Here is a 69,215-nt window from a genome sequence, read left to right as displayed (position 1 = left end):
CATTATCACATACGGGCTTGAAGCATATGTTTAACCTTAAAGCTTGCCCAGTGAATCTGCATGAAGTTGCTTGAGTAATGAAAAACCAAGAGGAGTGCGAAGGACTGTGGTCAACAATGAAAAAGGCCAAAATTATATGGGTTTCCTGCCAGTTGTTAAAATTAATATTTCCAGAAAGATGAAAGGTTGCTCTAGCCTTGATCTATATGAAAAATAAGAGTATTACAGAATTATAAGTAGTGTCAAACAAGGCAAGCAGATGACGTGTACCTGCAAGTGCGTATAACATACAGCTGCTTTACAAATGCAACACTGAAGTGTTGAACTTTGCAGTGTGAAGGATGCAGATAGATAGATCGAAACCATCTCACTTGTTATTTAATTTCAACTTCGACTTTCGCAAGGAATTCGAGACGTGGAGCCAAAGAGCTTACCTGATACTTTTTGACATGATTCCTCATCTGCTCTGAAATGGCCTTGAGTTCCTGTCTCGAATCATAGCAACATAGTCTATGAAATCGTGTCTGAATTAAGATATTTGAAAAAATACTCTGGGTAGCTGATAACTTCGTCTTGAAGATAACACAACCGTTCTCTATGACTCTAGATAATGCAATGTCACATGATATGTCCATCGCCGGGCTGGAGATGCGATTAAAAGAGAACGGTGACATGGTCACATGGACATATTAACATTCCGTGTAACAAAAGCTATCCAAATACGAGTCGTCTAAAGAAGTTTTGAATGAATCCTGTCACTTAATAAATAAATCAGAAGAGAGTTCACGGGCATACTTGTGTATTTTGCGTGAGAATCAGTTATAAGATAGTCTATTCACGTCAAGGCAGAAGACGTACAACCGGTTGTTAAAATGAGATAAAAGTTACTGTACATCCTTTTCCCATCACTCATAAATTATCATTTAGAAGATGGAACCTTGAAAAGTTATGTGTACGATTGAACTAAAAAAAAAAAAAAAAGGTTTTAACAGATAGGCCTACAACTCGAAATAATGATCATTACAGTGTGTTAGGATAGAAATTTATATTCATTTGGAGGAAACACACATACACTCAAACACAGTTGTACAGAGAACATGGTTGAGGATTCCTCCTAAAGAAAAGACGAATCCTATTCAAGTCCACTGGATGTAATGTTCACTATATACGCAAAGAATGACCCTCATATCTTGGTCAGCTTTTGATGAAGAAGACGTCCATTAACATGGGAGCTGTGAATCCAAGACAGGAGCATTAGTTATGAAAGTATACCTCCATAGTTTAAAGTATTGCCGCTAGGCCGTCAGGAGAAAGTAATAGCTCTCATCAGTCACCATTCACACGCAAGATAATAGTCTTTGAGATACAATAATATTTCTCTTTCACAAATTTTTGGTAAAGAATGGGATTACTAACAGTTCCAAATTATGAATTTGAAGCTACATCCTGCTTCCTTATTTCCTGAAATGGAGATAGTTTAAAAACGACATTGTATCTATTAATGGAAATCAAAACCAAATAAGTTCATTTTTCGTGTGCGATCATGTCTTACCCTCATCATTCCCATTGTGTGAGGTACTAATTTCATTCATATCTACCCAATCATGCACTCAACTTTATGCTGACAAATATATTATTAATCAAAAACAAAACTATGAAGTCCTTGAAGTAGCGTTTCACTTCCACGATAGTGAACGAACAAATAAACATCTTGAGATGATAATGAAATTTTTTATTGAGAACTTTCCCTTTTGGGGTAACACAGTGCAACCAACCGACATTCCACTTACTAACTATCCAATAAAATATTGTCTTTATTTGATTTCCTATTGTCAGATTTGCTTACATAGCTTACAAATTAGTTGTTATTTTTATATCTGCGGTTCAACAAAATATTTCCTCGATAGATGGAGTTGTTCGCGGACGCCAGATGATGTCACCGTAAGTTTTCATTCTGCATATATTGAATTACTCAGATATGTATGTATTACTTTAGTGATATACTGGAATACCGAAAAATATTCAGTCCTTTTTACTTTGAAGTGATAAGCTCACTATTTCATGGTGACGTGTTTTGTAGCAACAGCAGAGACTAGCAATGCACCGCTTACTGCTATCTCGTTGATTATAAACAAGAAGAGCTGATTAGGGGCTATTAGTTCTTTATACCTAAAATAACCCTAGGATACTATTATCTCTAGCAGAGGTGATGCAGGTATTCGGTTCGTTCGTTTGACCAAAAAGAAAAAATCAAATTTTCCCTCAGAGCAAAAAAGGAAAGCAAATCAGTATGTCTTACTTATGTTACCATACCAGTTAAGTGATGCTGTATTTATCTTAGCGATGTGATAGTAATAATATTAATAATTGATAAAAAAAATAAGTAACGACATTTTTATCTTAGGTTTTGCAATGTTGACAGTGGAGACAATCAAGTTCAACCCCACTCTCCCCTTCTCTGGTCTTCTCTCACCCACCGAATCTTCCCCACCTGATAGAAGTTAAGTATGATACAAATAGTTTCTTCACAGGGCTATATTTTTTCGAGGTGTGGTTTGCTTTCTGGCGTATTCAACTAGTATTCTTTACCTTTACTCTGAAGGATGGTATCAGATGTCCTAGGCTCTCCGGTGGACGTTGTCTGGTTAATAAACCACAAGGCAACCTTACACTCTCCTGTGAATAGGCATAGTTAGACCACAGTTTCCTTGCTGATGTACGCAGAATATGGCTTGCTCTCTGCTACAAGTTTAAGGTAAATTTACACCTACAATAATGAATTTATTTAGATCTACGCTAGGAATTACACAGTGACAGTTATCGAGGTAAATTTCAACGTCTGTCTTCACTTTTCCAAACAAAAAATGGATCATCAAAAGCTACACTAAAACAAACATAAAAACTGGTGCATTTCAATAAATACTGTATGTATTCATCTGCATTGTCACGTCACGGAAAAAGCTTTTTCATCATCAGCTGCTGTTCTGATGAGTCCAGAGGTCCACATCAGGCCTCTTAACCGCCTTTAGGCAAGGGCTCATCTTAGCAAGAGGCCAGCTGAATTTAATAAACCAATTAAAACCATCATCTGGTATGATACGATATTTGCGGTATTATTTTGCAAAGGCCTGACGCTTGCATCAGCCTGTTTAGAGGAACTGCTTGTTTTCTTCATAACGAAAAAGCGTTAGGCTCAGTGAATTAGTCTTTTTGCATTTCCGTCGTAACAGATAAAACTTTGTTATTGTTTTTACAGTTTCATTTCAAATTCTTCTTCTTTAAAAAAAAAAAATCCGCTATTCGCCATTTCGAATAGTTGTTGCTTCGACTGCAATGTGCTTTCGATTAGTAACTTCCCATTCATTACATTTCGGAGAATCGACTCCAGATTTTCCGAAACGTGGCATTTCCAAACAACCTCGCTGTTTATGCATTCAGACTAGTAGTGGCTCTCGAGGCTTATGGTAACCTATCGCTATTTGCACCGAATCCCTTAATGTTTTTATGCTTGTTACCATTGTTCTTTCATATCCTGAACTAGACAGAGCGAAGATTTGTTCATACATTTAATTTCCTTTCGAATGTGTCACTTCTTGCCAGGCCTTAAACCAAATGTTCGTTCCGAGAGAAGAGCGTTAACCCACGCTCAGCCCTGGGCTTCCAACAGACCTACTCGAATTTGCTCTGGTGGCAAGCTTAGAATTCTGTTCATTGACATACAGCATTCCTTGGAAATGTATTAATGCTGCTTCTTAAAAGACAACGAACATTCGCATCGGAAAATTCAGCAGAATAGAATTAAGTTTTATATAAAATAAAAGTATGAAAAGACATGAAACTCGTATGCAGATGATAAAAAACTGCAATCGGTAAACTGCTAGCTGAGAGAGAGAAGAAGAAGAAGAAAATCTACGGAAACGACATTACACCTTTCATCATGTGTTACAGCTATACAAGCAAGCTGATCATTATTATTATTATTATTATTATTATTATTATTATTATTATTATTATTATTTATTATTATTATTATTATTATTATTATTTCAAATGTGCTCATGTTTATTCTGGAAAAGACCAAAGGACCGTTAACTAATAGGCAAGTTTCCACAGGGGAAAATGTCGATATGAAAAATATACAAAAAAACAAGGAGAAAAAATTAGTTAAATACAAATGGAAACAACTAACAGAAATAATCGTATCAGTACAAGGTAGGGGTGAATCAGTTGTTATCGGTATACTACTACTACTATTACTACTACTACCAAAAATAATAATAATGATGATGATGATGATGATGATGATGATGATGTTCACAATGCTCCTCTTTCTCATAGAAGGAGTAGCTATTAAAGGTGTCAACATTCTGGTTCTCACCAAGGCTTCTGGGATGATGTTGCTAGTCCCGCTCACTTCTCCGCCGTAGTTTTGACAGTAGGTTGACCGTAACTTAACTTACTACAAAAGTTCCCAGAGAGACTGGCCATTTTGCTATAACGAGTTATTTAAGAATTTGAATCTGCTCCTTGAAAAAGAATCTGTAGGAAGGTTGTTCAATCTTGCCCTAAAAACTGATAGCTAACATTTCCAAGAATGCCTTTGGCTATTTACTCACCTTTATAGTTCATGCATATTATTATCAACAAGCCAAGCAAATACGAGTATGCAAGTGGTCAAGAATACTGTACTCAGTTGATTAAACTACTCAGCTGCTGGGTAATATGAAAGCACAAAACAAAGACGAGAAAAAAAAACTGATTAACACTTATCTTTAAAAATGTATTTGGGAAAATTTATAGTCATGGTGAGTTGTGATGCATTAACTAATTAAAGAAGGGCGCTGTGAAATTCCAAGAAAAGGATAATGTAAAATAACATATGCATTGATCTCTTGGTACACCAGGCCCTCCCCGCAGTCTATGGGAGTGGTAAGATGGCTGCCATGTTTAAGCGTCATCACCATTTGTTCATATAGAGCTAAATGGCTTGAACTCATTCACATGAGTTCAATGGTATTTCTGCACTGATTTGTCGTCGTCGAACATTTTCTTTTCAGAGAAACAATGCCTCGTTGATCTAAATATACTAATTTAAAAATCGATTTAGCTGTTTTGGAAGTATTATTAGTGATATTAACAACAAAAACTTTCGAACAAACGCGTTTCCCCACTGACTGATGTGGGTCTCCTCAGTTCTGTGGGAACACCTAATGACAACATTCAAACGGTGTTGCCATCATACATCTCCCATGAAATCAGGTTGAATACGCATTGTTCTTCATAACGGAGCAATTTCATGTTTTTCCATCTTTAAGATCCTTCTTATTCTTTGATTCTTGTTTCTGTGTAATCAGTCTAAATAATAATTTACTTTTGTGTGTGTCAAAATTAATGCCCTCATCTTTTTAGCGAAAAGAGTAAATGCCAAACATTGACTGTGCACGTTGTTTTTCAACCACTCGCTTGTTTTCTTCACAAATTGACGAAATAATCACAATTTTTCAGTCACTTTGACACTTGAAGAAACCACCCAAACAGCAAAACACAATTTCACTTTTATTATTATTATTATTATTATTATTATTATTATTATTATTATTATTATTATTATTATTATTATTATCACTCTGAAGATTAACCCTATTCATATGGAACAAGCCCACCATTAGCTTGATATTCAATCTTCCAAAGAACATGGTGTTCATTTTCAAGAAGTAACAGAAGGTGATATGAAATACAGAAAGGAGAGATCAGTTATTGGAAAAGATAAAATAAATTAACAAATGAATAAAGAAAATAGATAAAAATGTAAGTAAACTGTTCAAACACGAGGAGAATTGCTTTAGGATAGCAGTGCATTGCATCCTCACAAGGACCTTAACCTTTTCTTTGGACCTCGCATCGTACCATGTTTTAGTAACTCTTCCGTCAGTCAACAATCCACAGAAACCATAAATAAACAATCGAATTACTGACGGTTCAAGGAGCAAGAGCCCTTGTTGGCACAAGACCAGCCTGATTGATTTGAAGACGTAAAGTATGGATCTTACCTCAGAAATATGTTTAACATCACTTCAGATAAAGAAGATTCACTTATTATCACAACAGCGAATAGGGATCCTATGTGCTATATTAGAAATGAAAAATCGTGGCAGCGGAAAACAGTCGTGTGTGCTACACTATAAATTAAGAGCGAAATGAACACGGAAACAGAATGGAAACAGTATTTGTATAGTTAAGAGAATAATATACAAAATTTCAAGATATTGAGACAGTTTTCAGTTATGAAGACCCTCTGTCTCTCTTTGTATGTGTTGACTATTCGAAGATTCGTTTGCATTATCTTATAAACAGCCAAATAACAAGCAAATAAAATAGGACCTCAAGTCTCTCATGTAACCTATACACTGATCAATTCGTCTGAGAAATTTGAAATCTAACGTTTGTTACATCTCGACCGGTTTGAGAGAGGCAAGATGGCAGACTCCCAGTGCTTTCTACGAAAAATTGAACGTCCTGATTCATCTGGTTTATTTTCTCAGTCATTCGTATCATTTATGCAAATAATGTATCTAGCTAATGAAATGCTCTATCATGGGTGTATATTCAAAACACTCAGCAGTTAAAATGTCTGATTCACGAGAAAGTAACATTAGGCACATGTACAGTAATACATAGCAGATACAGAAAATACTAAGAGTGCAAGATTTTAACGTTTTTGACGAAATTAATGCTGTTATCAAAATTCTGGTCTTCGAAACCTACCATCATCATCGCATTTTTGAGGTTCACTGTTAGGCTTATGAAGGTTCACTGTTAGGCTTATGATATTTTACAAGGAACAGCACCAACAAGGGGTAGGCTATAATGTGTACAGAAACTTAAGACCAACAATAACGTACACATGCAAGTTGTTCTTGTAGCTTTTATTATTGCATATAACCCGATTATATTAAAAATCCACACTGTGCTGCAATTTTAAATAAGATGAAGGAATTAAAATAAAATAATACCTAAGTTATACAGCCCAGGGTTGGTTATTTGATTGTGAATTATCTGGCGTCCCAGTTTGGAAAGAAATATGACAGCTCTCGTGGAATGGAATGCATATTTTGAGGATTTTTTCTGCACAGATGACAGGAGGGACGCAGAGTTGAATGATGTGAGAAGTAATGAGAGAAATATCTTCTGAAACTAGTTGTGGAAGTGACTATTTAAGACCGAAAGGATATGGTAAAGAAGTTAGATAAAAAAGAAAGGCAAGGCATTTTAGGGATAAATTTCTGAAAAAGAATTTCCCATATAATCTGTACAAAACTGTTATGTTGCTGCTTTTTCATTAAGAGACATTATTACATAAGGATTAAATAGTTATTTTCTTGCATAGCTGGACAGAATTTGTAACAAAAGGGATTAATGATTATGTAATAGTCAGTTTGTTGGTTGCTTAGATTCAACCGGTCTTATGACAACATGGGTCCTTGATATCTTTCTCTGTAGGAGGGTAGTGCCTTCAGTGCACCTCACGGGGTGCACTGTAGGCACTACTAAAAGTTCTATGCAGCGTGCCTTTGGCCCCTAGCTGCAACCCCTTCCATTTCTTTTACTGTACCTCCATTCATATCTTTCCTCCATCTTGCTATCCACCCTCTTATAACATTCATTTCGTAGTGCAACTGAGAGGTTTTCCTCCTGTTACACCTTTCAAGACTCTTCTAATCTCAATTTTCCTTTCAGATCTGAATGACTCATAGGTCCCAGTGCTTGGCCTTTGGCCCAAATTTTATATTCCATTCCATTCCACAGTCTGTGAGAGAACAGTTCCCGAGCTGAATTTCACAGTTAAAGGCGGCGAATCAAATTCCAAATATTTCTTTTATATACATTTTTAAACTTTTAGTGATATTTGTTTGGCGTAAATTTGAATGTAGAGAATACGTGCAAAAATAGGACCGTGTGTCTTCAAATACATAGAAATTCGTGAAGTTTTATATTACCAAGTATTAAGACACAAATATCGTGTAATATCGAATTCACTATACCTTGGTCGCATTCACGCCTAAAGGGAATTGTAATTGACAAATGCTTCAAAGTTTTTCGTTGTGTTGTTGTTTTCAAATGAAAGGTTCAGCTTCGAATCCTAGCTGGGGCAGATTGTTAATCGTTGTTTCTAAATAAAGGCCCAGGTTCGAATCCTGGCTTGGTCAGCAGCAATTATCAGCTTTAATTCCTTCATGGTTTAAGTTATTCCCAAGTTATAGCGAATTCGATATGAAACTATATTTGTGACTCTCTCTCTCTCTCTGTATACTGTGTGTGTGTGTGTATATATATATATATATATATATATATATATATATATATATATATATATATATATATATATATATGTGTGTGTGTGTGTGTGTGTGTGTGTGTATAATGCCCCAGTAATGTAAACATAAAAATATCCAGTAAAGCTGACGCACCATCAAAACCGTAGAACGAAACTCACGGGCAGATTTTCTCGGAACCCAAATATTTCTGTGATACTCAAGGTTTTTGAGAGAGAGAGAGAGAGAGAGAGAGAGAGAGAGAGAGAGAGAGAGAGAGAGAGAGAGAGAGAGAGAGATTACCTTTCATCATTAAAACAGCAATGTACATCAACAGACTGGAAGTTGATTCAAAAAAAGATTGTAGCACAAACTATGGGGCAAAATACTTCTAGCATTTTTGCAAATTAAAACGTCACTTATGAAACAACTGTACAATTAGCAATAGGGCAGTTTTATCATTTATTATTTGTCATAGTTGTTTCAAAATTTGGGTACTGCCGTAATTCAGAAGTAAGGGAAGAACCAAGTCAAAATAAAACGCATTGCCACGAGTTGAAAGAGAAGACGCCTTGATTGCTGGGATTCAGGGGTGACTCATTTCTTTATTCAATTCCAAGATAATTATGCACGACTAGCTACATTTTAAAATGTCCATTCATCTCCAGGTATGAACTGTTGCTTTCTGTATTATAACGATCTCCTAACAGCTCCTAACACCCGAAAACGTAAGCCATGAATGATGAATGACTGCAAAATATTGAAACCACTTGTTGCCTGCAGCAGAGAAACAGGCTGACATTTTTTCGGAAAATGTATCGCAATTCTCGTCGTTCAGACACCCTTAAAGGATTAATTACAACTACTGTTTGTATCTTTATATGACCCTTCGCCTCGTTAAGCGAAGTGAGTGTTCAAGACAATAATACGGAATAAGAAAAAAAAAATTGATTTGTAATTTTTAAAAGTCCCGCCCTTACTATTGAAGTTACAACCGACCAATCAGGGCTCGTTTTGTACGCGCCTTGCACAGGCCCCTCGATTAGTAATGGCGGAAAGTGTTGTCAGTGAGATACGGCTAGTGTACATAATACCTTTTTAACGTCCAAACCAAATGCCGGATTTGTGATATTTCTTTACAGGATCGTTTATCAAGGTAAGACGGGAAATATCGGAGGGAAATATTCGCTGTTAGCTTTCTTGAATAGGAGTAAATGTGGGAGGAGCTAGCCTCGTGACGGTGTTTATATCACGACTTCTATCAAAGGCTTGAGTGAGGCTGGCTAGTAAATATGAAGTTGCCAGCTACCATATATATTGTGTAGTATTTTGCCTTTTCCTTGGTATTTAGGCTCGATATTAGGTAGCATATATAATCAGCTGTTTATTTAAGAATTATCTAACCGTATGTGCAAAAGGGCGAACTTACTGAATGAGCGTAGCAATGAAAAGAAAATATAGAACCTGGAACTTTGCAGGCGTCAAAATGGAGGGTGGGCGAGGCTAGTCACTACAACTTTTGCCAGGGATATTCATTCATGGAACGCACGTCCCTATAGATAGACGTTCTTTATTGTTACTGGCCCTTAACTGGCCGTGTTTGCACATAGATATGTGCAATCCTCAGGCTAAGGGATGATTGTTGACCTGCTGCGGGAGATTGGCAGGCTCTTTGTCCTGTCGGTACGAGGAAAAGAAGGTGCAGCCAAAATGAAAATGATTTTCTTACTACGACTTTGGTCGTCACGATGTCTTTTTTCGGTTATCTCAGGTTCATTATTTGTTGCCTCATTTTGTTATTTGTCGCCACAGACAGCTGTAATTATTTTGGAAAATCCGTCTGGAAAAAGTAATAGGTATAGGCTGGCCTACGTTGATTATCATAAAGGACCATGGTTCCGAATATTACCCTGTATTTTGCTTTACTTGTTTCATGTGGATGATTTATTAAGCCAACCCTTAATGATTTGGAGTGACCTCGCATAATTATCGATTTCCTTCCGTCAATGGTCCTTATTTTTGACATTTGTTACTAGGTAGGCTAGCCTACACTCGTCCAGGTCAGGGTGGGAAAACAGGTTGTGTGTAGGCTTAAGAAAACTGGCTGTAGGTTGGTGGGAAAATGGTCTGTATACCTACTACGAAAAATAATTAGAAACAGGTTTCCTTAATAAAAACTAGTAGGTATACCCTGTATAGGTTTTGGGTTTTAGGCATTACATTTATGCGAGGTTTTTATATGATTTTATCGTAAAACGTAGCATGGACAGATATGGGATTTTGCAGAATTTTTGTTTCAGGCATCAACTTTATTTTTCAGTAAGTTAAAAATTGCTGAACTTTTTAGGATAACAATCAGTACATAATGTTAAAGTTTTTCATATTGGCTCAAGTGAATGATCATGTAATGTCTGAATTATTAATCATTGCATGCACACATTATATATATATATATATATATATATATATATATATATATATATATATATATAAAAGCCTTATCTCATGCAGTGGTGAAATTGATGTCCAGGAAATATTTTTCATATTAGGCTATATCTTCAATGACCAGAAAGGACACAAAAATGTTAATAATGCTTCTCCCTTGTCAAATTGGTTTTATGAGCCCTGGAATCATTATATATATATATATATATATATATATATATATATATATATATATATATATATATATATATATATATATATATATCATATATATATATATAGGATGGCTCCAGAGGAAAAAACAGTAGCCATTGTCATATTGATCTTGAGACTGATGAATAAAGGATGAACCCCATAGGAGGGTAGCACCATCATTGCACCTCATATGTGTGCCTTAGGTCCCTAGCTGTAACCCCTTTCGTTCCTTTTAATGTACCTCCTTTCATATTCTCTTTCTTCCATCTTACTTTCTATCCTAGTTCCTCGTTGGACGAGTCGGTAGAGTTCTCGGCTAGCACTCTGCTAGGCCCGAGTTCGAGTCTCCGGCCGGCCAACGAAGAATTAGAGGAATTTATTTCTGGTGATAGAAATTCATTTCTCGGTTTAATGTGGTTCGGATTCCACAATAAGCTGTAGGTCCCGTTGCTAGGTAACCAGTTGGTTCTTAGCCACGTAAAATAAATCTAATCCTTCGTTCCAGCCCTAAGAGAGCTGTTAATCAGCTCAGTGGTCTGGTTAAACTAAGGTATACTTTATTTTTAACTTTCTATCCTCTCCTAACAATTGATTCATAGTGCAACTAGGAGGTTGACCTCATTGGTCCCAGTGCTTGGCCTTTGGTCTAAATTCCATATTCAGTTCAATAAAGGATGGAATTCACATTGTTAGCCTCATCCCATACCATTACAAAAGGATCATCAGTGCTCTATTGACCTCCCTATACATACTGTGTTATTCCTCTATGTCCTGCACCCTGTAGGGGAAATGTGCCATCATTGTACGTACCTCACATGGTGTACTGTAGGCGTTTATAGCATCCCTTCGGCCTCTAGTTGTATCCAATTTTAGCCATTTACTTTACCTCCATTCTTGCTTTCGTACTAAAATCTTGTTGTGCAACCTCTCTAGCTGTAGAGTTTTCTCTCAGTTCTACCTTTAGATCCTTGTACTTCATCTCATTTATATTCTGAATCTCTGTCTTGCTATCCAGCCTCTCCAACTTCCTCTGAATGGCTGAAAGTTCCCCAGTATTCAGCTTGACAGCTCAAGATTTTTGAAAATCAAGTCAACCATATCCTGCATGAACTTGCTTTGTTTATGGTTATTAAGGCCCTTCCATTCCAGTACTTTTTTCACTCCATCTATCTGGAACTTTGTAGTTCTGTCTTCTTCTTCCAAAGACTTAGGAGTTGTATGCTTTTTCATCTGCATTGGCCTTTTTATCACTTTCCCAAGTCTCCATGTTTCTCCTGTGTTCAGACGTCCTCACACCACATACTATGATGTAAATTCTTCTTGGCAACTTTAACCTATTTCCCTTCACCCACAGTCAAAATCCACACACCTCTTCCATAAGGGGGAATTGGCTGAGTAATCCCATTATACAGTATTTTATCACAAACCAAATGTACTGTACCATATTCCCATGTTACTAATTGTTTAAGTAGGAATGATGTGTTAATATTGAAAAGATAAAAGTGTGAGGAATTTTACAAAACCACAGTTAAGAAAGAGCTAATTCATTGTACTTGAATGTTGCACATGTAATCAGTGTTGGAAAAAAAGATACACATGTTATATGTTAAAAAATATCCATTGCATTATAGAGTAATAATAATGTAATGCTATAATGCCAGTGAAATAAAAATGATACAGATTCAAATAAAGAATTGGTTAGAGTTTACATTATTTTTATATAAATCTTCGTACAAAGCATGTACAGTCCTAAATCACACTAGACTTGAATCTGGTGTGATTTAGGCCAGGTCCATTGGAATGTTACACTGATACTCCGTCCCACTTCTATTACTCTCAAAAGTTTTTGTGTGCAAGCTGTGAAAAGATTTTTTAAATTAACAAATTATTATATCCTTGTATTCAATCCTTGCTGATCATAGGATTTCATTTCAGATGAATGATGAAGGCAGGCGTAAGATACAAAAAACACGTGGGAACAGGACAGAAGTATCCCAGCCAGCTACTGTGGCTGTACCTCATGGGACTTCTCTGCCAAGTCTCTTGCGAGTTCCTTCAGTGACAGTCCCCACACAAGATGATGTTGAACTTGTAGATCCTGGGATTGCACAGACTATGTCCCTAGCAAGTACACAAGCACAAACACATTCTCAGACAGTCATACAGACACATACTCCTGCTCAGGCATCTACCCACAGACTCTTGGAATCTCTTGTTCAGACACATATACAGCCTCATGTCCAGACCAACAACGTCCACTCCATGCCACAGATGCAGCCCCAGGATGAAGTTTTGTTGGCCTCCCATCTAGAGGCACCACCAGAAGTGCACTCACAGCAACCAGAGATGCATGCACAGCCTCACATACAAATCGAGTCACAACAAACAGATGCTCAAGTTCACCTTCAAACCCATTTGCCAGGGCCAGCTCAAACTACGATTATGCATAGCCTTGCTGATTTAGTGCAGTCTGAGGTAGGAACCAAAGGAAAATTTGTAAAAGATTGCAAATCATTATTTTACAGTAATTAGTTTCTGTGGCCAAGTTCGTGAATGATAAATTTTATAGTTTGTGTAGCTATAACCAGATGTTTTGGTTTTATCTTATTTCATAGTGAATAGTTTAATGTTTCATTTTCATAAGTTTATTGTGTACAGGCAGTTTTCCAGAGAAATAATATTTTTCTTTTTGTTTTTGTCTTAATAGGGTATTTTTAGAGATCCCTGGTAATCCATTAATGACCAAAAATATTTACTGATATTGCAGCACTAGATACTGATGTAAATAATCAGGTTATCAATTCCAAGATTATCATTAGAATATTATTAGGTAACCAGGATGATACTTCAAACTCATGGTTTGTCTTTCAGATTGATGGTGATTCAGCTCAGCAGACAGCAAAACCTCAAGATGATTTAACTGCATCACGAATACCAGTCACTCGCCAGCAACCCCTTAATAGCTCTGTGAATTTACAAGACTTGCAGTCTGCTGCACTTGATTTAAATGAAATTCACACATCAAATGCTCAAGCTAAACTCTTGAGTGCTATCACCTCTTTTACCGATTCTAATCAAATGAATTCGGGGCAGCTGGAGTACAGCAAGTAGGGAATATATCATTGTTGCAAGCACTATCGCAACAGTTGACCAATGCACAGATCATAGATGCCTTGATAGCAGACAGAGTTTTGATAGCTTCAAAGAATAATCAGGGTCAAACTACAGTCACCCCTGTTTCATCTGTTTGTAGTCCAGGTTTGGATGGCCTACCAGTGATGCGTATACAAGGTAATTACACTGCAACTCGCGCTGAAGATGGCACTACTACTCTTGTCCCTCAGAACAGAATACCAACTGGTCCTAATACTTTTTTGGAAACGCACTTACTAAATCCTCAGCTCAGTGCATCCCAGCTACAGTTAGATGCTTCAAAACTAGATGCCTCTCAGGCTTCGAATATGTCAACACTTATAACCTCAAATAAGATATTGAATCGCCTGTTAGATGCTAGAAAGCAGCACATCCCATCTCATATAGCCAAAGCAGCTGAACTTGCTCACCTTATACCTAACCCGTCTGTTCGAACTGCAAGCACAACACGTTCAGGTGAAATGGAAGATGGTTCCCTGAACATGACCTTTTCCACCTCAAGTCGAGGATCTAGTCCTTTAACAACTTTAACACGGAGTTCTGGTACAAGCATGTGCACAGTTACTGGAGCTCTGCGAAGTTCTAGTGGTTACGGAGATACTTTTAACAAAACTTCACCAACTCTTCAGTTAGAAAATGTTAGTTTACCTTCACATTTTCCACTGAATAATTCACTACTTTTATCAACTTTATCAGGCCAGAATCCACTACCTCAACAGAGACAGTACGATGAATCTGACCATGCACTTTTGGGAAGCCAGAGTGCTGAAAATATTGAAGAAGCACAACTTGATGGCATTAGTCATGAACATATTAGGCTTTTCCAGGCACTGCCAGTTGGTCAGAATCCTTCCATATCAAATTGTGTTGTTTCAGGAGTTAATGTCCTTGCAGTTTCAGCTGTTGAGAAAAATAAGAAGAATTTTGTTCCTACTTCAGTTTCTACTAGTAATTTAAGACCTGTTAGTACTGGTGGATTAGCAGATGTTTTAAGTAAAAATACCAATGTCTTGGAATCTCATCCTCGTTCGCAGATGATTACATGCTCAAAGCAAGGACTTACCACATCCACAGATCCAGTGTTTCACTCAGTTGTTACCTCTGGAGTTGCACCTTCTGCTTTAAATGTGTACGGATCAACAAAATCTGGCATGTTGTCGCAAGATAATTCACTACGGTTGAAAAACCAAGTTACTGACTCAAGAGTTTCGCAGCTTGCATTAGTAGACCTTGCTAGTCGTACCTCTAGTTCTGATATTATGTTGGGTAGTGGAGCAGGAAATTTATTGTTGGGTATGCCAGAAACACGAATGTCTCATACGGGTGATGTCCTCTTGTCAGAACTCCATCGCAGCGATGAAAGTGAATTGAGTTTGAGCTCCTCCTTGACTGGAGCTGGAGATGGCCTTCACAGCAATACAAGTGCATTAGTATCTGAAGGGGCACTTGGAACAGGCATTGTATCAGATACTGGTCCACTTCATGGGTTGCCTTCACCACCACCCCTTCAAAGTTTACCCTCGCCACCTCTTCCAAGTCTTAGCTTGCCTAATATTGCTTCCGACTTTATGGTAGGAGGTATTTCAAGTAGTAAATTGTCTTCTGGTCAGGGGCCTTTTCCAGCATTGCTTACTAATTTAGCGACCACTTCTGAACTTGACCAATTTTTAGAGAACTCCAATATGTGTATAGATATAAATAGCCTATCTGAGTCGGAAGTTTCTCTAAGTACGGCTCCAGGTACTTTTGTATATTCTCCAGAGAAGCCTTTAAACAAAAAATCTTCCAGTCCATCATCTGATCTTACATTTACCAGTGCTCTGAAAGCTGCTACTTCCAAGAGTGATGATGATATAAAATTGCATTGTGATGTAAGTTTATCACCAAAAGTGCTTGAAGAACGCAGTGAAACAAAGTCGTCTCATATGGACATAGATGCAGTTTGCACATCCAGCAGTGAGCAGAGTGCAGCAATAACACCTACACTGAGCCAACCTCCAACGATAAATCATGTGTCATCATCTCGGTCTAAAAAGGCAGATTCTCAGTTGTCAAGTAAACCGTCTTCAGGCAGCAAAGAGAAGAGGAAAGAAATGTTCAAAAAGAATGAATTGCTCGTACAACAGGTTGCCTGTTTTAAGTGTCGTCTGTGTTCATTTCTTAGTCAAGATAAAGGTGAAATGGTGAATCATATGAAGCAGTTACACAGTGAGTATTTATCAGACTCTGATGATTCTGAGACAGAGGAAAACTCTGCCACAAAGAAATTAAAAGTTCATCTTCCCAGGAAGGAGTCTGAGAATACTCCAGAGGAAACTCTGTTGGCTGGCAAAGACAAGTCAAAAAATAGTAAAAAACAAGAAAAGAAAGCAATCAATGTCAGTGATAATAATTCTGAGAATGACAGTTTATTCAGGATGATGATCAAAGAGGAAGTTGATAATGGAAGGTGCCGCATTTTCATCAAGTCAGAGCCTCAGGAATCTACCCCAGAAAAGGTGAAGGAAAAGAGCCAGGACCCACAAAGGCCAGATCCTGAACATGAGAGTGACCAGACTTTTGATGATGATGACACTAATGATAGTAGTGCCACAAGTGATAGCGGTAGTTTAAAATCTAAGAAAAACTCCACCAAATCAGGCCGTCCAGTGTACTCTAAATCAGTTGGCGTTGCCAAGCTGAAAAAGAATAGTCCAAATGCAAAAGGCTCAAAAAAAGTTGTTGGAATTAGATGTGATGTTGACGGTTGTAGTTTAAGGATGAAGAGTGAGAGTAATATAGCTTACCACAGGAAGTGCCATGAGGGAGGGTTTCTTAAGTGCCAAGAGTGCAGTGAGCAGTTTGGCATGTGGCGGAATCTAGCGGTGCATCTTTGGCGTCAACACATGATTGACATGGAACTGCATAAGTGTGACAAATGTAATTACAAGACTTACAAGTAAGTTGCAGTTGTTAAATGATTATTTAGTTTATTGCAGTGTGTACTCAAGAGTTACATTATCAAATTACTTTTTATGTTCATTAGTGGAGTCCTAATTTCAAGTTACAAAAAACAAAACATTTTAGTTTTGCTTGTGCATGATTAATGTTCAAACATGTAACTGAGATAGAGCAATGAAAATGAGATGGTAGCAGGTAAGAGGTCTTGAAACTAATTTACATTGCACAGAGAATCAGGATGTCATTAACAAGTCATTTTAGTTTTCCCAGTTTGGAGGATTTGCCTGAGGGATATGGTGTCATATAAAAGGTGAAAATTGGAATAAAGGAAAGTAAAAGAAGTTGGACAGTGAGGTAGGAAGTGGTTGAAGGGAACAGGTGATAAGGCAGAAAAAACTGCTTATTAATTTTACTGAGAGGACCTTTCCCTTTTCTTTATTGAATTGCCCAAATGCCTGGTTCACAGAGAGGCAATATTGCTCTCACGGTAGGGACAACTCATCTCTTCCTAATTGCCAGTAGTCCAGTATTATGGACTTGGTCAAATAATAGGTCTTTATCAGTAGACTGTAATTGAATGAACCAAGCTTACTTTCTGTTATACTATATTAAAAAGATTTTATGATTTCAGCTATAGCAAGTTGATGAATGTTCATTACAAAATCCACAGTGAAGACAGACCATCATTGTGTGATATATGTGGAAAGAGATTCAAAACTGCCAGGCAACTAAGGAGTCATAAGGTACTTATTATTCTCTTCTTTTGAATATTTATGATAATACAGTACAGTACAGAGAAATGTAAAGGTAATTTGCAGATATACCTGTATTATGAAACGTTATTTAATTCTTTGTTATGGATTTAATAGGGACCAGCATCACATGAAACAGTATCAGAGGCTGATGCTTTTATTATATGAGTATGAGTTTTTTGTATGTTTATTGAAAGCTTTGGGTGAAATTTTTGAAAAATGGTTAAGAATTGTGAAACTAGCAGGGACTCTTGCAATGTGTATTATCATTAAAACATGATCTTTGAATTTGAGAATGCATGTTAGTCCTTCCTCTATTTGACAGGGAGTTCACATGAGGAAGACAAACTCACCACAGCTTCAGTGTGAAAAGTGCCAGCGGCTGTTCTCCGATAAGAGAATGTTGCGGAACCACATGGAATCTGTCCATAATAAAGTGAAGCCTTTCCTCTGCAACTATTGTGGCTACTCGACAGCATCACGATCTACCCTCAAAATGCACATGAGACAGCATACAGGTAACTCAACTTGATTCACAAGTTAAAGAGGAGTATACAAAGCAATGACGTTATTTGTTTCTGTAAAAATTTGTGTCGTGTTGCTGAAAATTTCTATTATCCATTTCCCTGTTTCTTTGAACGTCTTGCATCTGTAGTTGACAGCATTTTTGCAGATTTACTTTTTCTGTATACACACACATTGGCAAGAACATGCTTTTATCAGATCGCAAAACATTTTGTGCCCTTAGTTTTTACCAAATCTGATTATGAATGCTGTTGAGAAGAAAGACCAGTGTATGCACTGTTTTCCAAGTGAGGCGAATGAGGGGTTGAGATGTAAATTTTGCTACATTAGATTTTATAATAGAATTATGATAGTTATAAAGTAGTTTAACTTGAATGTTTTGTCAGTGTCACTCATCACCTATTTTAAGTGCTGTACAATTAATATGTTTAAATAATAATAATTATTATTATTGTATACTTTAACCAGACTACTGGGTTAACATTCTCAACTCTAGTACAGTACATCTTTCAAAGATATTATCATATTTATGCAGTAGTATATTCCTACAGGATGTAGACTAAACAGTATGATTTTGTGTGAGTATATTGCAAAACCATAGGCTTAAAGAAAAGAATTGAAAATACTATACATTCTGGAACATCTTAAATTTTTGCACAGTATGTTTCTGCTTATCAAATTTGTTTTATAATCCACACAATCATTGATCAGTGCCTTGAGATTGAGTGTCCTATAAATTTCTCAAGTTATAACTGAGATAATTGATGGTCCAAGTTATTGTAACCCACTCTTGTGCTTAGCTATACTAAAGTGTTGTTTGACTTCTGGTGATGCCATTTGCTTAAACATGATTATTATGAAAGTTTTATTGATTTTTAGGTGAGAAGCCTTTTGCCTGTGAGAAATGCAGTTATCGTACTGCTGACCACAATTCCCTTAGACGTCACAGAATGCAGCATTCTGGTGTTCGACCGTATCGATGCCCATACTGCGATTATGCATCTATACAAGCAACTACATTCAAGGTTCATATAAGGGATAAACATCCTTGCTTGGGTAGGTAATATATGCATCTCGCATCATTTTGCTTCCCCGTATAGAGTAAGCATTCCTTTCTTTGGAAAGCAATCAGGCTTTTAATTCATAATTCAGAACATTGGCACATTGTGACTTGATGAACTAGCAAAGTAAATATGCAATCCAAGCATTGAAAAAAACAAATTAAGGAACTCTTTGTAGTTGTGAACAGTGCTGCAGACTATGAAAAAAAGTGAAGCGGGTGGGTAATGAGCATCTGAAGTTTCAGGTGACACTTTCTGTAAGACAAAGATTTGCAGAGCCCGAAGACTTTTCTTCTTTTAAATATCTCAAGTATGGACATACATGAGTGTACCTAGAAATAGAATTTGGAAAATTTTTGTTTTCTATAATTTTTTTTTAGTTGTATACAGTATTATTTTCTTTGTTACTTATATTGTTTATATTTCCAGCGGATGGCATAGTCTTCACTTGCGGAATCTGTAGGTTTGAGACTATAAAGAAAGATAATTATTTGGTTCATGTTGCGGGACATAGTCGGAGTGAAACCAAAAAAGCAGCTCGCCCAGCAACAACTACTCCAGTATCGACAAACAACAGAATTCAGCCTGGGGTAAGGAAACGTGTGTAGTTAGGACTAAGAAATATTTCACCCAGTGTTGAGTTAGAACGGGGTTTTGAGGGGAATATTCTTACAAGGCTTTGTATTTTTGAGGCTGCGTTCACAAGAAACTTCTTTTTTTTTTTTTTTTTTTGTATGTAACCTACTGATGCTCACAATATTTTGCTTTCAGAATTGTATTCATTTAAAATACTTTTTATAGATTGTGGAGTCCTTGTTTTAAAATTAAAAATGGAATTTTTTTTCAACTAAATTCATGATTGAAAGAAAAATAGCTTGGCTGGAAGAGTATTGGTCGCAGTGAAGAAAAGATAAATCTAAAACAAATTGTTGCAACTAAGGCAATTATAGACTGAATATTCAAGTTTTGGTCAGTTTTAAATCAGCATAGTAAGAAATGTTCTTTTAAAGTCTTCTTAGGTACAGTAATTGGGTATTATCACATCTAGATTGGGGAAAGTATGAATTTTTATTGCGAGATAAGATACTTAGGGAAATATAGATTGTTGTAACATTCCTCCAAACATTTTCGTTTGGGTTTATATGTCTTGGTAATTTTCATTCAAAAATATTTTAGCCCTTCTAATTGTTTTTTCTTATTTCCTGACAGACGATAATAAGTGCCACACCTCTCCCCCATGTTGTGAATATCGATGTTGAAAGTGGGGCTGTCACTGTTGAAAGTCCTCAAGCAAATCAGTATGTTAATTCAGTCACTGTCCAGGTAAGGTATATTTAGGCTCATGAAATGTCTTTAATTGTATGAGTTAATGAGTGAGCATGTATTTTAAAGATTTGACAACCCTTTTAAAAATGGATACTGTTACCTGCTAATTAAGGTGCAAATGGCAGGAAGCACACCCATACAGAAATTCTTTTGCAGGGGTTTTTGTAAAGTAGAAATGAATGTAAAGAATTGCCATTTGTGATCATATGTTCCTTAATTTGCGTTAGGTCAAGTATGTTTATCCTCAAACTCATTGATTTTGTGTACCATTATATCTATTGTTAAAATCTAATTTGTTGTAGTTTTCAGAGTAGCTTAGTTACACTAAAATGATGATCATTTCTCCATATTGTGACCTGACTCTCCTCAACTTTCAAATTTCCAGACTTATCTTCAGAATACTGAATTATAGTGTTCCATGAAAAATTTACAAACCTCCACTTTTACTTTGGCTTCATGTCCCAAAAGGTTTAGTTAACTAAGTGCTGAATTATCTTAGTATACTGTACTGTATAAGGGAACCCTTGAGTCATTCTTTTTAGGAGGTACTCCATAGGGGCCTCCTTAACCAAAGGGGACTACACATACAATGTGCCTTACATTGCACTCTTCAGGTAGCATTAAAGGTCTTCTGCAGGGTCCCTTTGACTCAAGCTACATGGCTTTCTGCCTTTCATTTTTCACTGATTTCCTTTGGTCCCTCCCGTGGAGATGCCCAAATTCTTAAACTTGTGCATCTTCAATTTTCACATCTCATTCAAGATCAGAATCTTCAGGCAAGCCCTGTAAGGATATATGAATGTGACTTGATTATCTCGTTACCATCAATACATTTCTCTGTCAGAGATTCTCTATACAGGTTAGAAGTGAAATGAGCTCTCCACTTTTTTATAGCGTAGGAAAGACTTATTTTCCAAATTTACCTAATTAATGATAATAATAATGGTCCTCCTCACTCTTTATATCAGTAACCCACTGTAGCTTAAGCTCACATTGCAGGTGGTTTGGTTAGCTTACATTTCTTCTTCTTTCACTTACCGCTATATTCTTCTTCACCTTTGGGTTAAGAATTATAGCAATGAATGCAAATGGTAGTGTAACTGTACTGGGAGCATTACAGGAAAAAAATGATGTTGCCATCTTTGAATAACTGTAGTTAGTTACTACTTCTTGGACAGGTGTATATAAACAGGAGTTATTTTGTATTGTTTACATTTAGGTAGTTATTGTAGGTTTATATAATTACTATTTGAACTCTAACCAATGTTCTTAAGAACCCAGAGATATATTTGACTGCACTGGAGGTAGATTCTCACTTTCATTGCTACTTTTTGTAGGAGTGTATAAGGAGAGAGAGTACATACGGTGATTGTTACAGTTGGCAATTTAAATCAGGTTTTTACTGAGACTAAGCCTTTATGGAAACTAAGGTATAGATCTTCTGAGGGTAATGCCTTGGACAACTATAAAGAGGAAGTCAGTTGTTGCTGCTAGATTAGAAAGGTGTGGAAATTGAAACCCCACGGTCTCAAGTATGCATGAAAGGAGTTTGAGATTTAGACAGTCCATGTCTCCATAGGAATATGGAAGGGACCCCACACCATGCTAAGTGAATTAAACAAGGACAAATATACAGGGGTGGTTTAGGAAACTGTCCTTGATAAAGGTGCAGAATTAATAGTGAAGTCCAATGGAACTCTTCAGGATGGATGGCAAAAATATTTGGAAACATTTTTAAAAAATGCCTCCACTGCCTCTGAAAGGAGGATGAGAGTGTAAGGGTTAGGTTTTCTCAGGCACTGTGTCTGTTTATTAGAGAAGATCTCCATAAAACTCTCTTCCCCTGAGTGAAGTCACATTGAGAACCTTTAGGTAATGAATCATGATTATGTCCTCAGAAAGTAAGTGGTCACAATTAAGGTCATATTATTTCTTAGGTTGTTTGTGGTGGTTTTTAAGATGCCAGTAACTATGGCTTCAATTTTTTTGTCATACACTTACCAGTTTGTGGATACAGTCGCTAAAACCTTGTTACAGTAGGTAGTATCTTAACTAATTCCATCCTCCCTCACCTTCTTTCTTGTCCCTTCATCTTGTATACAGTATCTAGAAGTTAAAACTTGACCAAACAACAGTAATAAATTATGAAAGATTGTTCTTTCATAAGTATGTGATATTTTAAATCTTCACTGATAAGAGGGCTTCAGAGATCTTGGGGATGTCATCTTAGAGATTTCAGGAACTTCTGATTTATCAATCTCACTGAAAATTACAAGATTGCATCCTTCTTCAGTGGGAATTGAGCATGGGCAAATTAAAAGGTAACAATTCCAATAGCTCCTTTTGATCACCTAGCTCAAATAAAAGAGGGGGCGTTATATTTATACTTGAAAACTGCTTTAATTTTTACACCTTCAGTTATCATAACATCTTGTGTATCAATATTCAATGCAAGTTCACTTTAATTTTTGGGAGTTACATGCTCACAAATGTTTTCATAGATCAACAGTAGTTAATTGATAAATTAATAAATTAATTTCAGCAGGATAGTCTACAAACACAAGTCCCTGGGCAGGTTACTGTGGCTGGTGACCAGTACATATATGCAGCAGTGGACTCCTCAATGCTTTCTAGGGTAAGTTGTTGCAAGCATGAACATATGATGGATACATTTTTAATTCTGAAAATCAGTATAAAACTTCCATAAAGTAGATTTTTCTTTTTTATATTTTATACTTTTTCTGACTTCCCACCAACATATCGTAATCTCCTGTATACAAAGCCATGTTTATAGTGTCTTCCAAATCCCCACATATATATAATTTTTTTCTCATTTATTAAAGGTAAGGTCAACTGAAGGTGTAGTACACATTACTCCAGATGTAGTGGCAATACCTTTGTCTATGGCAGGTGATTCAGGAAGTGCATCTGCCATCCAGGGTCTAGTCTATGTAACTACTAGTAATCAAGTAAGATATTTAAACTTTTTTTTTTTTTGTGCAAGTACATTTGTTCATGTTCCATGCAATGACCATTTTTGTTAAAAGTTGAAGAGCAGTAATTTTTTTAAGAAAATAAAAACAAATAGTAGAAAATATTTCTAGTATATGTTGAGAAATATCACAAGATACAAATGGCAGTTTCTGTTATCTGATATCAAAGCATTGAGATACAGTGGGTTATTCTTTCAACAGATATTCCTATGAAGCATTCCAGGTAGCCTTAAAGTTGGTTAACAGACTTTTTTTTTTTTATAACAGTTGCCACTAATTGTGGCTTGACCATGACCTTTATTCTAATAAGTTAACTGACAGCCAGTAGGTGGCTGTAGTTAAGGTGAGAGGAATTTGTACTAAAGATATATAGTTACATAACTTACATCTAAGTAGATTTCACTATGTTATGACAGGCGGTAGACATGTAGTTGCTGAATCCTTCAGTCAGTTCATATACCTAATGCTGCGCATGCAGTCTTAACAATGGACTACAAACCATATATTTTATAAATTTCTTCAATAACCTGCATACCCTTCATACATGGAAACAGTACCTATGTTAATCCTGAAAAAGAAGACAGAAATAGTGGAAAATAATATTGAGAAGTAAAGCAAAAACAACTATCACAGCTAAAGCTTTGCAGCTAGATATTGTTTATCCTCATGTCCAGGAGTATAGTTCCCAGGACAATTTAATTCCAATCTTGAAGTAAAGAAATACATCAGGAGCAACCAAACTGATAATCTATTTAGGCATTGTAAGACCAGTAGCTGTGTATGGATGTGACTTGAATTCATACTGTGCACCTAGAACAGAAGCATACATTCAAAAATACAAAGCTAAGAATAGCACAACATCCATTTATCTGACATGGGAAGGGCCCCTGAAAAGGCATCGTAATTATGAACATGAGAGGTATGTCAGGCAATTGTTAATCTCAAATTTCCTAAAATCCCAAAGACTGTGGATGGCAGAACACAGCATATGAAAGAGGACAAGACACCATGGATGACAGCAGAAGGATATAATAGGTTGAAATTTGTAAAAGCATAGAAACCAGTTAGTGTCTGCATATTCCTTAAGAAAGCATGCTGAATTGTAATCTGGTTTGCTTATCGGTATGGAAGAAAGAATTCTAAGGATTGTCTCATGTAGAACCAGTGTTATTTAATGAGTATAATTCAGTATCCTCAGTCGTCTAGCACAGGATATGGTTATTACTGAGTGAATGAACTTTATGATTCCTTTGCCTTTTGGTTTGAAGTTGTTTATTAAGTTTTCAGTCAGATATAAACAAAATTTATAGCTGCAGTTTTTCTTTTCACACTCATTATAAAATTTATTTCATTTTTACAGGGAGGAGAGTGAAGTCTAGAGAGCATAAACCTTGTCCCCTCAAAGTACAGTATGTTGAAGCAACATGAAGAATGTGAAAGACAGTAATTGCCAGACAGTTTTGTTTTTCTCTAACTCCAAACACACAAGAGAAAGTCAGGTGATAACAAAAATGCTGCCCTCATTGCAGCACAAGCTTTAAGTAAAATAATTGCATGATGGAAAAACATGTTTAGCTAGTGCAAATTTCTTGTGCAATTGTGGATGAAGAATGAGCTTTATTACTTAAGAATAATGTCTTTTTACAAAACCACATTAAAGTATGCTTGAAGCTTTCATGGTCTTAGGTCACAGTAGAGAAACTTTGTAAACTGTGATATAACAGTTAAAGAGACAGTAAGGAGTACTTGATTTATCAGTGTGTAAAGTGTTGGTAACACATTGGTACAAAAGTTATCATTAGAACCTCAACATTCACTTAGTGCATATTTTGATAAGTGTATTTAATATATTTATTGGAATTTTAATAATCGTCCCAACTTTAAAAGAAGGCACTGCTGTGATTTTTACCTTGGTGTTTTCATCCTAAAGGAAAGGGAGATTTTTCTTATTTTTTTTATATTAGTGGTAATTCAGCAGAAATGTCCTATGTTTTGATCTATAAATAGTAGTATATATTCAGGGATTAAAATATTTTTTACATGATGAAATTTGACAAAACTCAACAATTATTGTGAACTGTGTTGTCTTTACATCAGTTAAGTTATGAACAGGGAATACTTGGCTTCCATTAATCTTGGTGTGCTTTGTAATTGTATGTTAGTTAAACTGAAAAGGGAAAGTTAGGAAGCCATTTCTGTGTGAGCTAAGTTGTGAAGTCCAGTCTTGTAAAAAGGGGACTGAAAATTTATGAAGGTCTTAATGAATCCTTGTTCAAGTTCTTTTTGAATGACTTCTATAATATGCTGGTTGTAATATAACTTTGTGAAAATTAAAAGCATGTAGTATTTTGAATGCCATTTGCTCAAGTGTGTTGTGAGGGAGAAATAGCCAGTGCTTCTCATAATGATAAAGACTTGAGGTACTATGTACTGTCTTCACAGCAAAGCAGCTGATGGAAAATGAGCTTGTAGTTTTAGAATATGTAATTTCCCTATTATACCAAATCCTAGTCATTCCTTTCACGTGATTCATTAAGAAATGGAATTGAAATGTTACTTTCTTATTGTGTTCATAGACTTAGAAGTATTAGTAGTATAATGTGTTGCTAATGACATTGTTTGAAATGGTTTACACAAAGAACTTCTACTGAAAAATATGCAGCAGCTATTCATCTTTCATCACTGATTACTGTACTGTATTAGAGTAATTTGCATAATTCTGTGTGCTTAGGAAATCATTTTTTTAGCTTGATTCAATTCTCATGAATCTTAATATTTAGTTTTTAAGAGATAATGAATGTGCCTTGGATATACCGATGAAACCTGGCACTTCAATAATGTTTGGTTCATTACAATGATGGCTGTGATTTAGTGTGTAGTTTGAGGTGATATATGTTGTACAGCACTTTTACATACAATTACTGGATTACTTCTGAAAGGTGCTATAGCTTAGCTGTTGACTGTAATGCCCTTTCTGGATAACAGGGACTAAGATTCCATTTTATTTTGACTTTGATAAGGTAGTAGTTTAATCTGGTTTGGTTATGTTAGCACCTAACTTAAGATGGGGCTAGTTAAATATAAAATTGTTCCTTTGGAATTACAAACCATCACTCTTTATGTTGGAGTATCCATCAGTATGAGCTGGAAATGGTTGTTGAATCTCAAAAAAAGGTGGGTAATTGATTGGCAAGTGAGTCGGGGAGTCCTGCACCAACCTGTTATAAGCCAACACTTTTTCTTTGGCCATTGTCAGTGAAGAAAAACAAAAAGTGTAAATAATGAAATTGTGAAGGACATGAGCAGCTGTGTGTGTTTGTGTTCTTCTGGCCCTTCCTTTCATGGGAAGAAGAAAGTTTCAGAAGCCCTCTCACAAGAAGTCCTGTTTGACTTCAAGCAAATACCTTCTTTCTTCAAGGGTTGGTGGATGGGATATTTGCAGTAGGTATGGTTGAAACGGGGTCCTCTAAGCATCATCGTGAGTCGTTGTCTTCCCATTCCATTTGACACTTGAGGACTGGCCTGGACTTTTGCCATTGTATTTCAGCTGAGGTACACAGAAAAGAGTCGGCACTACCTTCTTGCATAGTGCATGCACAGTCCCTAGATCATGTGCATGCAGACAGGGTTACATACAACAGATTGTTGCTGTACAATACTGTTGGTATCAGAAATGATCTGTATGTACGTGATCATGTGAACCTTGATGGTCATCCCTAACCTTTTGGAAGAACTTTTTGGTTTCACAGGTAGGGATGTCTCTAGATCCATGGACTCTTTCCCTAGGATCTTTGGTGGTTGCTCAGTAGGTTGCCTAGTTTTCAAACTGCTCTTTAATCGACAGCATATTGCATAATTTACTCAGATGTCATAAGACTGGAGGTTGAATGTTTGAGTGGCTTGCACTTTGTTTCTCTCTCTCTCTCTCTCTTCCTTCCTCTGAAAGGTAGTAGTCGAGTAAATACTGGAAGGGGCACAATGCAAGTAGATTTCACAGTCAAGGATTTTTTCTCAGAGCTTGAGCTCAGAAGGTGTTACTCCTTCTGCTCTCTCTTTTAACAAGAGGGGAGCCAGTGGTGAGGGTATAATCTGAACCTATCGGTGTATGATTGACTTTCTGACTTGTGTTACTCTGTCTTTAGGACAGTACTTGGCTCTCAAAAGTTTTCCTAGAGTACACTCTGGCTAGGGGTTGGTCCTATCAATCTTGCTTCCTTATGGAAGACTGTTCAGGGTTACAGGAGTCATTGATTCCCTGCTAAGTAGCATGACTGGGAACGTGTCATTTCAAGGTAGAGACTCAACCTGCCAGTCAGTTTTGAGGCTGTTCACCCACCCTAAGGACTGAGTCCCTACATAAGATGATTGTTTGTACGGTATTTCTGTAGGAACAAATACCAAATTTTCAAAGTAATTTGTATCCAGAGCCATTTATTTTAATCCTACCTTTATCACGTCACATAGTTCCTGATGCTGAAGCAGACAGTGCTACCTTACAGTACGTTACCCCCCCCCACTCACCTACCTATAGCCAATTAACCAACTTGTTACCAAGCTTCAACAACCATTTTCTGTTCATGGTGAGGAATACTATTACTGTACATAAAAGACTGGCCTGTATACCTAAGAAAACTACAAATTATTTTACTATACAGTATTCAGTACTTAATTATGATTGTAATATATTTTTGTGTTAAATTTTTGTTTGCAGTTGGAGCTTTTATGTTGGGTTCTTGATAATAAAGAGCAGCAAAAATATTAATTCTGGAAGACTAAGCTCTTTCCCGAGCAGTTGTTTATTCGTGTGTTTTATCTTTCAGGTGTCAAAATATTTTGTCCTTTGAATTTATACATGCCAACTTTGTCTTAGCAGTTGTCAAGTGGAAGGTAAAGAAGTTAGGATAGGTTTATGAATGTAGTGTGTTGAAATTGAAGGTTAGTTGTTCCTGCGTCCATTAATTATATCAGTTTTCAATAAGGTTGGCAGAAATGCTAATTAATTGTATTTTCTCTTCGCTCTCAATTTCTTATATTTTGCAGTTATGTGTCATATATTTTGCAGTTATGTGTCATCTGAATATTTTGATGTGTTTCCTTACATATAATTTTGCCACCATGTTTGAGGTAAGTTTACCGCATTTAAAAGATCCCTTTTTTAACCGCTGGATTTGTTTTTTGCGAGTCATTAGTGTTAGGCTAAAATGTTCTTTCTATTTATGCTGTAAACAGGCAACTTGAAACAAACTGATAAGTTATATATACCAATTTTTTGTTTTATATTAGCTCTTAATAAATTCCAAAATTCCATTAAAAAATTCCAGATTGTTTGTTCATGGATGGGAGATTATAAGGTTAAGTAGCAAATGAATAACACTTTGTATTTTTTTTTGCACTGGTGTATTACATGCTTTTTTGTATGGGATTTTTTTTACATTTTTGTTCATTTATATCTTTTTATCTGTTCAGTATAGGAGGAAGTAGAGCTTTTAAAGAAGAATGCATTAAAAAATGAAAAACCAGATATTTATTAAAATAATGATACAGTAGTTAGAATGAATGGGGAGTGAGTTGCAATGACTTAAGGATTGGTTAGTCTGGTGGTCCTCAGATTTTTTTTTATTGAATCAAGTACTGTAGTTCAACAACCTCTCGGAGTAAGATCTCAGAGGATATTGAGTCAAGTATTTTTCATAATCAGCACTGACTGACGTTTATGGGCTATCTGTAATTAAGCTAATGTCTTATTAGCGATTCTTAATAAGTGCTTAAGAAGCAGCACTGCATGCCGTGGTACAACTTCTGACTTGAAGCTATCTAATGGGTACATATTCAGTTTTGAGTCAAGCAGTTTTGAGTCAAGAGGTATAAACTAAAAGTAGCATAACATTCCCATGACTTTCTTGTTAGGTTTGCATTCAAAAAGTTGTTAGAGAAAACACAGTTAGCCAGAAGGGTGGGGCAGTGTATTAGTCAAACCTCATCTGTGATGTACAACTTTTTTGTTCATAATACTAGTCAAACTTGGTAGAACACTTGTAATTTTCAGCTGAAACAGCCATTAGGTTTATGAACTCATAAGTCATGCTCAGTAATTGACACAGAATGTAGTTTGAGAATTCAAGAATTCTAGTTTTGAAAGTCCATCACTATGCAGTGATCGATAGATGCCCAAGCTACTAAAATATTGCATGGTCAGTCATCTTTACCTCCAGTGTGCTAATTAGCTAATATAAAATGAGGACTCATTTTGTAACATATTGTATGTTTTTCCTTTATACTCACTATTATTAAAAATGAAAGACATTATTTAGGAGGCATTTCTTTTCCTCCAGACCCCACAGACCTGCTATTTACAGCGACAACCAATCAGTTTGAAATCTTGGAATGGCTTGTTTCTACCTTCAGTGGTTAAGAGCTAATGTAAAATAAAGGTATATATACAATATTAAAAGTTCTGAACATTTGAATTACTATCTTTGTGAACAATTTTTTCGTATTCATGACACCTTGTAAGACTGTGAAAAGGACCTTTTTCTTATTATGGAATTTGTAAATTGCATCACTGGACCGTTTTCAGTAGCCCATTTTCTGTATATCCCAAATATGCAAGGTGTATAATGTGAAGACTAGTTTTCTAAATTCACTGTATGTATTTATACTTTATTTCTTTAATATTGGAGTAATATAGCCTTTTTTTTAAGGCATTCATGAAATTTTCTACAGTATATTATTCATTACCTTATGATACTGAAATTTCATTTCTTTCTCACACATAAAAAGGTAATGATCGCACGTAGGAAGTTGCTGTGTGTTGTAATTGAAAGGTAGTGTTTATACCAGTTTTTCAGGAGATAGATTTCCTGATAGTTACCACATGGGCTCAGCTACAGATTTCAGTATCAATGATATACCAGCAATGTATTTTGTTTAATGTCTTTCATGTAGACTACAAAGTCAATACTGGTACACTTTTGTCATAACAGCAGTATAGATTTTATTTTTGTAATAACATTTGAAAATACTGTATAGCTGATTCAGGTATCAAGAGATATGGAGTGTATAGCCATAATTATATTATTATATTGAGAGTACCGAGTTTAATTTTCACTATAAGGAGTTTTTCAACACTAAAACTGCATCTATAACAAAATATTTACACTTTTATTAAAAAAATTATTTTATAATCTACATTTTTCACCTTCACATATCAACAGTTTTGAAGCAACAAATCACAAAGGTAGGAAATTTTAAAAATCATTTTACCTCAACTCCTCCTACTGGTTCTTGCACAGTCATAATGTCGCCTATTGGACTTGCTTGTGTGAAAAGTATAGGAATACTGGATAACTTAGGATTTGTTACCTGAAGCTGTCGTATCCAAGAAAGAAGAGAATCTCTACTTGATGTACCTAGAAAAAAAAGAGCAAATTTTGTTTTACATTAGTAGGTTCTGAGACAACTTGTCCTTTCCATCTGCTGTTTTTTCTGCTTTTACAATTTTATCCTACCACTGCTCTCCACATATGGACACTGGAGGATAAGAGCCTTTTCACACCTGATATCTAACTTGTGACAAGCACCAACTAACTACACAGTTACTCTAAATTCATATCTCTTAACTGACCTTTCTGAGTGTTCAGTAGTAGGATGTTTGGACAAAATGTAACAGAACTCTGATGGTATATTTTAACTTTCTAGAGACAGTAAATGAGAAGGAAACATTTGATTACAATTCAAGTATCTGGCAGAAATAATGTATATTATTAAACATGTTAAATACTAACATACTTTGTACGAGGTCACACATAAATGCCTTAGTAAAATATAAAGATACTGACTTTGTTGAGAAGCTATACAATTTTCTTAACCTCTGCTTGGCTAGACAAGGCTTGATGGTACTCTGCCACATAACATAAATAGGTTTCTCAAAACATGTTCATGTGTATTACAGACCTTCCACTTTTACTACAGCTTTCATGTCTAGTATATAAAATGAATGCTGAATTTCTGATAACCAAAGTTAGATGTGAAGAATTAGGTGAGGGGGACATGTTTCACCTGGCAAAAACTTTTTTTTTTTTTACTATAGCACCTGTAGCAGATGTGTGTACTGAGTGTACTTGCACTATTATTATCCACTACTTCACCTTGACTCTGTGTAAAGCAGTTGAATATTTTCTTTGTAATGAGTAAAAATCCTCATTACAATCAAAAAACATTATCATGAATTCTAGTAGGCACAGTATATGACGTGTCTATTACTGTGGATCATTGTTTGCAATCTATTTTTACAAACAAATTAGTTTTTAATATTTTTTGGGTGCCACTGGTTTAAACAGTTACCTTAACAGAGGCATGGAAACGACTAACAGCAAATTGTGTGGACATTTACTATAAGAATAATCAGTACACAGCTTTGCTCCAGTAAGGCCCTCAAATAAAGAACAAGCTATGCAACTAGAATAATTAGCCAAATACTTTGCATCATTTATATTTTGATGTGAATATAAGGATGATATTTCTTTAAATATATGTCAATCATAACTTGATGGCTTCAAGTCATCAATATTTAACAAAAACTTATCACTTAGTGATGGTTACCAAATAAATTTCATCTAAATTTATTAAATTACATCAATTCATTTTGTTAAACAGATGCAGGCATTTCTTTCAAAATGATACTTCCCTGAAGCATGTGAGCAATGCCTAAACCCAGTGAGATGAGAGGGACATTCATTAATAACAGGAAGGCCACCTTGTCAGGCATTATGCAATGTCTCTGGCTTCCAAATAGGATAAATTTGGAATGAAGACATGGCATTTCATAAGGAAGCCACTGCCCATACACTTAGTTCATATCAGAATTTAGTTTTGAAGGAATAGTGGAACAAGTTATTTACACTTCCGACAATTCCATACCTAAATACAGTGGCTAGTTTTGAGATAGACTTCCTCTGCCACTCAGTTTCAAGCACTGTACATATGCAAGACATGCATGTTCACTGTAGAAAATACAAAGAATACAGACAATGACATCAGCGATGGTGAAAAAATAAACTACAAGAAGCTCAAACACTTCTGTATTCTTTACATATGTTTAAAAGAAAACTTGCTATAAAAGAACTAAAGGCTTCCCAATGCCATAGCAACTTAGCCACATTTGGTAATATTGTGTGGTTACTCTACTTAGAGGTCACTTTCACTGCTGACTAACATACTGCCATAAACAAAATATGAGGTGGTTGTTCAAAACCCATTAATCACATTTAGCCTTATTCTGTTAGAAGTGGACCCAGCCACTGACCTGGAGACTTGAAACACAAAGTCCCAATGCTCATGCCCTGCTCACAGCCCACTGTCTGCATACTCACATTGCTCATTCTTCTGTGTGGCTTGGAGGGTGTTAGACATATGCTGTCCTTTCTAGGACCTACACAGAGTTCTTTCAACATTTACGTGGTTTTTACATATTCATATATTCTAAAATACAGTATTTCTTATTCTTGGGGTTTTTAGGGTTTCAGTAAGTTTATTTTTGCACCTTTTGCTTCGTCAGTGCCCTCTCATCATCAATGAGTCACTTTGAGTACTAGCTTTTTCTCTTTAGTGTTCACAAGTTGTTCTCAAGTGCTGGTTATCAGGAACAGCCTTAAGAAGGGAGACCCTGAAGGTCATGACAACAGCTGTCACAATGCTGGCAGATCCTATTCCAGTAATACTTGAATTCTTTTTTCTTGGGAACAGCAGTTTGCTTTCACTACCTGCATTTAATAAATTTTTGCTCCACCCTCTCCATGCTTCCTCTAAAACAAAATCTCCTAATGGCAACAAAACTTTTGATTCTTCTTTGTACTTTGGCTCTTGCAATTCTCGAGACTTCCATGAACCTCCAAGTTGCTTCCTAACTGTGGTACTTACTGGCCCTTGTTGATTTGTGGGCTACTGTCATATACATCCTTGTTTTTTTTACTATCAAGGCTGTCCAGATTTACCCTTGCCCTTTCTGAAGGTTTCAGTGGGTTCTGGTCCCAATATTGGTCTTTGTGGGTGACTTCTGTTTGCCACTGAATTTACGGCTGAGAATATCCTTGTAAGGGCTTGTTCTTGGACTCCATCTTTTGCTAACTTTGCCTGCTCTTCTCCTGGAGTTATTCCCTATAGGGGCTCTCAAATCATTCCTCTAGCAATTTGTATCTTTCCAAGCCTCTACAGCAACTCCAGTTTGTCCCTTTTCTCAAGTCACCACAGACTTCCAAGATCTCTTTCATGTCACTTCGAAAGATTTATGTTGCAGATAATTTACACAACTCAGGATCAGCACCTTCAACATTTGAATGCCTCCTCTTCTCTGCAGTTTTGTTTTACTATAGGGTTGCTGTTATTCATTAGTGCATTCTTCTGGCACTGAAGTGTTTCCTTAGCATGCTTTCATCCACACTTGTGGCAAAGTGTCCATGGCTGTTTCTCAGAGTATGATCACTGCAGTGTGCCCTGTACTACAGGTCAAAGGATTCTGGTCATTTGTCGTCCTCCTCTTCATAATTTCATCCTGCATCTCTTTAGCACTTATAGAGTGTAATACCTGACTTTATGCTTCAAGTCTTGTCACATGTACTTTCCTGGGTTACATCTTTTGTATCCATTACTGTATTTCCCAGGTCATCATTGGCTCAACTGTCTGTTGTCTGCAAGAACTGGGCTTCTTACATCAGGGCCTTTGATTCTCTTTTCAGGTTCTTCTCTTTTTGTCTTCCCTCCTAAATTGCAATTTACTGTTTATACAATAAAACTAGTTTTCATGCAAACCCATTAATCACAATATCAGTGCCCTTCCTCTCACTCTTTCAGATGGAGCTGGTACAGAAAAATAAGCTTATGTTTCACAAGGAATACAGTAAGTCCTTTAGATATGAATTGGTTTTGTTCTGAGTGTGTATTTGCAGGTATACAAATACAAAACAGTCAGGTTATGTAACCCACTCAGAATCCTCCAACTAACTACCTTCCATTGTTTTCAGTCACCAGATACTGCTTACTGCTAACAGCCTAGCCTACATATCAAGAAGTCCTACAGCTATTTTTATATAATAAAATACCTTTAAAAGTTACTGGATTTGAATATTATTTACTGATTTCCCCTTGGAATTCCATAACCAACAACTGAAAGTTTTTTGTCCAATGTATCAAGAATTCTTACAGCTATTTGTACATAATGCAATGTTTTAAGAGTTTCTGGATTTTAATTTTATTTTCTATTTCCCTTGCATTTTAATGACCAACAAATTGAAGTTTTTTTAATTCACAGTTATGCCTCTCTGAAATGTAGGCTATCAAGTTAGGCTACATTGGTGATCAAGCTAGCCTATGTATCCTGATCCTGGATACAAACACTGAGAAGTCTCTCTATCTCCTCGATCACTTTTCCGCATTTCTTAGATATAACTGTTAACATCAATGGGACACAATTCTCACATGTTCCTTTATTTTATCCTTGTTCTTTATAACTGTGCTGATGATGGTTTTATTCATGTTACGTACATGAGCAGGCAAGTCAACAATTTTATGACTCCTCCCCCTGATCTGCTATTTTCATTTTAGTCTCCATTTTCTTAACCTGCCACTTCTTAGCAGGAATTAAGCTTAATACCTGACATCCTGGGTTTAAAATACTGCAATAATTTCAAAGAAAGGCGATGCACAACTGATAACACAACCACTTATTGATAAAGCCCACTCATGACGGAGATGTGAACAACAACAACATTCTTCATGCTGCCAAGTACTGTACAGAGAAGAGAATTAACCTACTGTGCTGCTACTTAATTTGAATTTGGACCACAGTTTGAATTTTTCACTTATTCAAATAATTTCTTATTTATTGCACTCACACGTTTCCATCTTTGACAGTTCACAAGTTGAAGGTTTATATCTATGGAACTTACTGTACAGCTGGTATGATTAATGGGGGTTGTATAACAACTTGTTCATTATAAAGCCATTGTGTTTATACTCATGCAGAAACACCAATTCAATAAAGTGGACTGAACAGTAATCAATTGGAAATTCTACTATACTACAATTCTGGTGTGAAGAAGTTATCACAAAATGTTTATTCACTTTTCGTTAGGAATAAAAACAACACTTATCACTATACAAAATGCACTTCAATATGCATGTATAGAACAGGTTGCTATATAAAAGGACAACTAATAAAATCAGTCATTGCTTCATGCAAAAGAAGGTACTGGTCAGCTTTGCATATCTAAGAGGTTGTTATGGCAAGTAAATTCCTGGGCAAAAGAAAGTGCCTTGTCTTCATCCAAACAAAAGTTCAATCTCCAAACAGGCAGACAAAAAACTAATGCTTACCAGTTGCACAAATGGCCATAATAATACCATCCTCTTGCTCATGCACACTACATTTCTTGACAAGAGATGACTCCTCTTCCTCCTCTTCCATCACATTCGTGAACCAGTGCTTAATATTTGATACATCTGCAAAACATACCAGTAAAAACCATAAAGGTATTGGAAAACTAACAAGTTTATACATAATGGTAAAATTTTTGTCATTTACTTAAAAATAAATCATTGAAAATACTTCATGCTCTTTTCTTTTGTCTTATCATTTTCTATCATATTGAATCTTGTTTTGATGCTTATTATTCTTGCTCCTTTCTTATTGTTTCATTTTCTTAATTTATATTTTAAATAACATCACATAAATTGATGCTTTGCATAAGCTTAAATTTCCAAGCTACTTTGAAAAAAAGCAAAAGTAAGCAACAAAAAATTAATGGTTACTCCACAGTAGACAAAATGTCACCATGTTATCAAATTCTTATTAAAAAGACAATGGGTGTGTGAGCCACCAGCATTCCTAAAACAGATCATTAACACCATTACAGCAAGACTTTGCTAATCAGGAGTTTATAGGAGGATACCTTTGCTTGATTTTACAAAGGCTGCTAGGCTAGCCTTTCTAGTTTCATGGCCTAAGTTAAAATTTATAAATCCACTGAAGGAGTAATTTATCATTTTCATGTTTTAACACTATGAAGATTGTAAAAATATATATTTCCTACAGTCTATTAATCAGAAAGCCTTACTCTGTGTGAACAGCTCCCAGTCACACCAGAATGATGGATCTTGAAAACTGAATGATGGCACTAGGCATGACCAACTAACACTCCACTGGCTGGGACAGCAAAGCATCATTCTTCTGTAGATTTGACTGAAGTTGTGCTGTTTTGCTTCCCAAGAGTATTGACTTCACTCTTTGCCATTGTGATGTGTTATTATGTTTTCATTTTTGCATTTTCCCATTTAATTTTCTTCACCTTGATGTGCTCTGCTCAGTGTGTTAAGTGAGTTTTGTTTTTTAATGTATAGCTTTTCTTTGACAGACAAGCTTACATGCTTGTGCTCTGGGAACAAGGCTCACAAGGATTAAGAAACATTAGCACAAGCACAACAAACGAATATGATTAAGGTATCACCTGATTATTCCTTTGTGAATTTTGAATTCATACTGTGGTCGTGCACAGACCACCATGGTCGTGGTTTGATCAAACCTAAGTCTAAATTACTAGATGAAAATGACTTGCATATTAGTAAGGTAAAATGTAGCCCTTAAGTTCTTCAGATGATAGGGAAGCACTAAAGTAAGTTTTGTCATTTCTAAATTAGTAGAATAGACAAGATTTTTTAAACCTAGCCTAGTTTCAATTTTTCTTAATTATCTCCCCTTAGAGGGAGGTATAAACCCAATATGAACAAACCTTAATGACTTTCACTCAAGGATGCTTTATTCAAGTTTCATTAAAATTAATAAAGTTTGGGAGAATTTGAAAATGGGAAAGATTTACTACAGGTAGACACAAAAATAGACAGAGAAACTTTGATCAGTAAAGCTAATTTGAGCTTCAGCTCAGGTGAGCTAAGACAGAGGTGGTAAAAGGCAAGAGAACCTAGATAATGAAGGTAGAACAACTAAACTGACACCTCTGCTGAAGGGGAGCGCTGATGCCATAGGCCCCATTATAAAGTAAGTGCTTGTTGCTACCTTATGATTGAAGGGATTCGCTTAAAATTTTTACCCCTTATTCTACGACTAATAATAAAAATTTTCTCACAGTGAAATTTAGAAATTCTACTTCTAAGTTTATTTTGCAGTTGGAAAAATCATGACTTCACTTCTCAAAAATATGCAGAATAAAACTTTCACTCAAAAATGAATTAGCTGATGCAAAAATAAAAAATATGTAGTTATACTACACTCTAAGAGTTTCTTGGAGAAACAAGAATTTATTTTTGAAAGTAAGTTTTGAGAAAACAGCAAAAGAAAAAAATTATTGCTTATTTTGTAACAACGAGTTAGAACGCTGACTTTTGTTATGTAAGAAATATGCCCTGAAATTTAAATACCTGCATAATCAAATGAACAGAACTGTGCTCTCTTGATTTATATGTTACCTAAAATTTGCCATAAGCCCCATTATAAAGTAAATGACTGTTTCTACCTTCTGACAGAAGGGATTTGCTTCAAATTTTTATCACTTATTCTACAACATATACTGAATCAACACAAGTCGTGTTTCAGTCTTCTTTGAGATCTAAGCATTTAGTTTTGACAAAAAAAAGTAAGTTTTCAGGACACAGAAAAACAAAACTTTTTGGACTCAAGAATCCCAAAACAGTCAGGAATACCTGGAGCCAGTTATCCCTACATCATTATAACCCATTTTCCCTATGATGCTACTGCTAGAGAGAATGGGATACTTTAGTGGGTGACAATTATTTTTGAATAAATTTTGTTAACACTTACTTTTTTTTTTACAATCTGTTGTTCAAGATAGGTTTATTTACATGTAACTCAAACTTGATCCTATCCAGGATTATTCATACAGACTTTTACGTTTTTTACAATTTCTCATTCACAATGCCATACAATTTGTGGTTCGCAGTGTCATACAAGTGATGAACAAATTTCTCAATAAACCTAAATTTTTTTTTTTTTTTTTTTAGCATTATTGCTTCAGGATATGTTTATTTAGACATAAAACAATTGAAAACTGTTAACTAAAATTCGATAATTCCTCGAAATTCAGTGGTCGGCACGGCTATTAACAGGCCTCAATTTAACAGATTTTTTTTTAAGACAAAAAGGCTTGTATTTGTGTAGGAACAAATAGCATATCAATCCTCTAAGTTCAGCTGAAAACTTCTTAATTTAACTTACAAGCTTACCATCTATTTCCGAAGGTTTTACAGGAGACGGAGGCGGTTTGCTTTCTGCTCGAAGTATGAAGTAACCTACACACTTATCACGTAAAAATATTCGGAAAGGGCCCTCAACCTATAGAACACAAGCACAAAATGTCTTAGTCACTAATAGTTAAAACAGATAAAAAATAGGACCAATTAACCCTTTAACGCCGAAGCCCTATTTACAAAAACATCTCCCGTATGCCGGCGGCGTTCGGTGAGTTAGCGCCGAAGCGGAAAAAAAGTTTTTTTTAAAAAATCACAGCACGCTTAGTTTTTAAGATTAAGAGTTCATTTTTGGCTCCTTTTTTGTCATTGCCTGAAGTTTAGTATGCAACCATCAGAAATGAAAAAAAATATCATTATCATATATAAATATTGGAATATATGACAGCGAAAAAAAAAACTTGTATATAATTGTATACAAATCGCGCTGTAAGCAAAACGGTTAAAGCTAATGACTTAATTTTTTTGAGTTGCATTGTACACTAAATTGCGATGATTTTGGTATATAACAAATTTTAAAACGATCAAAGCAACACAGAGAAAATATCACAAAATGATGCATGAATTCGTAACGCGCGGACGTAAAAATTTTTTTTTTTCAAAAATTCACCATAAATCGAAATATTGTGCTAGAGACTTCCCGTTTGTTGAAAAATGAAGCTAATTGATTGAATATCACTAGACTGTAAGTGTTTTAGCTTACAATTGCAGTTTTCGACCATTTCGGTCGAGTTAAAGTTGACCGAAAGTCGAATTTTTTCTATTTATCGTGATTTATATGAAAATATTTCAAAACTGATAAAAGCTACAACCATGAGTTATTTTTTGTTATATTGTAAATGAAATTGCGCACATTTTCATATATAAAACTTTATGTATCGACTAATATAAAACGGTGCAAATATTACGACAACGAGACGAAAGAATTTCCGAGATGTTCGGCCGAGTTACCGCGCAAGAGACGTAACGAAAATGTTTTTTAAAAATTCACCATAAATCGAAATATTGTGCTAGAGACTTCCAATTTATTGCAAATGAAGGTAAACGATTGAATATTACTAGAATGTAAGAGTTTTAGCTTACAATTGCGTTTTTTTACCATTTCGGTTGAGTTAAAGTTGACTGAAGGTTGAAATTTTGGCAGTTATCGTGATTTATGTGAAAATATTTCAAAACTGATAAAAGCTACAACCATGAGCTAATTTCTGTTGTATTCTACATGAAATTGCACACATTTTCATATATAAAAGTTTATGTAACGACTAATGTAAACGATGCAAACATTACGACAACATGACGAAAGAATTTCTGAGATGTTCGGCCGAGTTACCGCAGCGCGAGACGTAAGGAAAAAAATTTTTTTTTCAGAAATTCACCATAAATCGAAAGATTGTGATAGAGACTCCAGTTTGTTGTAAAATGAAGGTACATGATTGAATATTACTAGAATGTAAGAGTTTTAGCTTATAATTGCGTTTTTTGACCATTTCGGTTGAGTTAAAGTTGACTGAAGCTTGAAATTTTGGCAGTTATCCTGATTTATATGAAAATATTTCAAAACTGATAAAAGCTACAACCATGAGTTATTTTCTGTTGTATTCTACATGAAATTGCGCACATTTCCATATATAAAACTTTATGTAACGACTAATATAAAACAGTGCAAACATTACGACAACGTGACGAAAGAATTTCTGGCGCGGACGTAAGGAAAAAGTTTTTTTCAAAAATTCACCATAAATCGAAATATTGTGCTAGAGACTTCCAATTGGTTGCAAAATGAAGGTAAATGATTGAATATTACTAGAATGTAAGAGTTTTAGCTTACAATTGCGTTTTTTTTACCATTTCGGTCGAGTCAAAGTTGACCGAAGGTTGAAATTTTGGCAGTTATCGTGATTTATATGAAAATATTTCAAAACTGATAAAAGCTACAACCATGAGTTATTTTCTGTTGTATTGTACATGAAATTGTGCACATTTTCATATATAAAACTTTATGTAACGGCTAATATAGAACAGTGCAAAAATTACGACAAAATGACGAAAGAATTTCTGAAATTTTCGGCCGAAAGTTACCAGCTGGCGTAAGAAAATTTTTTTCAAAATTCACCATAAATCGAAATATTGTGCTAGAGACTTCCAATTTGTTGCAAAATGAAGGTACATGATTGAATATTACTAGAATGTAAGAGTTTTAGCTTACAATTGCGTTTTTCGACCATTTCGGTCGAGTCAAAGTTGACCGAAGGTTGAAATTTTTTGCAGTCGACATTTGCTACGTCCACTCAGCATTCAACAGACAATTTTAGTCGACGTTTGCTACGTCCAACAGGCGTTTAAGGGTTAAGAATCTTAACAAAACTCAAGTTTCACACATACTAACTCAGAACTCCAAAGTGGTTCATACCAATTATTCATTGGTACATTTTCTGAAATACTGCCTCAAAGAACAGGATGATTATGGAGCTGGCAGGGAGGAAAAAGTGAAATCCTTGCAAAACTAATGCTACTGTTTGTATATATGAAATAAAAGGTTTTATTTTAACCACAGCTAAGTAAATATTTAAGAGGCCCATTAGGCATCTCAGCTTTGGTTGTAATTCTCATGCAGATTGACTAGAATTCTAATTATACTGTATATTAGGAAAGAACCATTCCATTTTGAATCTACACCTTTTGGTTGGCTACAGTTTCATCAACCAAGAGAAATGCACTAAGGTAGTTTCAATCAACTCTGCATCCATATAATGAATATTTCAAGGATAATGTCGGTGTCTTTGCCAATTAAGATCATCGTTATTGAAAGGAATAATGTAAAAATTATGCTTTTGATATTGTAAAATATTAGTCTTAATGGGGGCGATCAATTACTTCACCGAAACAAAAGAACTTTTCTGTTGCCATGTGCATGACACACAGTTGAAGCTGACCAATGAACTTCAAAGGCTTAGCAGGTATCACCAAAACTAATCTTGATTGTCATTCATTAGAGATCACTAAATCATAACAACTGCATGATTTAGTGAGGCCTCCAGACTGGCAGTCTTGGACTGGGACATTGACTCTCTAGGCAATGTGGTGGAAAAACACCCAGTTGATCATCAAGAGGAAGTAATATCACCACCACCTGACCAAAAATTAATCAAATAGCACAGAGAACAAAAGCTAACCTTGGCTTACACTGCATAGTACCATTAAATTACTAGCAGGGGCTGGAACCAATGAACCCTATCCTAAGAAATAACTCAACAGCTGACTAATCTTAGGTGAGGCAAGAGGAATAGAAGAAACAAGCAGGTCTGTCTGGCCGTCTCAAAAAGATTTGGAGAGAAGTCTACTAGAGGGAAAAGAAAATGAATCTTACACTTATCCTGGCTAAAAGGTTGTAAAACAGAGTCAACTGTCATTTTCTTCTAAATGTATATTAATAGAGTCATGAGAAAGGATAAATCCAGAGGCTTCAATAACAAATGCGGCATACAGGAAGACAGTGAGGTTCTACATAGTGTCAGTATGGATACCTCAAAGATTATGTATACAAAATTTAGCTTTGCTTGTTAACAAAGGGATCTAAGAGGTCCAGAGTCAACAAGGATCTGATTAATTCTTCTCAAATATGGGGGAATTCCTGAGGTACTAGAAGGGCTGAAGTTTCCACAGAAGATGCACTTCTACCAGAGCCAAAAAGAGCCTGAGAGGATGGCCATATTCACCCACAGAAAATAAACTAAGGGAAAAAAAATAAGTCACACTAGTCATGACAAAAAAAAAAAAAAATAATAAAAATAATTACTTTAAGGATGAAGACTTTAATTGACAAAATGCAATACAGTAGTAGATAGCCACTGATATTCTATGGAAGTTCAGTAATCCTTTACAGGTAGAAAACTGATTATCCCTACATCACCTGCCAAATGCAATCTTACAGTTAGCATCCAGGCCACTTGCAAGCAATACCAATTCATAATTAATTGTTTACAATCTTCAAGCAAAATTTATAGCATTTGCATCAATGATATACTTTATGAGCATTCAACACACTGGCTTAGTGTAAACAATTACTGTAAACGATACCCCACTGGTTGCTTCATATCTTTTTCTAAAAATTTCATTATGTATTGTTTGATGAGACCAGCTCCAATAATAATTCTCACCTTTATTGGCTCATCAACAGGATGTTCTTCAACCAACTGTTCTTGTATACGACTCATTCCGCTCACTATCCATGTATCATCAACAGCATCTTCCACGTCACTGGTCTGTAAGGCACAAGGATACTCCCACATCATGTTATATCCAACTGATATCTTTAACTTGTGAGTCGCTAGCAATAGCTTACGCTGTCCTAACTTTTAAAACATCATCTGCACTCTACATAGAGGAAGTTTCATTAATCTGCAAAGGCCCACTTTCTCCACCAATATCAAATTAAGCATATGTAATATACTTGTACTGTTGAACATCTTAGGGTTAGGAAAATGCACAGAAACACATAAGGGAAAATATCTTTTAAACATGACAAGCTTCATTAAACAGTACATCTTTTTGAATATATCAGCAGCATAAGATTTAACAAAGACCAAAAGAAAGGAAATCACCTGGTATATGGTTAACTTTGATGTGGGATCCACAGAACACATCCGAGCTACTGCAAGTTTCGCAAGTTCAAATGCTTCATCTGGAACAATATCAGGTAAAGACCAGGGTGAAGCATTCTGGAAGTAGAAGTTGAACACAGGGGAAAAACACATTACACTTTGAGATGTAACATAATGGTGCTGTAGTTTCTTAAAAGTAAAATCATTTGATTGTTAGTAATACCTCCTGTAGCACAGAAGGTGCCAGCCCTGTGAAAGCTACACAAATCAACTCAGCAGCCTTGTTAAACTACTTAAAGAAAACAATAACCACATAAGGGGTAGAACTAAAATATAAGTACTATAACCTGTTCACATTTTTCAGATACAAAATATATCACATATCACATGAAGCAAACCATTAAGACTGTAAGCAGCCTCAACTAGTCAGCATGAAATGGTATCCTAGTGCGCCTTACAGTACATGGTATATTGGTGGGGGCAATAAATGATCTTCCAGTGTCCTTCTGGGAACAGCTGTTAATCATTTACTCTTCATTTGTCCCCTTTGATCCGTTTCCATATAGCTGTGTATTTTAATTATAATATGACTTGCTCCAATTTTCACCACTCATCCATAAATATTCATTTGAGCTACACCTCTGGGTGGTCCTGGATTAAAATCTAGGGGCCAGGAAAACTTGGTACCTGTTCTGATTTTTTTAGGGTAACAAAGGCATTAGGGTGCCTTTCCCTTGACCTCTGAATTTAGCAGAAAATCAGAACTTGACAGCAAGATATTTCAGGCAATGAAAGCTATTAAAATTAGGTTTTGATGAAGCCTGAACTTAAGTAGCTTCAACATTTGCTTCCAAAAATGCCTGTCAAGGAAGACTAACTTGGGTGCCTTGCAAAGCATGCTAAGGGTAATATGAATGACCTTTGCTGGACTCCTTTAATGCTCAGCTGTAATACTGTCAGCACTCTCTTCTTCACTATTCCCTCTCATTTCTTTTCCACATAACTATCCAACTTCTTTAACTCTGCCATACTCAAATTTTCATGAACACAAAATCCTTTAGGCCTGCCCAAGTAGAATCTGAAAATACTGTGGTCTTAAATTCCTCACACTAAAAATATAAATAAAAAATATTTCACTGAGTTCCCACCTTAAACTTGGGCATCCAATACATCATTCTGCCAAATTTTTTCACAGGATGACTGTTTTTTCCAAAAGCATTCTTCAGCATCATTTCTACTTCAGTATCAGGCATTACACCTGCAAAATAACTTAGCATTAGTACACAATGTGTCACTTACAAAACATCAAATGAATATATACATGCTGTATATATAAGAGGGACATTATAAATCTTTTAAAAAACTTTCTACAAGTGGTCAGGTATTAATGTTAACAAATGAAAGATCTTGAGTGACAACAGTACCATTTTGAGGCCAATGTCCCATTTGTATAACTGGGAATCTAAAATGCTAAGTATTCAAATTTTAATTAATAACGTTCAAAACATCTCACCATTTGATTCCATTTGCTCGAGAACATCAATGGCACACTGCTGCTGTCTTGGGTAATGCATAAACTCAGCCTGCAAAAAATTCTGGGGGATCATCTTCCCTTTTGGCATCAGGTCAAGTAACTCTTTGTAAAGCTGAAAATTAGAAAGGTAAACTTTAGATAGAGGATTTACAAGCATTCTGAAACCATATAAAATATCAAATACAGACTAATGGGCTGTCTCTTATCCTGCCTCATTAGTATCTTATCAACCTCTCAGGAATGTAGCAAATATGTTATAGCTCTGAGTATCCAAAGGACATTTCACTGGGTGTAGTATAAGGCGGTGTTAGAAAAACTATCTCTTGGTTTCAGTCTTTTCTGTAATCTCATTTTCAACCTTCAACTTACTTAATTCTAACACATTTAGTTACCAGTAGTGCATAAGGCCCTTGTTCTTACCTCAGTGACCTTCAAAAAAACCTTTCACTAACCAATTATGAGTGAATCATGGAACTTCAGTTATAAAGCTATGTACTGGGTCACTTTCAGCTGTTCAATACAGAAAGCAAAAAAGAGGGGTAATTCTCAGCCATTCAGCACTTACAACAACAAAAAGAGGGGGGTCCAGTAGCTGGACAGCAAAATGAAAGAAATCCCAAAAATAAATGAGATGAATTACATGGATCTAATGGTGCAACCTGGAGAAAACGCCTCGGTTGCGCTAAGACATAAAAATAATGGTTGCTGTATGGTAAGGATGTGGAATGGAGGTAAAGTAAACAAGACACTCTTCTTCACACATTCTCTTCCTTTCTTTCTCACTTTCCATCATCACGAAGTTTAATCTCAATTTCATTTACTCTTGTGTGATGCTGTTAATGCAGATCTACATTCAGAGTTTGAAAATTTGAAGAATTAGCCTCTCATATACCAGTACCTCAATACTTTGAGATTAAAAATGAAAATTAAACGCATGTCTGGCAAGGATTACATTAGGATCTAGCCATATCTGCCTCTAGGAAGCTGGACATAATTCTTATTTGAGCAGCTTATGTCGAACTTATCTCTCCTTGTATAAGGTATTGTAACCAAATCTGAGAAAAGACCCTTTGCTCACTATTCTTCCTCACAACTCATAGTTCCAAATGAATTTCACTTCAACCCAGTCATAAGATCAACACCCTCTACGAATCCCAATTATGATATTGCTCCAATTTCTTGGCCCTCCTGCACATGAACATTGTATTCTGCAATCCTTAATCAGTCTTTCATACACTATACTTTCATAATCGAGAATTCCGTTTTCATCTCAATTTCCTGCAAATTTTAACCTGCCCATTCCGAAGAGGTTGTTTGGTCAGTGCAAAAGAAAAGGCATCCCTTAACATGCACTTTTCTTAGACTAAACTTCAAGCAAATCATATATCCATGGTACTTATCAATTAGCGTGCAGGGTCAGAATATGAGAACTTCCGCAAAGATTTGCACATATCAATTAGTACTGAAATTTGCAAATTAAGAAGTACTCAAATTATCATAAAAAATGCAGATTTGTTCTGACACAAACAAATGGTAAGAACTTTCACACTCAACATTAAAAGACAATTACTATACCTCTAAATCCTTATGGACACCAAATTCTTCCATATGCTTGAGTGCTGCATAAATGAATTCTACATGGCCCCTGAGATGTCTTTCCTTTACTTTAAAGACTTCACAGGCTGCTTTGAAGGTTTCTTTGTTTCGGTTATTGGAGTTAAAATATCCCTGTACTGACAAGCGTACATCAGGATCTCTTTTCTCCCTAGAAAATCATATAAAATATAAAATAATAAATTACTGTTAATGAAAAACAATAATAGAGGTACAGTGCATGAAAGTAAATTTTCGTTTCATAATTGTACCCTTGCCGTAACTTTTGCTCTGGACTGCAAGATTGCTGAGCAGCTGTTGAAAACATGTTTAGGAATGGGAACAACTTTCTCACCTACCAAAACTCACGCCTTGGCTCTGAAGAACAAAGTTGTATACTGTACCCACCTAAGATGGGGACTCCTAATAAAAATAGTTTGTATCTAAGGTACATAGAAATAATCTTTTATCTTGTTAGCGTTCATACAAATTACACACAATTACTTTCCTACAGATAAAAAAGGTATCTGCTCAGTTGGTAGGCAATTGATGCCTGAGCTCTTCAACTGTTATTTTCCTCAAACTGGAGAAAAAGTTATTGCTTGGTGCATGTAATTTAATTTAGATCTATGATCTTCAATTGGACCATTTCTCATGCAATCCTCAGGGCTCTGTAAATTTTAACTGTTATTCATGGTATTCCTCATTACTCAAAAATGTCGAAAACCATCAAAAACCAACTCTACTGAACATGAGACTTTGTATTGGGATGACTGTCTGCAATGTTCAGAAGGAATGAAGTGATGATAGTGGCTACTTAACTGCTGTTCTACTTACAACAACCAACACAACTTTATAACTATCTCATCCACAGTTATTAAAAAACAGAAAAGTATACAATAGCATTCACTCCCAAGACTGAACCAGCTAAGCAAATAATGAAATTCAAAATGGGAGAAAATGGGTTATATATGAAGAACTACAGCTATGAAGAGGTTTTTCCTAATACAATAAAATATAAAATAATGATGAACTGAAACTAATGCGTGTACTCAATCTGGTATGGACACCTCAACAACTAACTACCAACTGTTAATTGCTATCAAGTGCTGTAATTGGAAAAATCAAGACTTGGTCTTTTTACCTTGTCTGGTGAAACAGGCATTAAATCTAACGGTTAAAACTCACATGAGCACACCATGATATCTATAAATATATTATAACCCATATATCCATAATGGGATCTTGACCTAAACTAAGGGCCCACATGAAGTGCAAAAATGTTGACATCATTCAGTTTATTAAATTTAAAAAATTGAAACAATTCCCTACAGATAACTGTGATGAGTTCTTGTGGAAGGCTCTCTCAGCTTGTGACAGCCTAACACCTCCATGGTAGTCAACCTTGAGGAAAATGCTTACCTAGTTAACAATGATAAACTGGATACCAGAATAGAAAGAAAGATGAATCCTGGCTTATCACAAAAGTGCAATGCAAAAGATAAGCTGAGAGCCATAGAACATTACTCATGATAATGAAATCTCGTAAAAAATACAGTAAATCAGAATGAGGGTTTGATGTAAACTGAAAAGCCTATCATCCACCACACAAGTTGAACTAGCAGTAAATCCATCTCCAGTGAATCCCAGCGGGCCAAAGCTTTTAGTATGCTGTTTAAAATCTCACAATTTTCTGACATTCTCCACTCACTAAAGTAATCATCTGGAAGAAACAGCTGATGAAGTAATAATTTCTATATTCATGCAGAAACAAAACTGAGTGAGAGAGAGAGAGAGAGAGAGAGAGAGAGAGAGAGTTGTACCTGTACAATATATTCACAACCATCTTATGACTCTTATTTCTTAAGTCCACTGATATGACCCTGACCAAGGAGAAAACAGTTTGAAAAGACTTGTTTCTTTTCATCATAAACTAGCCCAAACAGTAATCTAGCCACCTTTTTTCTCTCTTTCCTGTCATACAGTCCTCGTAAGTGGCTATGACTACAGTAGGCCTTCCAAAAAGCACTGTCTATGGTATCAAAAGTTCTTTTCAGCGCTACCTTAATCCCAACTGCACTGCTTTCTACTTTTTATATTTCATCAGATCCCTTGGGTGTCCTCCACCTTGCAGTCCAGTATCTTGCCTCATTTCATTCATCCTACTGTTCTATATAAAATGCATCATATATTTTTTTCTGTAACAAAGAGTCTAAATATAAGTAACTCCATGTTTGTTACAAAACCTTAGTCAGAAAAATGCAAAGCAATGTGAAGGACTTCATATTAGGATCATGATACAACTGTACAATTAACTATTGCTGTAAAGTTGACATAACAGGTATACTACAGTAGCGATGTATGCAAAAATCATTCAAGCACATCCTGAAAGTGTAGAAATGGACCCAAGTGTAATGGGTTGTTTAGATAACTCAATAAAAATAAATATTCACTCTTTTCATAAAGTGCAAGTAAACTTTCTGATTTAACAAAGGGGTATTAATTTATCTCAAACTGATTGACAAATACAAAAAGTGAAGGTGCTTTACTTATGTAAAACACTGAAAGATTACAAGAGAGTTCAAGTACAAAGAATTAATAATTTAATATTATGAAAAAAAAATGTCCTATTACTCTGTGTGCCCTTTTGGTTTAAAGATAGGTCACCAAAAATAATGATAATGGTAAACAAAATTTTGCTTACTGCATAAGTTTGATTTGAAAACAAAAAATCATAAGTATTTTCCCTTACCTATAATCCTATATATATATCATATGATTAATAAGAATCTTAAATATTTTATATGTTTGCTAATTTATCAGAAAGAGTAAACAGTATTATAAAGAAAATTAGATATTCTTACCTTGATGCTAGCAGTGCTGATGAGGATGCTATACTTCTTACTGGATAAACTACTTTATTTATACTTGAAAATATCTGAAGATAGTCACTTGCATTTTTTGCCCCAGCCAATAGTATTCTAAGATTCATTCTCCCAGCCAATACATAAGATATGGCATTCATAGTAGATCAACTGAAAAAATTAATGACAGAATTAAGGTCAATTTCAAAATTTTAAACAAATTATAAGAGTGAAAAGCCTCAATAATAACTTTCAAAGTAATAAAAAGATGTTTCCATTAAATTCTATAATGATAACCTGTATGTCCTCTTAGTTTTTCGTAAAAAAATTACATTAACTTTTATTACCATGCATCATTAACATACAGCCAATCTAACTGGTACATATTTTCTTTAAAAATGGTGTGGCTAACAGTCTAGACTATGATTTTCTGGAAGATTGTATTGTCTGAATGAATTTAGTTTTGAGTTGTAGTGAGCCCCCTGACCTACCCCCTACCATGCCAAAACCACCGATACATTGTGCACGGCAGAACAGCGTGTTAGTTAAGTACAATATTCTGCAATGTTACTAATACTGTAATGCTTTAAAAATAATTAGGGATCACCATGGGAACCTGATTTTCTTTGCCAGCATACATAAATGTTGACAGTGATAAAAGAACTGTCAAATTTTTTATTAAAAAAATATATACAGTAATTAAATAAAAAACCTACACATTCATTCATTCATTTTATGCAAGCAAAATTTCTGTATTCAAAAAAAGGTGCTAGGGTATTTAGGCTGTGAATTAATAATCTATAAATGGTATCAAATTGGCAAGGGCTGTAAGCTGTCCCCTCACCAGTCCACTTTGTAATTTTTATTTTACATACAGATAGATACATGGCAACATAATACATTATCTGGAAAATACTTCATAATCAATATGAAAAAGTAGACTATGTACACAAACAAAAGTTACAGTTTCTGCAACATACTGTCTTGATAACCTAACTAACCTAGGCTATACATTTACAGCCATGAAAAATAAAATGTTTCCCATTTAAAGCATATACTAAACTTTTATATTATCCTCTATCCCATGCTAATCTAGTTATTTGCTTAAAAAGGCCTAATTTCTCCAAGGTCTGAGAAGACATCTGAAAAATTATTTTTTAGTACAGAATTATGGGAAATACACAACAAGAGTAAAATTGAATACTGCTAGTGTGGCCTGATTTCCACCAATTGCCAACAGAGATATTTACGGTCATTTGTTTAAGTTTTCGTTTATGTTTATGATGTTTTCCAACCTTTGTGTATGCTTTTGCATTTATCCCCAGTGAGCTGGAACTAAACACAGGGTTCATTTTGCACATAAACCAGTAGTTGCTGAGCTAGAGGGCCGTGATAGTACAGTAGCCGGTAATTTTACCAGGATCAAGACAATCTGTTACCCTAAAATCTCTTAAAAAATCTGGGAGAATACATCAGACTAGCAATAAGAGTAATGAAGTATGTTTGCCTGGTAGTGCTGGTTGTTAAAGCTAGTGAGCTTTGGGGGACCAAGAACGAAGACCAGGTTAGGCTACAGTAGGCCAATAAGCTTAGCCTAAATGGTAAAATTTTGCTCTAAAACATTTTTGTATTTTGGACTTGAAAATATAATTTTCCCATTTTTTAGCCTGGTGTGTTTTTTTAATGTTTCTGATGTTCAATTTGCTAGCAAAAGACCTACCCAACCAAACCCAATGGTAATTCAACAGAAGACCTCCACAGTGTACTGCACTGTTTAGTGCCAGCCCCTCAAGGCTGAGCATAAAAACATAATAGTTAAATTTCACAAATTATCTTGGTAAATGTCTCAAATCTCACCTTTCTTGCATTATCTACACCCTTTCCTATACTGTTTAGACAAAAAATTTGAGATGGCCATATGATATCCATTAGTAATGTAATTTTTCGGCTAAACAATACATTAGAGGTTGTGTATAATGCAGTAGAGGTGAGATACTTTGAGAAATTTACTGAGATAAGGAGAAATCCACCATCTTTTGTCTGTATGTCGACTTTCATCCCCGAGGGGCAGGTCCCACATAGCCTCTGCCATTCCCCCTGGGGGATGAATGTAAAAAAAAAAAAAGACGACAAATTTCTTGTTAGCTTGGTAAATTTCTCAGATTATCACACGGGCACTGCAATATACAATTCCTGTTCTATATTGTTTGGCCAAAGAATTTTATTAATAAGCGACATCTGTGTGGCTGTTTCCTTTACACTTAACAAAAATATTAGGGTAGGACTATAGGGTAGCTCCGCGTCGCTGACGGCACTATAACTTCACTTTTTCTACAGTTTTTTGGTTGCTAATTATGAATTTACCTTTAATTTTTGGTGTTAGAGTCTAATTAACCTGTAATTAACCCCCTAAGTCCATCCAACAAGGGGTTTCCATAAGATCTTCACAAGACTGAGCATGGGTACATCTGTTTCGAACGGTTCATATCCTGTCCGGCAAGTGCAATAACTTGTTAACGTATGGGTACCCAAGCACCCCCAGGCCAGGACTAAACACAGCAAAGGGAAATTCCATTTGCCCGACAACAAACAGATGCACCGCCAGTATCAGAACCCCTAAAAGTATAGAAAAAACCAGTTGAAAAGGTAAAAACAGGCACGGAGCTAATATATAGAATTACCAATATTAATAAACGTTATCTCCGTGGAAAGTTCTTCTGTAGAATCCACCCTGGAACCTAACCTAGGGTACCCTGTTCTTACCCTAGTGCATGACAGACTATTAATTTAAAAATATTCCACTAACTTACCATTATCTGAGTGAGAACTATCAATGGGGTTAGGCCTATGGTCCTTTCAATTTATTAATTTTGTGATTTCTCCCATCCAAAAACCCAGGCTTCCCCACTGTGGTCTCCCGAACTGTAGGACATTAGGGTGGGGTCCACTAAATCTAAAAGCTGTCATTTGGTAAAGAAACAAATGTCAGAAGCGACGTTCCAAGCGCACATTTAAATATAGGAAAATGTTACTCTCAAGTCCAACATGCAATAGACTGGTTTGGGGTTAAATCATAAAGCCTAAACTCTAAATTACATCAACCAAAAACATTTTTAGGTTATATTTGGATCGACTCCTGCATAAACATAACCTCGTCCAGTCTATGACGGACGAGTTCTAGCCCACTTACTGGTAGACAATAAAGACACAGATATTGCAATTATTTTCAAGAAAAAATACCTTAAACTGTCACCACAAGGGCTTGGCGTCATGGATAATTCACTATAGTGTCCTACGTAAACTTCATTGTGTGTAACAAATAGGCGCCGGGACTGTCCGGGTAAGGGTTGTTGTCAAAAACACTATACTTAGGTAAGAGGCTTGTTCTATATTAATTTAATTGTATCTGCCATAGAATACTTTTCGTTAATATCAATTTATGGTACAAAATATATATTTTAAAACTCATAAAATTTAAATATCGTATTTATAGCTGGTTTACTATTAAATATACGTTTTAAAATTCTTAAAATCTGCAAAGCATAAGAAACGCATCCAATCTTCTTCTTTGTCAGTTTTGCACTGCATTTTGTCATTTAGGGGCAACCCTTCGTTAACTTATGTAACCACTATCCAGAAAAAAATTTTTTTTAATGAAATAGGGGTATCTGCAAAATTTTAACTCTTCTCTCATTTCTAGTCTCGACCAAATTACCAAGTATATAAATCTAGCCTCCACTAGAGAGCCTCTGTACTGTTATATAGGTACTTGAGTCTTGACCAGAGCAGAGAATTTGTTCATGTATGAAATTAGGTGGTTAAGTTTATTGAAAGCTCATGAAAACAGAACAGATGTAAAATTTTTCCTTGGGAAAAGTGCTTTCTATGTCACTTGACATACAATACATGTCAAGTACATAACTCACGGTAAGGACTAACAAATCAAGTGTCAAAAAAAAAAAAATGGAAATTTTACAATAACTGTAAAAGTGATTTGTAAGGAGATATGAGGAAAAATAACAGAGGACAGCAAAAAATACTTGAAAGACGAAAAGGCAAAAGTACGAAATGCAGGTGAAACGAGTAGGGTAAAGTTAAAAGTTAAAACAAAGAGATACTACAAAATGGAAGGAAGAATGAAAAAGTAAATGGAGCTAATTACTTACACAAATTAGTTATTAAAAAAATCCCGTGTTAATCACATTGACGGGATAAATGGGGTGCAGGAAACTGGCCATTGCCGCCACGAAATATACTCATATCGCTCGTTGTAAGTTTGTAAGCACAATTTTTGAGGTAAGATAACATACCCCATACCCGTAAAAAGAAATGATTCACTAGATGAATTGCTACAATGTGGTTTGAGAACCTTTTTACTTAATTTACTCATTACAACGGCAGTAGTTAATTGAGCATTTAGAAATTCTCTCTTGGTAAAAGTTTAAAATAACTTTTGGGCCTATAGGGTAAGGCCTAAACGAATGTGAAATTCTTAAAAATCTACCTTGCGATAAAAAAAACGGTTCTTGGTACCAAAATATTTCGATTCTTTTTTGAAGCAGCAGAGTCTTTTACTATTTCTATAGTTAAGGAAGGATCGATGGTTATCGGGATGGTATTTCTGATAAAACTTACAAAAAGAATGTTGACCGCCATAATGTTTTTCTGAATACCGTTATTATACATCTTTAACACGATTAACGTAATCACATCACTGATCTATTTAATCACACGAGTTCTAACCCTGTCGGAGCTATAGACATTCATTAAAAGATGCACACAATGATGGTAGGTCTTTTTCAAATGCTGGCGGTTTTTTTGTGCCAGAAAGTAATGTTCTCGTACCTTTCACGATTTTAGTTAGATATCTATTGAGACTGAATCATGTCATCGACTTTAATTTTTTAGCTAGCTGGAGGGTAGACTGGTACCTCTTTAGACTTAGCATGATAGCACGAAATTCGAGGCTGGAGTCGATGACAGTCTCACTGAGTTTAACCGCATTACATATTTCTTTGTCCTTTTTTATTATTAATTATTCCTCTTTGAACAAGAATGGTATTTGATCCATGGTGGAAAATTATCTCCTTGTAAGGGATGATGGTGAACTTGTAGTGCTTTTGCCACCCACCTCACTTGCATTCTTTATAATTTAATCTTTTGAGTCTAGTATACATAACTGTGTAGCTCAGGAAATATTTACTTTGCCTTAATTTTCCGTTTCTGGCACACATACCGTATGTGTATATATTTTGAATAAACTCCCAGCTGAACTTATAACAATTATTTAATTTATTTACCTGCTCTTGTTGCATTGTTCGCCTAAGTCAGTTCACGACCTTAATAAACCAAAGAAAAACTTCCGAACCCAACTGACAAACCATATCCGAGAGCGTTCACTACCCTCCATCACCACCGCAAACTCCTGACTAACTTCCATCGCCGATTCACCATTTGTTTTCCAACTACTTTCATCGGAAGATGGAGCCGGCCGTTTAACTTAAAACAAGTTGGATATTGGTAGTTGACTGTTGGCTACGATGGATGGTGAGTAATCCCTCCCATCCAGATGGTACGCATTCACTTTATTTGTTTGGCCGCATCCAAGACAAACACGTTATCGCTTCTGCCGCCTGCGATTCAACTTTATTCTTTTATATATTTACTACCGTCTATACGTCTTATGACGTCACAACAACCACCATTGCCCAATTCCAAACATAATGAGAGGAGTGGCTTTACAAACCCAACAAAATTAACAGCCTACTTTGTCTACATTTCTTAAATGTATAATGCCTACACCTTCTTCACTAACCCATTGAATGGAACAAAATAATAATGATTAAATCTCTAAAACTACACAATATATTAGAACTGAATTACCTGAGCGTCATCCTTTTCGTTTATAATTTATCGAAGCCATTGGCTCATACACTTTGCGATTGCAAGTTTTATAAAGCTGCATTATAAATGAGGGCAAGAAAGATGTGAATGATCTAAGACTAAACAGGTTTCGCAGGAAAGGAAGTAATAAAACAGAAACAAAAAAAATAGCTTCGTTTATTTTGTTTAACTCTGACAGGTTCATTTGAGCAGAGCACTTAAAAAAATAGTTTTTTTTATTGAAATTCGAAGCCCTTAAGAACTTCAAATAAAAACTAAATTTTCTAAAAGACATCATTTCAATTCTTGACGGGATTCTATATTAAACTGAACGTTTGAGTACATGAAAAAATATCTTTCCAAAATTTTATGCTCGAAATACGACAATAACAAGAGCAAATATAAATAATTTTTAAACCAAAGAATTTTATGAAAATCTTTCCATTGATAACAGGTGAATAATGTTCCTTGGAAATAGCATAAAGTAAAATCTTTAATACATAGCAAAAATAACATTAGGCCTATCATTGCATGAAAAATATCAAACTAGACATAGGTGTGGCAGCGAGGATGAGCCTTTGCAACGGCTCCGCCCTGCAGCCCAGTATACTCTGATCTTGAGGTCTTTTGATGTAGAATGCGATGGCATCTGAGATAGCAATCCTTCTGAACGCCATTTATTCAGAATGTCGAAAGGACTTCGTCTGTAAAACCATATCAGCGTCGTTTTGTTTAATATTCCAAACGGTAGTGTAGTTATCGACGCCAACTGAAATTATTTCTCGAACTAAAATTTCAAGTGGCCCCTGGGACTTCGAGTAAGTCATATCGGTTGCCGCAATTGAAAACCTGCAAGATAAAACAAGGAGCACCAAATGTTAGTCCAGTGATTTCCTTATAAATGAACATCTGTCAGATATCATTACTTTCGATGAGACAAAACTGGGTCAATGACTTAATCTAATAGGAAAGGTAAAGACGTGAGCTGTAGTCATTTGGAAAAGCTCTTACACTAAGAAGTAAGAACAACCACTGGTAGTTATAAGTACTAAAGCAACAAGAAATCTAGACTTTTCTGCCTCATAATCCGAAGGGCTAACTGACAACCGCCCACGCCCCTCAAACAAATAATGAAGGAAAGGTTATATATCTTCAGTTTATTAAGGCAGAGTTCCAATAGTGACTTTACAAGTTTACTGAGGCACATTTAAATAATTGGAACTTATCTATGAGACAAGAACCTAACTTCTGCATTTTCTGTTCTCGTGTGCGAGTGTACAAGTGAACATAACAGCTTACGCAAAGCTTTCACCTAATGAAACTTACCTTAAATATCACCAACATGGAACAATTTCTTCTTTTTCCTGGGACTGGCTTGATAGCACGAGTTTCCTTTTACACAAAATCCAGTCACTTTCGTTGGAAACACATTGTTTTCTGAAAAGGAAAAAGTTATTGTGATCAAGTAGGAACTGACTTAAATATATATATATATATATATATATATATATATATATATATATATATATATATATATATATATATAGTATATATATATTATTATTATATATATATACATATATGATTATGATCACTATATATATATATATATATATATATATATATATATATATAATATATATATATATATATATATATATATATATATATATATATATATATATATATATATATATATATATATATATATATATATATATATATATATATATATATATATATATATATATATATATATACATATATATACATATATGATTATGATCACTATATATATATATATATATATATATATATATATATATATATATATATATATATATATATATATATATATATATATATATATATATATATATATATATATATATATATATATATACACACACACAATGCTAAATTTCATATCTGAATAGTAGTTGACCATTTATCTTTACACAACATTAGTTGGAAATTTTAAAGACGGAATTGGCTAAACTCATTAAATAATCATCGACTTAAATATAATACATCATCAACATATTTTTAAAATTAGAATATCAGTCAAAATGATTTACATACCTCATGTATGACATCCACAGGACCCCTTTCCTAATTGCAAGATTCGGTCACAGAATAACATGTGTCCTCTCTGTCAAAAAAGTAGGAAACTGAAGCCACCTCTGAATTTCCGTTGAAAGGGCCTAGTGAATCTAGACCCGAGATTTCGGGTGAACATTTTTAAAGATATTTATGGGCTTCTGAATGCAATTCTACGGCAGTAACTTTGCTTCTTGTTTACAACCCCAGAGTGCTGAAACTTGAAATCTGACGAGATCTGAGCATTGTAGTCCACGGAGACTTCCATGTCAGTCTTGTTGGTTTAAATGACAGCTCGTGCATTTCCTTCCTGCGACCTCATGAAGTCATGAAAACTCACGGCATTGTGACCTGGTAACTCCTACATCTTACCGTTGCTCGGTGGTTCAAATATCTATCAAGAACAGTGCACTCTGCATCAGTCACGTTTATGGAGGACATTTCAGGGAATAGCTCATTATCCTTCCTTTATTTCACAGAGTATTCTTGCTGCAGTATCTCCGTTCGAGCCATCCAAATACAGAAATATTTGCTTTTCTTTTAAACTTGGAAAAGGTCCTTGAGGTTCATCTTTTTTAGAGAGTCCGTGAAAGACAAGGAGTCGTCTGATTTTAATATATTTTTCTTTCTCACACCAAGGTACCTTTTTTAAATTATTTTAACAAATATCAGGAGATTGGATTTGATTCCTAGTAAAATAAGATCGTTGATGCAAGTGATGGCAATTTTGTCTGTTGTCAAAAGTCAAGTGCTGTCAGTCGATACTGGGTAGACATAAACAATTCAATTTTTGGGAGAAGTCAGAGTTACGAAAATGGTCACTGGCGTCTGACGCTGTATGCTAGAGCTATATCCGCAAACAATATCAAAAGCACGAGTCAAAAATGACGGTGAAGAAAACCTAATGTCCTTACACAGAAAGTCTTTACAAAACATTCCTATGAATGGATATCATAAACAATGTCTAGTAAGACCGCCTCTATGGTTAAAACAAACGCCTATAACTCTATGACCATAGAATGCTGAAAACTAACCATAACTTTTTTTTTTATAGTGAACCAAAGTGATTAATCATGACAAATCTTCCTAATATTATTGTGCTTACGCCAACCAACATTCCTTTTAACAAGCATCAAATGAAGTTACTTATTTTGTTGTGGCTCGAATCGAATTTGTATCTAGGCCCATTGTTACTCATCGTCACTTAGCACACACACACACACACACACGTATATACTGTACAAGGCCAAGAGAAGAGAAGGTCTGCTCACTTCCCCCCAAATTCCCCATGTAGGCGGAGCTTTGTCTACCTCCTATTGCGTCAGCAGGGGAATTGCAGTAATGAGCAGGTACCTCTAACATACGTCATCGCCTACGTAGTTACCCCACGTGGGAGGCGACTCCACCCAATTGGGTAGAATGTCTCACTTGGCCTTGCATGTATATAAAACATAGAATTAATTTACTTATGATAAAAGTATTATAAACCGAAACAAATTGTATATATAATATATATGCGACTGGTTTGAAATTCGACCAGTATATCACTACGTCGAATAAAGTATGGATAGGTTTGTACGAAGGGAGTTGAGTATATATTCACGGACGGGTACTAAATCTTAGCCATCCGGAGTGAATCTCTAAATTTGATTAGGATCGGTCCACCAGTTCATTAGAAATTTTGTTAAAATGTGGACGGAGACATATGCAACATGGGTGATACAAATATACTTCCATAAAACATAGTCACTTTGCACACGCACACACACACACACACACACACACACATATATATATATATATATATATATATATATATATGTATATATATATATATATATATATATATATACATACATATATATATATATATATATATATATATATATATATATATATATATATATATATATATATATATATATATATATATAGGAATATATAAAAATGCATAAAAATGCCATAATGTAGAAAGCTTATGATATATTTCAGAGGCCAACTGATGAGAGAGACAGTTAGTCTCTGAAATATAGCATTTACTTTTTAACGTTTTGGCGTTTTTATGGCCTCCTTATATTTGATGGAATTCTGCTTTAACAGAAAACATTTCACAGTCATATGTATGTATATATATGTGTGTGTGTGTGTGTTTGTCTACATTCATACGCACACACACACACACACGTATATATATATATACATATATATAAATATAAAAAATTTAATTTACTTCTGATAAAAGAGTATTATAAACCGATACGAACTATATTTAATATATATGCGACTGGTTTGAAATTCGACCAGTATATCACTAGGTCGAATAAAATATGGATTGGTTTGTATGAAGGGAGTTGAGTATATATTCACGGACGGGCACTAAACCTTAGCCATCCGGAGCGAATCACTAAATTTGATTAAGATCGGTCCACCAGTTCATTAGAAATTGTGTTAAAAAGTGGACGGTGACAAATATAACATGGGTGATTAAAATATACTTCTATAAAATACTTAGCTTTGTCAAATAGAGAAGGTATTCGGGTTGATATTATCACTAAGGAGTTTATTGTATTTTATTATATAAGAAAGTCATCGTTACTGAAAAAACAGCGAGAAGAAATTGAACAAATAAAATGCAAGGGATACAAAGACTGATTCGAAATCATCTAAAACAGTAAAATCGAAAGAATGACTTCGCATACAGTATACAGTATGAGTCACAGAAACACACATTATATATATATATATATATACGATTACAAATAACAGTGTGATACAAAAGGAAAAAATAGCCATAATAATCTAAACCGAGGAAAAACTCCAAATTATTCGAAAGGACATGAAAGATTTGCCCAGCGTAAATGAGAGCAATGTATCAGAGCAAAACATTCCTCGTTTATATCTTCTATAAATTCAAATCTGATTCGAAAAATCAAATTCCTCTCTCGATGAGAGTGGGTCTCATTAATAAACGAATTCCTGTTACGTGAACAGCAATATACGTCTTGTACTGACAGTGTCAATATCCCTGCGAAATCCGTGAGGCCATATTTGCTCTTTGCTCTCCTTGCGCTATCCACGAACTGCTGCTGTTGAGTGCTTGCTTTCTTTAAAATGACAATGGATCCTGTGCAATCTTCAAAGCGATGTTGAGTCTTCGCTAAAAAAAAACTTGATGATGATGTGCAATTAAGTTCTGTAAATTTTATATTATGAATCTGACGATTAACCATTATTCGAAAAAGGTGTCTCTTGGCGATTAGACGAATCCAACGCAGTGTTGTCTGCTGAAAACAGATGGAGAACGGTAGGACATTCTAGTTCTGAACCTAAACGGGACCATTGGAACATCTAAAAATAAAAATATTTAAGTTGAGGTTGTAGTAAATAAACCTTATTAAGATTTTGTGCCTTAACTGTAATATTTTTTTTCTTTTACTGATTGTAAATAGCGGTAAGAGCTAGGCCTATCACTGAACATCAACATGGCTGGCGCTAACCGCTCGGCATCAACTGTAGTTACAGTGACACCGGATGAGGATTTCTTACTCTCAGTAAATCATTTACAAAATGATTATTGCAAGACTTCAATGTAATATAATTCGATACGAGGCAAACTAAACAATTAATGCATACTGAACGACACCTAAAAAGACAAAAATGACTCATCTGTTGGTTCATCCTCTCTATAACCGAAAGACCGAATGACGTCATTCATGACGACGACATAACTTATTTAACGAACTCTCTAGTCTTTGTTAAAAGCGTGAGAGACTCACGAAAACTTCGATGATAAAAGGACATTGCAAAAAAGAGACGCGTAAGAAACGCGCCCGCATTAGTTCCCTCTTGACTGCCCTCATGTCGCTAATCTAGTACTTATCAACTATGAAGTCTATCATTATTATTATTATTATTCAAAATATAAACATATCAAATGGCGCAACCGTAACAAGAATACTTGTTATGCGTAACATGATTCACAAGAAATCATACCTTATTTCAATAGAAGAGGCTTAACAGGTCTCTAGTTAGCTGAATAAGCCTCCATGTCGTAGACTCTCCACAAATCAAGAGAGAAAAACAGAATAAAAAGGAGATAAATACGGTAAGGTAGATGACAATCAACGAACAAGTCAGCAAACATGGTGTGGGGGTTTGTTGATTGAATTGAACTGAATTGAGTGAATTTCCCAGAGCGAGTTTTATATTCTGATTCGTGCACATTACCAAAAGCACTGATAACACAACAATGTCAAATGAACAAGCGTTTCGACAGAAGGCACTAATACTCCCGATTTTAACGAAGCAACGTCTCAATAAGAAAACAGGAAAGTAAAATACAAACTTGATTATCCTTTGAGTAAAGTACCAACGGATACTTTTAATCTATAGTTTTCCTTACTTATTTATTTTTCTAAAAGTGTTGCGAAAACATTCTGAGATCTTGGAATTAGCGTTCAGAAAAATTCGAGTACATTTGAAAAGCTTGATAAAAGCTTATCACTGAAAAGGCAAATGAAAGCTTAACCTTGCAAAGCTTAATGAGAAGCCAACGCTAAAAGTTTGTTAGAGGAATAAGCTGTATATTAGTCAGTTATAACTGTAACAAATCGTAATATAGATTACTAAGATAACTCATGTTAGTGAAGTACAGTATACACGATTGGTGATGAAACTGCTTTCGATGATACTGTCAGACGAATAATCAGTAAAATTTGTAAACAAACTGATGAGAATAAAGCTAAATTAATATAAAAAAAATGCTGTAGACTATTTCTAAATATATCCAAAATGGGAGAATATGTAATATGTATTTTCAATGGGGTCATGAGTCTGACATCATGTAATCACTGTAGTTTGTATCTAGAAAGAACTTAAAGAATATATTACTGTGATTGCCAGGAAAGATAAGTTAATCTGACAAGGTTCCGAGAAAAAAAAAAATATATATATATATTATAGTTATTCAAAGATAGGCTTTTCAAAGTGAAATGGAAAGGTTGGAAAAGAATGACGAGAAAGGATACTAGACACGATTATTAAAATAATGACCTCAAAAAGCTTAATGAAAGGGTGACGTGGAAAAGATTAATGAAAGGCTGAAACTGGAAAGATCAGTAATATGCAGACCTTGAAAAACTTAATCGAACAACTATATAAACTTAAACTTGAAGAAACACTGACCTACCTTCAAAACATTGCAAAAGAAGATTGACCTTTGACCGGTAAAACTTAATGCATACAAACCTTATCAATTGTGATGAAAGGGTTAACAACTACTAAATGAAACAACCTTGAAATGGTTGTTGGCAGATTAACCTTTAAAAGTCTAATAGAATACAGTACTTTGTAAAGATACGCAAGAGACTGGCGAGGAAAAACTTAAAGAAACACTAATCTACCTTTCAAAACAATTGTAAATGGTTAAACTTAAAAAGCTTAATGGAAGACTATCAAATGAAATGCTATACGAAAATAGTAAAATCAAAGACTTTGATACTAAACTGATTTTGAAGAATCTGATGAAAGTAGTAGTTCCCATCAAAAATGGTTCTGTTTGGTTTTCGACAATACGTACCATTCCTAAACGGTAGAGTGAATGGTGATGAATAAACATGAATGATGAAGAATGTAACGAATGGAAGACCTTATAAAATTATCCATAAAATAACCGAGAGATTGAGTACAATTGTAATGCAACCAATTAAAATTCCCTTGAAATGAAGGAGATGCGATCAAATACTTCGAAATGTTTCCATGAGAGAGTATGGGTCATTCTGAATAACGTTGAGAAGCTGTCTGCTTAACGTGACGTTAGAGTGTATCGAGTTTTAGCTTCGAAAGGAACATCTGAAGTAAAAACAAAGTTTGAAATACCTGATACACAATAGAACATAAATTGATAAGGAATACGGAGAGGTAATATCAGTTAACGGTTCTTTGAGGTTGAAATGACTCATTGGCGTATTTAACATTGACTTTGAAAAACATATATGGGAATGCCTAAAATGGTTAATGAAATGGAATATTATTTGATATTGACTTTGAAAAACATATACGGATAGTCCTAAAATGGTTAATGAAATGGAGTACATAATTTAATATTGACGTTGAAAAACATATATTGATAGGCATAAAATGGGTGATGAAATGGAATACAATTTAATACTGGCTTTGAAAAACATATATGGATAATGGATAGGCCTAAAATGGTTAATGAAATGGAATGTTATTTAATATTGACTTTGAAAAACATATGGATATGCCTAAAATGATTAATGAAACGAAATATTATTTCATACTGACTTAAAAAAAAAACATATATGGATAAGCCTAAAATGGTCAGTGAAATGGAATATTAATATTGACTTTGAAAAACATATATGGATAGGCCTAAAATGGTTAATGAAATGGAATATCATTTAACAATGACTTTGAAGAACATTAATGGATGGGCATAAAATGGTTAATGAAATGGAATATTTAATAATGACTTTGAAGAACATATTTGGATAGGCCTAAAATGGTTAATGAAATACTGACTTTGAACAATATATATGGATAGGCCTAGAATGGTTAATGAAATGAGCACAACATTCAATACTGATTTTGAAAAACATATATGGATAGACCTAAAATGGTTAACGAAATAGAATATTATTTAATAATAATGACACTGAAAAACATACATGGATAGGCATAAAATGGTTAATGAAATGGAGTACATTATTTAATATTGACTTTGCAGAACGTTAATGGATAGGCTTAAAAGGGTTAATGAAGTGTTACCTTCATAAAAACCAACGAAAAGACAAAATGAAAGGTTAACCTTGAAAAATTTTGTGAAAAGAACAGTGAGATTTGAAAGGTTGGCAAGTAAATGCTAAAAAATAAAACGTTAAACTTGAACTGCTAAATGAGAGAGTAACCTTGAAGGCTCTTAACGAAAGGATAAGATGCATCCACCGTCACATCACGACACGTTTTCTTGGAGAGAATATTTTGACGTGACGTGACGGTGCTTATAATGCAAGTTTCTTAAAACGCTAAATCTGTGAGTCGCCAAGGCTGGATTGGATTGTGATGGATGGTGTGAATATAAGGCACGGTGACGTGACGTGATGGTATAATGTGAATCAACCTTTAATGATACCTTTGGAAAAGTGATAGTGATATGACAAACTAAATGAAACTTTGGCTTTGACATGATTCATGAAAGATTAACTTCGAAAAGCTGAAATGATCATTTAACCTTGTGAGGCCTAATGATAGACTCATGTTGAAAAACTTAAATGTACTAACCTGCTTTCAAAACAACCTTGAAAGTCTTAATGAAAGGCTAACCTTGAAATACGATAGAAAATTGCAAATAAAAGAATTTGAAGCTAAATTAAATTACCTTGAAGTATTTGATGAAAAAGGAAATTTCCATTAAAAGCGGTTGATGATGTTATTCACTAAGTAGGAATTCTACTGAAAGTGAATGGTGACGAATGATATTAATAATGGTGAACATTTATAAAATAACCGAGATTAATCGATTACACTTGAAATATAACTAATGAAGATAGTCTTGAAAGTAAGAAAATGCAAGGAAATATTTCGAAATGGGAGGGCATATTTCACATTTTGTCACTAACGCGGATCCATGGGGGTGGCACCTGGGCACGTGGCCCCGCCCCACGAAAAATAATGACAAAATAATAATATTGAAGATTCAGATAATAACAAATGAGAAATATAAAAATTGGAAAAAGTAATAAACCTATTATAGAAATATATATATTTACTATATATATATATATATATATATATATATATATATATATATATATATATATATATATATAATGTGTGGGTGTGGGTATAATGAAAATTGGTGCGGGCCCCATGAAATTTTTCTTGATCCGCTGGTGCATTTTGTATAACCGCGCGAATTGGTTCTTATAAAATCACGTAAGATTGTATCAAATTTCTATTTTTCTAGAATGTCTAAAGTCATAACAGAGTTGTGGATAAATTACAGAAAACAAAAAGAGAAAATACCAGTGCAAAACAGAGGTAATGTCGGTTCCAAGTACAGTACTCCGAGGCGAAAATATTCTCTCATTTCAGTCATTATATCTCATATGGACTTTGAAAAGACGAACGGACAGGGTAAAAAGGGTTAATAAAACACAATGAAGGGCTAACATCGAAATGCGATACTAAAAATGTAAAAAAATAAAAGATTGAGAAAAACTTATTTGAAGAATCTGGTGACACGAAAGCTTTCCACCAAATACAGTTCAATTCGGCATTGGACAAAATGAATCTTCCTTAATCATTAAGTGAATGGCGATGAAAGGCTGTCAATAATGGAAAATATATCGAATGAAAGGCCTTGTGAAATTAATCATTAAATGAGAAAACGATCGACTACAATTGTTGCACGACATATTAAAATATTCTTGTCAATAAGGAAATGCGGTTAAACACTTCGCAATGTCTCCACGAGAGAGTATGGGTCATTTTCAGTAACGTTTTGAATCTGTCGTCATTAAATGACGTCAGTTTGTGTATCAAGTTTTATTTTCATGTGGAATAGCTAAATTAAAAACAAAGAGTGAAACAATGTAACCTTGATCTATGAAAACGTCAACAAATATCTACCTTTCAAAATACCAATAAAATGCTGATCTTGCAATGGTCAAGGAATAGTTGGGCTTGAAAAGATTGTTAAAATGCTAACCACAAATTACATAGCATTAGGATAACCGTAAAGATATGGTTAACTATTATTATTATTTCGGTAGATGAAACCTATTCACATGGGACAAGCACACAGGGACCATTGACTTGAAATTCAAGCTTCCAAAGAATGTTGGTTTTAACATCCCACCGAAGACCCCACACTGCGGCAGTAACTGATCATGATACAGCCAGTGATTGTTTTCAGTGCCGGGGGAGGCGCGAACTCGCGACACGTCACGACACTACCTTCCATACCAGCGGACCAGACACAAGAAATTGAAAATTTCAATGAAGTCACCCCATAAAAATTGGCTTTCAGGCTAACCTTGGAAAGCTGCATGAATGACCAGCCTTAAGAAGATGAATTTAACGCTGACACTGAGAAGATTTGTAAAGGTTACCACTGGATGCTAGATAAAACACTAACCTTGAAATGCTCAATAAAAGGGTAACCTTGAAGGTGTAATAATGACTTTGGAAAGGAGCCACGACATGGTTCATGGAAGACTGATCTTGAAAAGCATAACTGAATATTAACCTTGTAAAACTTAATGAGGAACTAATCTCAAAAAGCTCACAAATACTAACCTACAACTTCAAAACATGTTAACAGATTAATCTGAAAAGGACTGAGAAAGACTGACATCGAAATACGATACGAAAAATGAAACATGAGACTGAAAATATGTGCTAAGAAGAATTTGGCGAAGAAAAGGTTTCCATCAAATATCATTCAATTTGGCATTTAGACAAAATGGATCTTTCCTGGATAGTGACCGCCAACGGTTTTAACCGGGTATGTAACCGGCTTTCCGGCGCGTTTAGTACAAGTCCTTGGTGATTACCGTAAAAACATAAACAACAGACTGTAAATATCATAAAGATAATGACCAACGAAAACCCTTGGGCGTCACTACCTAGGACAGATCCCACAAAATGGATCATTCTTGATAATAAAGTGAATGGCAATGAATGGATATCAGTAATGCAGAATGTAACGAATGAATGAGCTTGTGAAATTATGAGGAAAAAATAGATTACAATTGCTGTATAACAAATGACAAATGAAAATATTCTTGAAAATAAGAAAATGCAATCAAATATTTCGAAGTGAAAAGAAAACGATGCAATTTCAGAGATAACATCAGTTAACAAGTATCTGATACTAAAATGATGTCATTTGAATGATTTTTATTAGGGACTGGTAAAAAACCTAAATGAACAGGCTGAAAAGGGTTAATATTATCTTCATTAAAAAAAAAAGCTTAATAAAATGCTAACCTTGAATACCTAAAGCATTAGTCTAACCTTTAGAAGCCCAATAAAAGTCTAACATTAAGAAGGTAAGTTAAATTCTCTTTGAAAATGAGCATGAAGGTTGAGAAGATTAATCTTGGAAAGCTCAGTAAAGGGTTAACCTTGTAAGCTTAATGAAAAGTTAACACGTATTTCACATCAATGAATGATGTTTTTGGATGAGCTAAAAGAAATCCTGACTTACCTTACAAAGCTTTATCGAATTTTAACCTTGTAAAGCTTAATGAGAGGCTAATCCATAAAAGCTTAAAACAAATACAAGATGCGCCGAAGTTTCTTCGTCACAATCGAGTTTTCCGTAATCAAGGTCACCGAAAATGGATCTATATTTAGGTGGTCTCGGTATAATGCTGTATGAGTCGCGGCCCATGAAACTCTCAGCCGGCAGTGGTGACCTATGTTGTTGCGTTGCCAACGCACGATTATGGCTAACATTAACCTTAAATAAAAAACTACTGAGGCTAGAGGGCTGCAATTTGGTATGTTTGATGATTGGAGGGTAGATGATCAACACACCAATTTGCAGCCCTCTAGCCTCAGGAGTTTTTAAGATCTGAGGGTGGATAAAAGAAAGTGTGGATGGGCAGACAAAGCCGGCACAATAGTTTTCTTTTCATTAAACTAAAAACTCTAACCTACCTTCAAAACATCGTATAGAATTAATATTGAAAGCCTTAATGAAAAACTAATTTTAAAATACGATATGAAAAAAGTAAAATAAAAGAATCTGATACTAAACTGACTTTTAAGAGTTTGATGAAAGAAAACGTTTCCATCGAAAATGGTTAATTTTGGCATTAAATACTTGGGACGATTCTTACTGATAAAATGAATGAGAAAATAATCTATTACATATAAAATATAACCAAGAAAAATATTCTTAAAATTACGAAAATGCGATAAAAATATTTCGTAATATATGTCACATTTTGAAAGAAAACGTGAATCTTTCTTCTTATAATCACGCAAGTTTGTATAAAATTTCTATTTTTCAAGGGACATCTAAAGTAAAAATACCATGGTAACTAATGATAGAAATCGAGAGAAAATATCATTGGATTGCAGTGAGCAATTTTAGCTATTAATATTTTGAGAAAATAATATTTGAATATTATCTAACATTAACTTTAAAAAAAATAATAGCATTTTCTCCAGAGAAACTTAATGAAAGACTAAAGACAAAAAGATTAATCAAATGCTGACCCGACAAAGCCCTCAAAAAGTATTAATTAATAAAAGATATAAAGGAATATTATGAAGTAAAAACACAGAGTAATATATGATGCAATTAAAGAGGAAATACGGAGGTGAGGTCAGTTGTGCTGCACTTTAATTTAGACCTTGATTTGAATGTTATTCAGCGCAGACTTTAAAAATCGGGAATGGAAAGGCAGGGGTAGGTTGATAAAATACCACCTTCATAAAAATGAATGAAATACCATGAAAAGCTTGATAAAAAGCCAACCTTGAAAACAGTGATATAATATACAAACTTTGAGAAGATTAATGACAATCCAACCTTATCTATGAATAGGTCAACAAAGGCTTAACCTCGAAAAGACGAATAAAATGCTCATCTTGAAAAGCTATGAAACGTTAAAAATCAGGAATATCG

General features: G+C 35.0%; 2 protein-coding genes and 1 long non-coding RNA gene across 6 annotated transcripts; 1 reads left to right on the top strand and 2 right to left on the bottom strand.

Annotated features, from left to right (window-relative positions):
* The first annotated feature begins 8,858 nt into the window (after positions 1–8,858).
* On the top strand, positions 8,859–30,790 carry LOC136841809 (uncharacterized). Its single transcript, XM_067109113.1, is given in 12 exon segments — positions 8,859–8,980; positions 12,888–13,427; positions 13,824–14,039; positions 14,042–17,043; positions 17,677–17,788; positions 18,123–18,315; positions 19,202–19,378; positions 19,813–19,973; positions 20,593–20,706; positions 23,252–23,344; positions 23,553–23,678; positions 25,063–30,790. Coding segments are annotated over 12 exon segments (4,764 nt in total). The 5' UTR covers positions 8,859–8,962; the 3' UTR covers positions 25,075–30,790.
* Positions 30,791–30,844: 54 nt separating this feature from the next.
* ECSIT (evolutionarily conserved signaling intermediate in Toll pathway, mitochondrial) lies at positions 30,845–55,005 on the bottom strand. Of its 4 annotated transcripts, none has more exons than XM_067109114.1 (10): positions 54,868–55,005; positions 49,568–49,738; positions 46,686–46,875; positions 45,090–45,222; positions 44,725–44,834; positions 43,577–43,693; positions 43,133–43,237; positions 38,952–39,060; positions 36,072–36,197; positions 30,845–31,111 (listed from the first exon to the last, which is right to left on the bottom strand). In XM_067109114.1, exons 2-10 carry the CDS (start codon positions 49,726–49,728, stop codon positions 30,957–30,959), a joined length of 1,206 nt encoding a protein of 401 aa, XP_066965215.1. In that variant the 5' UTR covers positions 49,729–49,738; positions 54,868–55,005; the 3' UTR covers positions 30,845–30,956. The 4 variants fall into 4 exon arrangements, with proteins under 4 accessions (XP_066965215.1, XP_066965218.1, XP_066965217.1 ...); XM_067109117.1 differs by lacking the exon at positions 54,868–55,005 and adding an exon at positions 52,808–52,955; XM_067109116.1 differs by lacking the exon at positions 54,868–55,005 and adding an exon at positions 52,378–52,508.
* A 606-nt stretch (positions 55,006–55,611) lies between these two features.
* Positions 55,612–59,338, bottom strand: LOC136841818 (uncharacterized). The gene is made up of 3 exons (XR_010854094.1): positions 57,533–59,338; positions 56,777–56,887; positions 55,612–56,299 (listed from the first exon to the last, which is right to left on the bottom strand). It is a non-coding gene; the product is annotated as an uncharacterized lncRNA (long non-coding RNA).
* Between the last annotated feature and the right edge of the window lie 9,877 nt (positions 59,339–69,215).

This window comes from Macrobrachium rosenbergii, chromosome 9 (assembly GCF_040412425.1).
Source record: "Macrobrachium rosenbergii isolate ZJJX-2024 chromosome 9, ASM4041242v1, whole genome shotgun sequence".
NCBI classification, from domain to species: Eukaryota; Metazoa; Arthropoda; class Malacostraca; order Decapoda; family Palaemonidae; genus Macrobrachium; species Macrobrachium rosenbergii.
This window is presented reverse-complemented; position numbering and strand designations above follow the sequence as displayed.

Coding starts and splice junctions, on each gene's coding strand:
- ECSIT (XM_067109114.1), bottom strand. CDS start 49,728: ATGAATGCCATATCTTATGTATTGGCTGGGAGAATGAATCTTAGAATA. Junction 43,238..43,576: donor CAAAGTTAACCATATACCAG/GTGATTTCCTTT, acceptor TGTGCCTTACAG/ACCAGTGACGTGGAAGATGC. Junction 36,198..38,951: donor AAAACCTTCGGAAATAGATG/GTAAGCTTGTAA, acceptor TATGTTTTGCAG/ATGTATCAAATATTAAGCAC.